Source organism: Acanthochromis polyacanthus, chromosome 19, assembly GCF_021347895.1.
Source record: "Acanthochromis polyacanthus isolate Apoly-LR-REF ecotype Palm Island chromosome 19, KAUST_Apoly_ChrSc, whole genome shotgun sequence".
Classification (NCBI taxonomy): domain Eukaryota; kingdom Metazoa; phylum Chordata; class Actinopteri; family Pomacentridae; genus Acanthochromis; species Acanthochromis polyacanthus.
The window spans coordinates 12903357-12974743 of NC_067131.1; the positions used below are offsets into that span (position 1 = coordinate 12903357).

General features: G+C 39.2%; 4 protein-coding genes across 4 annotated transcripts; 3 read left to right on the forward strand and 1 right to left on the reverse strand.

The window, feature by feature from the left end:
• The first annotated feature begins 23814 nt into the window (after nt 1-23814).
• On the forward strand, nt 23815-30308 carry cmn (calymmin). Its single transcript, XM_051939980.1, has 20 exons — nt 23815-23847; nt 23999-24044; nt 24134-24172; nt 24893-24949; nt 25301-25369; nt 25491-25559; nt 25711-25776; nt 25877-25933; nt 26032-26079; nt 26230-26292; nt 26385-26456; nt 26936-27007; nt 27096-27167; nt 27267-27314; nt 27426-27488; nt 27574-27612; nt 27724-27762; nt 27868-28152; nt 29710-29766; nt 29858-30308. Exons 1-20 carry the CDS (start codon nt 23815-23817, stop codon nt 29860-29862), a joined length of 1299 nt encoding a protein of 432 aa, XP_051795940.1. The 3' UTR covers nt 29863-30308.
• Nucleotides 30309-30763: 455 nt separating this feature from the next.
• Nucleotides 30764-34538, forward strand: LOC110955413 (progestin and adipoQ receptor family member 4-like). The gene is made up of 3 exons (XM_022200402.2): nt 30764-31056; nt 32089-32307; nt 33744-34538. The coding sequence occupies exons 1-3, from the start codon at nt 30888-30890 to the stop codon at nt 34175-34177; spliced, it is 822 nt and encodes a 273-aa protein (XP_022056094.2). The 5' UTR covers nt 30764-30887; the 3' UTR covers nt 34178-34538.
• A 73-nt stretch (nt 34539-34611) lies between these two features.
• pelo (pelota mRNA surveillance and ribosome rescue factor) lies at nt 34612-45087 on the reverse strand. The gene is made up of 13 exons (XM_022200403.2): nt 44718-45087; nt 44131-44223; nt 43321-43471; nt 42299-42389; nt 41494-41657; nt 40705-40765; nt 40256-40417; nt 40126-40172; nt 37245-37318; nt 37073-37144; nt 36509-36583; nt 36171-36202; nt 34612-35158 (listed from the first exon to the last, which is right to left on the reverse strand). The coding sequence occupies exons 1-13, from the start codon at nt 44756-44758 to the stop codon at nt 35064-35066; spliced, it is 1158 nt and encodes a 385-aa protein (XP_022056095.1). The 5' UTR covers nt 44759-45087; the 3' UTR covers nt 34612-35063.
• A 169-nt stretch (nt 45088-45256) lies between these two features.
• ppp1cab (protein phosphatase 1, catalytic subunit, alpha isozyme b) lies at nt 45257-53216 on the forward strand. Its single transcript, XM_022220599.2, has 7 exons — nt 45257-45685; nt 46854-46985; nt 47659-47889; nt 48819-48923; nt 50274-50497; nt 52144-52278; nt 52373-53216. The coding sequence occupies exons 1-7, from the start codon at nt 45631-45633 to the stop codon at nt 52466-52468; spliced, it is 978 nt and encodes a 325-aa protein (XP_022076291.1). The 5' UTR covers nt 45257-45630; the 3' UTR covers nt 52469-53216.
• The last annotated feature ends 18171 nt before the right edge of the window (nt 53217-71387 follow it).

Sequence of the window (71387 nt, forward strand, 5' to 3'; positions counted from 1 at the left end):
ATGTCACAAAGTCCACACAGGTTGAGCTGTTTAGTCTTTACCACACATGTAATTACATTTTTTGTATTAGTTTCAGTGTATGGAAAAATTCAGCAGAGCTCCGCAAAGACTGGTCAAGTTGAAGCTGAATATTGGACTAAACTGCTGCCTGTACAGTTGTGTTCTGTCACTGTGGATGATTCATTATTCTGGCACTGGTTCATATTTACATTAGGCAGCTTTTCCAGGGTTTCACTGCTCAGATGAGGCTCAGGTCCTGCTCAGGCATGCTTTACAGTTCTTTTTTTTTTTGGTTTTCTCTACGTTATATTTTGATTTATCACAGGCATTCTGATTTAGTGAAAGTACGCCCTGTTTTCAGGAGCATTTATTCATGTTTTCATAATACAAGATCTGCACAGTTCAGAAGAAACTACATGGAATTTGCACACCTAATCCAAATTATTGCAAAAATATTGACGCTTAAAATGGTAAAACCTGAAACCATTTTTGAAGCACAACACATTTAAGTTGACAATTGTTCATTTTTCTGGTAAGATGCTGAATAAATAAAGGAATAAATGTTCTGCATACAAAGATCCACATGTGTTGAGTTTCTTTTGGACACTGAACAATAATACCAATATCATTCTAAATATTACATGCACTATCACTTTCAGTATCATGCGTCTTCAATTTTGTGTGCAATATTACATTATTAGTTCAGTATCATTGCCTGTAGTACTTCTTACTTTTCTATTCTAGTTCCATACTAATCTAGTTCTGTTATATGTATTGTACTTATTTTACTCTCTTTTTGTATTCCTTATACGCTTTACATTTACTGCTCTTTACAGTTTCCTCCAGTATCTATAAAAGTTCTGTCTTCTGTTAACTATCTCAGAAGTGACAGTTATCCAATTAACTACTATAAATATTCCGCAAGTTCCAGATTTTCTTGTGTAAATCTCACATTTATCAACCTGTTTCCATAAGAATCCTTCCTCACTCCCTCTTTTTGCTTCATAATGTCCATAATCGGAATAAAATATCTGAACAAGACATAAAGTCAAGACAAGAGAACATTTCTTTATATTCTGTGCATATATTTTAACAGATGTATGAACAGAATGTAGGTGTTCAACAAATCAGTCAAAGTGTGTCCTGTTTAATCCAGCTTATATGATGCACCTTCCTCACTTCATCAGTCACTGTCCAATCTGCTGAGCTCCTCTCTTCGCTTCCCTCTCTTAAGTGTTAATGTACTTGAAGTGGCCAATTATTCAGTTAGTGTGTGCACACCTCCAGCGCGTCCCCCAACAAACAGGAGGAGGTTCTGGAGACGAGCAGGGGAGGGGTCAAAGTGTACATTAGACCCTGGTAATCTGGATGAGCTGCCCACTCCAGAACATCTGCTTCACCTCCTCTTTTTTCTGCTGCTGGGTCTAAAGTGGTCTCTCTCAGGTCCAGGATGGTCGGACGGCTGCTGCTTCAGGGAGCACTGATCCTCTGGCTGGTTCAGGTGGTGCATGCAGGGGGTGAGTGTCGGAGGAGCAGAGATGGAGGTCACATCGAAAACAAGTCATCTGGATGTTTAACAATAGATTGACATTCATTTATCTGTGATTTACTTTCAAAGTGGACTGAATATGTCAGTTCAAGAAACAGAAACTGCCTCCAGTACAGGTCATGCCTTGTTGGAGTGAATGCAAGAAATGTACATGTTAGCTGGATAAATGTAGCACCATCGAGTCAGAGTTACACTTCCAGCTGTATAGTTTATTGCTTTAGAGTGAAAATGTGTTTCCTACATGTTCTGTACAGTCAGTTAAAGTTATTACACACTTTAGGTATGACATGATGAATAGCTGAAGATGGAGATGCTGTATCTGTGTGTCAGGTGCGATTTAAAGTCTCAAGGCTCTTTAAAAGGTTTCAGTGCAATGCAAATTCAGAGGACCCGTTCCCTCCAATAAATTAAGTGCTCGGGTGCAATTATTTAAGAGAAAAAAACTCCAGAAACAATTCTTATTTACTGATTTACATTCATCTTTGAAGTTGCAAACATTATTTTGATGGGCTGTGTTGACATTTCAATGTTAGTAACAGCATAAACTTAGCATGGTGTGTAATTTTAACTCATGTTTTTTTTATTTACACTCAACAAAAATATAAACACAACACTTTTGTTTTTGCTCCCATTTTTTATGAGATGAACTCAAAGATGTAAAACTTTTTCCACATACACAATATCACCATTTCTCTCAAATATTGTTCACAAATCTGTCTAAATCTGTGATAGTGAGCACTTCTCCTTTGCTGAGATAATCCATCCCACCTCACAGGTGTGCCATATCAAGATGCTGATTAGACACCATGATTAGTGCACAGGTGTGCCTTAGACTGCCCACAATAAAAGGCTGTCTAATCAGCATCTTGATATGGCACACCTGTGAGGTGGGATGGATTATCTCAGCAAAGGAGAAGTGCTCACTATCACGGATTTAGACAGATTTGTGAACAATATTTGAGAGAAATGGTGATATTGTGTATGTGGAAAAAGTTTTACATCTTTGAGTTCATCTCATAAAAAATGGGAGCAAAAACAAAAGTGTTGCATTTATATTTTTGTTGAGTGTATTTAAAACTAAATTCAAGTTGAGGTAACTTAAAGCTGCTGTCCGGAGTTTCCGTTTGTTTTCAATTTATGTATCATTTTTTAACAAAGCTTTAATGTGTTAGTCTAGTTCGATACTATAATATAAAGTTAGAATAACGCGATATGAAAATTTATTCCTGAGCTCCGCCTTCCTCTCGTAGACCCCCATGTTATTCCAAAAAGCGCCGGTTGCTGCCGACCAATCAAGTTCGAGCTTCAGCTTTGTCATGCTGTCAATCAACGGTTACGCGCACAGCAAGCAAGCCCATGCAGAGGTGGGCGAGCTACGCACTACGCAACCGCGCGCACATTTGTTTTGCTTGTGGAGGAGAGAGCATCAGGGATCAGCAACTTCCAGAAAAGTTACCAATCCCACGGCTTGTCAGGCCAAGAGACTGCAGGACGTTTTTTGGCTCGGGGTGCTCGCGTCGCTCCCTGACCACGGCCTCCATAGCCCGCCTGACGGCTTCATTTAGATGCCCGACCTCTGGAGGAAGATGTTGGGGCGTCTGGGACATACTCTTCGTCAGAGGAGTCATGCAATTCTGAACTCTAGATAGAAATAAATAAACAATGTAACACATATACACGCGTAAATGCACTAAGTTTGATAAACAACGTCATCGAGAGGGATACACGAGTGTAATCACATATTGAAACTTTACTAGTTCGTCCTAGCAGATTCATGTTATTTTGGTATTAGGACAAGTTAGACTCAATACAGCATTCTAACGTAATTCCTTTATTATTTACTAAATGTACTAAATGTAGAAGAGGGGAAAACAGCAAAACAGGCGAGATGCTGCAGCACTCCGGGCACTTCTCTCATGTACTGCGCGCGTGCACAAATAAAGGGGCGAAATCAGAGGGAGGGTGGGACCAACAGTGTTCTGGGAGACGCTGCGATTCAAACTCCGGACAGCAGCTTTAATGAAAGTGGCTTGATAACCACATTTTTCTTTACCTTCAGGTCATGATTTGAATTGCCCTCTTCTACATGCTGAACACTAGAGCAACTTCCTTTTTTATTTTCCAATTTAAAAGGTTTTGTTTAGGACTATGATAAATATGTTACAACTATTTTTTTTTTTTACTTCAAACAACTTCTTTTTCTGTAATCGACTTTAAAAATCAAATATCGCTGACAATTCCCTCAACTCAGTGTAGTTTGAAACACGAAACAAGTTGTCAAATTCAAAAAGATTGATTTTTTTTTTTTTACTCAAACATCATCTTTCAAAGTGTGTTAGCCTTTGCTGCACTTCATTTAAATCTTTCTCAGTATCCCAAAAGGGGATTCTGTTAGAAAATAAAGCAGATAATCAGAATATTTATCCCTGACGTGATTTTAATTAAATTTCTTCCAAAAAAAAAGTACAATCTGCCATTGCAGGAAATAACATTGCATAACTGGCAAATTGCGGGATATATCGATTGTTTTAGTCAAAAGTTGAACTGTGGATAACATCTGCAGTCTTCCTTTATCTGCACCAGACCTGTATTAGATCCTTCTTTCAATGATTTGGGTTTTGCATAGGTAAAGTGTAGCATTTTGTCTCACTTTTCTTGAAAAATTTAAAGAAGGATTCTGAATTTGCAATCACTGATATCTGTGTAAAAATACACCTTCTGCTCCTGTAAGGGATGCTAACTATCTCTAGCTGAATTTAGAACTCAGCTGAATGATTTAAACAGAAATCACTCAAACACAGACTGTATTTTTATACTGTGCATCTTGTTGGTTTCACTCATCTAATCCTCCCAAACTGCAGCTGCCACTTGTGTGCAGTCGAACAGCGAAGCCTCCTGAGAGTCGATGGCATGAAGGAGAAATGACACAAATGTCTTTCGGATGGTCGGGTTTGCTTGTCAAATTTCAGACCATCATGTTAAACTGAAATCTCAGTAACGCGAGCTGTGGAGCTCTTACATGCGGTCGGCCTTTACCAGGTATTCTTGTGATGATGGGAAGCAGCCATATATCCAGTTGTCTCTTTACCAAAGGCCTCAGTTGGAGAAATCAAAGGCAGCTCGGCATGAGTGGCAGCAGCCGTCTAAATTTGACATCCCTCTGTGAGAAGGGAAGAGAATAGTTTTACTGCTTTTACACAGTCAGTCCATTGACTTCTGGAGAGTCTTCCAGAAAATTGTCAGTCAGACCAACAACCTACCACTGATGAAGTTTGGTTCTAATTTACTTTTTTTCTTGATACCAATGGCTCCTACACAGTTTCATTTTCATTTGGATCCTAATATATAAATAAATGGAGGCAGTCTATGCCCCAAATTGAATTTGTGAACAGAATAATAACAAAAGCAACCGATACTCCCACATTAGAAGAGTCAAATGTGTGGCAAAGTAGTAGATCTCAGAAAAATTAAATAGTTTCAAAGGAGCTGTTTTCTTAAATCGGACACATGCAGGCTGCTGATCTTGATGAACACCTCAACATGTTCACAGTATATCCGGATGAATCAAAAGTGCTAATACTAAAATCGTCAGGATGCCCAAAAAAGCCTCTTGCACCAATAACCAAAACACAGCAGGAAGTCGGCCAGTTTGAATTATGTGTCGTTTTTGGACATTTTTTAAAAGCCATAAACTTAAACAGTGTAACCCCCGAGAGAGCTGAAATTTCCCCAGAATGTACAGCAGGCACAAGTGATCAAAAGTTACTAACATGCGCCAGAAAAATCTGAGGACGTGGAAATGGCGAACAACAGAATGCGGCCACTTTGAAATTAAGATGTCCAAAAAAGCCTCTTGCACCAATAACCAAAACACAACAGGAAGTCGGCCATTTTGAATTATGTGTCATATTTTAGACGATTTTGTCCAATTTTTGGACATTTTCAAAAGTTATAAGCTCAAACAGAGTAACCCCTAGAGAGCTGAAATTTGGCCAGGATGTACACCAGGCATGAGTAATCAAAAGGTTTCAAAATGCTCTGTAAAAGTCTGAGGGTGTGGCCATGGTGAACAGCGGAATGCCACCATTTTAGATGTCTCGCCATGAAACCAGAAGTGTCTAACTGGCCTCTACATGCTCCAGTCTGCCTCAAACTTTACATATGTGATCACAGTCCGGCTGTAATCACATCCATAGGCCGATGTACACTCTCAGTCATAGCTCCACCTAGCGGCCATTGTGGATATCTTGCTATGAAACAGGAAGTGCTGTATAACTAGCCTGTACATGTACTAATCTGCTTGAAACTTTACATGTGTGATCAGATTCTGACCATGAAAAAGTGTTTTTCCTCAAAGGCTACAGTGTAGATGCACAGTTTATATGTTGAGTCAGTTTTTAGTAGTATCCTGATAAAGGTTTTGTCCTGAATGTGTTGTATTTGAGGTTATGGTGGTGCAGCTGGAGTCCCCAATGGACAAAGACCACAGCCTAATGGTGAATCCGTCACACTCTGCACTCTTTCTGCCCATAAACAAATAATCACTACATTTCTCTATTTGCTCCGTACAGGACTCAGCTTTTGTTCACATCTGACTTTTTATTTCCAGGAAACAAACCCCAGAATGGTCGAGGTGTGGGACCAATGCCATCAAAAGGTAAAACAAGAGCAAATTTCTCAAAAAAAAAAAAAAAAAATTAGCTTACCTGTTTAGTAGTTTGAAATACAGGGTTTCTTCTTTGTCTTTTTTAGGTGTGGGTCAGGCAATGGGGCCTCAGAATAGATTTGCTGGATATCCAACAAAAGGAGTCGGTCAGTGATGACACAGTGTCTACATTATATTGTTAATTAAATGTCGGGTTGAAATGGTTTCAGAATGTGATTTTTCTAATGGTAGGTTATCGACCAGCAGCTGCAAATGGAGCCATATCTAACAGTAAATCTGTTTCCACTTCACCATTGTGACAAATTTACCTAAATCTCATTACATGCAGGGTTTGTCTCATTTCATAATAAATCATTTCCAGGTTACGGTGCAGCTGCTGGTATGAACAAAGGAGTTGGGACAAAAGGTAAATTCACCGTGTACCTGTGTTTACATAAAAGCTGTTTTAGTAAGTTGAATTTAGTACGTTGAATGTTTTTATCATGTGTTGAAATTGTGCTTTGTAAGGTTATGGAGCAGCTGCTGGTCCAACAAATGGACAAGGTGTCAAACCCCAGGGTAGGTCTTCCTGTGTGGATCCATATTAGCTTGAAGTGACTGAAATCGATGCCTCAAATTAATTCTCAAAAGATGTAAACTTTTGCGACCAAGCCCAAAGGTGTTGTCTTTGACTGTCGTTTTTGGAGATAAAGATAAAGATTTCAACCAACAGATGGCAGCAAAAGCTACACTTTGAGATTGTTGTAATATGTATCGGTTCGTTTGCGAGTTTCATGAGTAATAAAAGGCATCAAAAAGTCACCCCAAAAATCTAAAATCACTGTAACATTTGAAAAGAAAATCATAATTTTCTTGTTTAAAAATAAATACAGTCCTTCAGATAGAGCCAAAAAAGATTCAGAAGCCTAATTTGGTATTTGGAACTTAGTATCAGTACAAATGAAGAAGAGTAATGTAGAACATATTGAAAAAGTGGTTTGAGAAGTTTACTAATTGTCTGATTTTATTTAATGATTGGTTAATGAGTGTGTAAAGTGTTCAGTCATTTAAAATACACTTCAACTTTGCCACAACAGAAAGACTTTCCACTTTCAGTCTCTGCTTCTTGTTGTTTTTATTGTAGGAGGACATCCGGCTGTTTTACCCAATGGAAATGGAGCTAATTCTAATGGTAGATAGTGCAAACATCTCTCCACATTTACAAATCAGACTAATTCTGATGGCATTTAATTATTCATGGCTACAATATAGTCATTCTGTGATTTCTGTTGCAGGATATGGACTTAAAGCCGGCCCCACCAATGGACAACAATTTAAAGGTTTTCTGATACATGGCTTTCTATTAAGAGAAACTCACAGACACTGAACTACAACATGGTGTAATTTAAATCTTCTTCTTGTTGCAGGTTACGGTGCTCAAGCTGGAGGATATGGTGGACAACCAACTAAAGGCAACGGTCAGTATTTTCAGTGTGATCTTGTATATTGGATAAGTTTTAGGGTTAACTTTGAAACACAGACATTCACCAAGCACTCTTCTATCCACCCTACTTTTCCCAAGCTTCTACAAGTTTCAATTTTTGTTGACAGTGAGCTCCATTATCTTGAAAAGAGTTGCTAACATGTCATCTACCACTATTAACATACATGAATGGAGCAAAATATTAGGAACTCAGCTTGTACAGTTGTTTGTATTAAAAAAAATTTAAAAAATGAAATTTTAAGATGTCATGATTTCTATGCTACCTGAGCCATTTTGGATTTCTGCCATATTTCCCGGAAATATAGTTCATGTATAATTAAACTGGTCAAACTGTTTCAGTATTGAGAATATTGGCGATGAAAGAGTAATGATCATTTGAAAAAATGCTGTATTTTTTTGTAGGTTATGGTGCTGCAGCTGCTGCACAAAATGGATATGGAACAAAAGGTAATGCTATGCTAGTTCTTGAAGCATTTTTAAAAATTTGGACAATCAATTTTATGCTGTTGTCGACAGCATAATAAGGCTTTCAAATGGGTCATAATGAAGGAAAAAGTATTTGAAAAGAGTTAGACTCCTGTATCCACTGTGCTATTTGTAGATGAATGAAAATCCTCTCATCTATTTGCCAGGGTATGGTGCTGGATCTGGTGTACCTAATGGAAACAGGGCTGGAGCTGCAGCTGGTCCATCTAATGGATATGGAACAAAAGGCAACGGCATGCTAATATTTAAAGCATTTTTCAGATATGTCTGTTTATTATTTGAATGCTATTAAAACAATCAATCTGGAGTCAAACTGGTGTTAAAGAACAAATTAGAAAAGTTGAGCTCATTCACCTTTTGTAGAATGTATTGTTTGTAGATGAATGGAATCTGCTCATCTGTTTGCCTCATTATGGCAATAAAAAAACACAAACAACTTTAATTGAAAAATGACTGTAAACTGTGTTCCATTGTTGAATATAATATTATTTTTTTAGGTCGAGGAGCTGCAGCTGGTCCATACAATGGATTTGCTACAAAAGGTAATGGTATGTTGGTTCTTTAGAATTTTCAATCTAGAGTAAAAATGGAGTAAATAAACAATGTGGAAGAGTTGAGCTCCTGTACCTGCTGTACTGTATGTAGATGAATGAAAATCCTCTCATCTATCTGCCAGGCTATAGTGCTGGATTTGGTGTACCTAATGGGAATGGGGCTAAAATCAATGGTAATGTTTGCAAAAAAATATACTTTATGGCATAAACTTTAAAAATGACCATAAACTGCATCACATTGTTGAATATGATGGTGATCCTTTAGGTCCAGGAGCTGCAGCTGGTCCATCCGGTGGATATGGAACAAAAGGCAATGGTATACTAATATTTCAAGCATTTTTCAGATATATCTGTTTGTTATTTGAGTGCTACTAAAACAATCAATCTGGAGTCAAACTAATGTTAAAAACAAGTCAGGAAGAGTTGCACTCATTTACCTATAGTAGTATGTGGTGTTTACAGTTTTGGTGCTGATCTGGTGTAAATAATGGAAATAGGGCTAAAACCAATGGTAGTGTTTGTAAAAAATATACTTTATGGCAGAAAATTAAGAAATGACCATAAACTGTTGAATACTATGGTCATTCTCTAGGTCAAGGAGCTGCAGCTAGTTCATCCAATGGATATGGAACAAAAGGCAGTGGTATGCTATTTCTTAAAGCATTTTTCCAAATATGTCTGTTTTTATGAATTGGGAGCTGCAGAAACGATTGATTTCGAGTCAAACTGGTTTATAAAACTAATTTGGAAGAGTTGCATTCATTTACCTATTGTAGTATATGGTGTTTGTAGATTCATGAAAATCCTGTCATCTATCTGCCAGATTATGGGGGAAAATAACCAAAAAAGCAGCAACTTTAAGGCAGAAAATTGAAACATTACCTTAAACTGTGTTCATCTATTTGCCAGTATTTTGCAAAACTCCCCACAAACAATTTTAAGACAGAAAATTGAAAATGACCATTAACTGTGCTCCACTGTTGAATATAATATTAAAAATTTTTTAGGTCAAGGAGCTGCAGCTGGTCCATTCAATGGATTTGCTACAAAAGGCAACGGTATGCTAATACTTAAGCATTAACAATTTTTTGGGTGCTGCTACTAAAACAATCAATCTGGAGTCAAACTGGTTTATAAAACTCATTTGGAAGAGTTGAGCTTGTGACTGTACATACAGTACATTGTATTGTATGTAGATGAATGAAAATCTTTCAGGTTATAGTGCTGGATCTGATTTGCCTCATAGAAATGTGGCTAAATGCAATGGTAAAGGCAGAAAATTACAAAATGACTGTAAAGTGTATTACATTGTTGAATATTCTTTGATCACTGGTCATTCTTTAGGTCAAGGAGCTTTAGCTGGTCCATCCAATGGCAACGGAGTAAGACCAAATGGTAAGAGATCTAAAGAGTCCATTTTAGCTAGGACAGTTTTTTGTGTGTTTGTTTTGTATCTTATGCTTGACTCTGTATGTAACAGGCCAGGCTGGAGCTGGAAGTAAACCCATGAAGGGATATGGTCGACCACCTTATGGTGCAGGTAACTTATCTTCCGTTAGCTTGCTGCTCATCTTCTGTTAGCTTGTTACTCATCTTTTGCTTCAGCTCTCACTTTGACACATTTATCTACCTATACCTCATTGACTTCAGGTCCAGCTTTAGGGATGGGAGCGCCCAGAGGTCTAGGAGTCCCTCAGCTTGCCAGTAACCGGGGGAAAAGTGAGTGGAGGCCATGACGCAGTACTGATACCACCACTTCATACACCAGTAATAATATCTGTATTTGTTCTTCCAGCATATGGCAGTAATGGTTTTAATGGCTATGGAGCTCAGCCTAGAGGAGGTGAGTTATATACTACTTAGACATCACTTACTGGACCTCATGGATAGTAATATATAAGTGCTGTTTGTCAATATGTCGGTGAACTGTGTTGATAGGCTACAATGGCGGCTATGGCAGCGCTGGTTTGGGTTTGGGACCTCGTTTTGGAAATGGGGGCATGAAGGGACCTAAACCAGGTAGAATGCCATGTACTGCCATGTGAAAATCATGTCTGTCTGTTTTTTATTTGCTAGAGCTTCAGTAGAAGGCAACACGACTTTTCTTTTTACATTTCACCTCTCATTCAAGAGGCTTCATCATTTCTAACTGACCGATATTTTTGCCCCCAAATCACATAACTACTGGTTCATTATTGACGCAGAATTTACAAAAAAACGGAGGTGTAATTGGTAGTTAAACTGCCAGGGGAGGGAGGAATCAAGATGTCAAAGGTGATGAATCCTGGGGATGGATATCAAGACTGCGTAATTGGTAATGACCCCTCCTTGGTTCAGACATGGCTGTTTCAGTTTCGCTAATTTTCCATAGAGATATCATTCTGAAGCACAAAATGGTTGCATCTCATTATCATTCTGCTTTAGAAAAAAGAAGTGCTCTGACTTGTTTGTATTTCTAAACCAATAACAATCATACTGTGTGGCGCTAAGCCCAGGATGCAGGAATGGTGTCTCCTAAAAAAGAGACAGGGGAATTGTTTTGGTGACTTATTTGCACAGAAGTAGGTGAGAATTGTGATTAAAATGGATAATTGATGGGGAAAAAAACTTACAAAGTTCCCTTATGCTGAAAAATTTTCAAGAACCAAGAAAAAGTCTAGTTGCCTTCCACTGAAACTTTTCACATCACTATGACTTTTATGTCTGGGAATCTACACAGACGATGTCTATGTTTGTAGATAACATGTTCTTCTATTTGCACAATTCCCTGAACTCGTTTGATAATGTTAATATTTTAGGCTACGGTGCTGCAGCTGGCGCATCCAATGGACAAGGTGCAAAACCCAATGGTAAATAGCACATATAATGAAATATATGCAATACAATGCAATAACTTTCCTAATCCCCTAAAGGAAATTCAATATAATATCACATATTATTTAAAAAAAACAAGCCAGACCAAAATAATCTAAGTCAGTGTTTTAAAATCTAAAGGTTATGCTGGAGCCAGAGCAGCTAATGGGAATGGAGCTCTGCCAAATGGTGGGTAAACATGCGAGACAGTTATTCTGATAACGATGATTATTACATTTAGAGTGTAATATTAATAAATTCATATAATTACACCTCATATATAATTCTTGCTGTTTGTGAAACTGTTAAGGTTATGGATATCCAAGTGGTGGAGCTTCCAAACCAGGAAAACCAGGTAGCTGTGCAGTCACATTTACGTACATTTTATTATTTTTTATTATTTACCTTCATTACACATGAATCTTAGGTGAGATATGTATAATTATTTAAAGTACTTAAAGCAATGATTGACTCTGGACTGCTGTTTGTTGCATATTAAGAGGCAGTGGTTATGAAGCTCACAGACAGAAATACCAGGATATTCATTAGATGAAGTTGCTAACTCTGATATAATTTTGTTTAGGGTTTGGTAATATTCCAAATGGATACGGTGCCAAACCCAACGGTAAGACAATCGCCTTTTTTGCTTTCAAATTTAATTGTGCTTCAAAATGTTTTTTTTTCCCCATCTGTCATCTCAATAAAATGAAAACAAATTTTGCTCATTCTGTTTTACAGGATATGGAGGTCCCAGAGGAGGTGCAATGAGACCCCAACCAGGTGAAACTTGAGTTGTAAACGCGTCACAAAATTGGGTAAATCCAATCTGAAACTTTCTCTAATCATGTTTTTGATCTCAAGGTTATGGAAATGGAGCTCTTCCAAATGGATATGGAGCTAAACCAAATGGTAAGTGGTCATATTTTTTATACACGCTATAAAAGTCCCTGGTTTAGTGTGCTGATATAATAAAATAATGTGTTTGACTTAAGGTTACGGAGCTGCAGCCGGACCTAATGTTCCCAAAGGATATGGAGCCAAACCCAACGGTGACAACCTGTTAAAATATGAGATTTATAGAAATTAACTCATAGTTTTCTATTAAATATGGAGGACAAATAAAGGGAAATACAAAACATATCACTACACATATTCTGGTGCATTTGCTGTGTCTTTGTTAAGCTCTGATTGCATGGCTGGTTTTAAAGAGAAACAAAATACTTTATGTTTCCTGTTGGTTACTATTTTGCTACCCTCTGCTGGAATTTGAAAAACAGTAGTGCGTAATTTTGTTTTCAGAGTGGTGATTTGATTTTAATGTGGCATGAAAAATCCACGCCATAGTGAATAATTCATTGAGTTCTTAAAGATTCTCATCTCTGTGTAAAACAGTTCATCTGAAAACATGCCTTTAAACCCATCAGCAGGTTTTGGAGTTCAGAGGGTTAATATATATTTATGATCTAGGAAATGCACATATAAAAAGGAGATACATATAGCAGTGTGTATTATATTTCTATTTATGTTGTTTATGTTTGGACATTTTCAATCCAGCCTTGATCATTTCTGGTTTAATTCTCTCTCAGGTAATGGAGTTAGAAATGGTGCCATGCTCGGTGGATATGGAGGTAAGCCTAATGATAAGTTTAAGCTATTAAATGAATCATTTATTTTTGAATTATAAATTTAAAGTTCCAGACTGTTACACAGTGTTGCTCTCTTGTTTCGGACATTGTTTACTTATTTGCTATTTGTGACCCAACACTAAATATTTTGGCATTTTTTCTTTGTTTTGGAATCTGTTTTCCTATCTGGCAATTTCTGCAATTCCCCCCAAATAAACAGCTTACTTGGGGATTAATATCTTCAGCAGTATAACTACCACAGTCATGAAATGTGGCGAAGAAAAAATGATTAAATAAAATAATTGTGTTTCCTGCAGACTCAAGTTCTTGAATTGTTCCAACAGAGACCAGATTTGGAATTATTGGCCCTTGAAAAGGGTGGTGCTGAGGTCCATGTCCTCTATGTGTCATAGACATCTCCATATTTCCTTCTAAAAATACAATCTTTGGGAGACAACTAATCAACTTTTGAGGCCTTGAACATAAGTAGAATTTGATGTGTGGCAAACATGGTAAGCCAAAGTTACGTTTATTTATTTACTCATTTAGTTTAGCTATTTTCCTATGCCAAAATGGTGATGTGGACTGAGTGTCTTCATTTGTGCGAAATTACAAGGTGCCTCCATGTGGTCTTCATGATGAAATTTAACAACACATGAGATTACCAAAGATCCCAGATCTGAAAACAAATTAAATCCTCAAGATATTTTAGAGAACCTAGTTTTGGGTCCCAAATAAAAATTAGGAAAGAAAAATCTGAGACAGTGTAACCACGTTTCCTGGATTTTGTCTAAATTTACAATTACTCATCCTAAAGTAAATCCTCAAGGCTGTCTTGACAGTGAATTTATTTTTACCCTGTAATTGTTTTATTTTAATCTCGTTGTGACAGTTTCTAACATTGTTTTCAGGATACGGAGGACCAAGCACAGGCTCAAAACCTCAGCAAAATACCAAAGGAGTAGGAGCAGTTTCACCCAGTGAAGGTGTGAAAACACTTGGCAATGGTAAGAAGTCTGCAGAATTTATGTAACACAACCGATATCTGTGGCATCCAAACACCCGGGCTGTGCTTTTACACAAGTGGCATCAAGGAAAGGAAGAGTAATGATGTTTTTAACAAACACATAAAACAGAAGATACATACAAACTTTAGGCATCTTTTTCCCTCACTCATTGGCTTTAGGTAAAGTCTTTATAATGCCCTCAAGATTAATGAGATTTATAAATCTAAATGCATTGTGTCTCACAGGTTTTGCTGGTCCTGCTGGAGTCCCTAATGGACCGCTGGCTAAAGCTGCCAATGCTGGTAAATGCTACCACATACACACGTGGACAAAATTGTTGGTACCCCTCAGTTAAAGAAGGAAAAACCCACAATTCTCACTGAAATCACTTGAAACTCACAAAAGTAACAATAAATAAAAATTTATTGAAAATTAAATAATCAAAATCAGCCATCACTTTTGAATTGTTGATTAACATAATTATTTAAAAAAACAAACTAATGAAATAGGGCTGGACAAAAATGATGGTACCCATAACTTAATATTTTGTTGCACAACCTTTTGAGGCAATCACTGCAATTAAACAATTTCTGTATTTGTCAATGAGCGTTCTGCAGCTGTCAACAGGTATTTTGGCCCACTCCTCATGAGCAAACAGCTCCAGTTGTCTCAGGTTTGATGGGTGTCTTCTCCAAATGGCATGTTTCAGCTCCTTCCACATATGTTCAATGGGATTCAGATCTGGGCTCATAGAAGGCCACTTTAGAATAGTCCAACGCTTTTCTCTCAGCCATTCTTGGGTGTTTTTGGCTGTGTGTTTTGGATCGTTGTCCTGTTGGAAGACCCATGACCTGCGACTGAGACCAAGCTTTCTGACACTAGGCAGCACATTTCTCTCCAGAATGCCTTGATAGTCTTCAGATTTCATCGCACCTTGCACACTTTCAAGACACCCTGTGCCAGATGCAGCAAAGCAGCCCCAAAACATTACTGAGCCTCCTCCATGTTTCACCGTAGGGACAGTGTTCTTTTCTTCGTATGCTTGGTTTTTGAGTCTATGAACATAGAGTTGATGTGCCTTACCAAAAAGCTCCAGTTTGGTCTCATCTGTCCAAAGGACATTCTCCCAGAAGCTTTGTGGCTTGTCAACATGCATTTTTGCAAATTCCAGTCTGGCTTTTTTATGAGTTTTTTTCAGCAGTGGTGTCCTCCTTGGTCGTCTCCCATGAAGTCCACTTTGGCTCAAACAACGACAAATGGTGCGATCTGACACTGATGTACCTTGGCCTTGGAGTTCACCTTTAATTTCTTTGGAGGTTGCTCTGGGCTCTTTGGATACAATTCCAACGATCCGTCTCTTCAATTTGTCATCAATTTTCCTCTTGCGGCCACGTCCAGGGAGGTTGGCTACTGTCCCGTGGGTCTTGAACTTCTGAATAATATGAGCCACTGTTGTCACAGGAACTTCAAGCTGTTTAGAGATGGTCTTATAGCCTTTACCTTTAAGATGTTTGTCTATCATTTTTTTCCCGATGTCCTGGGACAATTCTCTCCTTCGCTTTCTGTTGTCCATGTTCAGTGTGGTACACACCTTTTCACCAAACAGCAGGGTGACTACTTGTCTCCCTTTAAATAGGCAGACTGACTGATTATGAGTTTGGAAACACCTGTGATGTCAATTAAATGACACACCTGAGTTAATCATGTCACTCTGGTCAAATAGTTTTCAATCTTTTATAGAGGTACCATCATTTTTGTCCAGGCCTGTTTCATTAGTTTGTTTTTTTAAATAATTATGTTAATCAACAATTCAAAAGTAATGGCTGTTTTTGATTATTTAATTTTCAATAAATTTTTATTTATTGTTACTTTTGTGAGTTTCAAGTGATTTCAGTGAGAATTGTGGGTTTTTCCTTCTTTAACTGAGGGGTACCAACAATTTTGTCCACGTGTGTAGTTGTTTGTGTTTTTCCATTCTTTGTGCTCTTCTTGGTTTTCCATTAAATGTACTGATTCTTTCACTCACATGTCTCTGTTTGGTTCTCAGGTTATGGAATGATGCCGAATGGAAAGGGTCAAGCTACAAAGGGTGCAGGCAATGCCAATCAAAAAGGCCTTAGAGGTGGAGATCTCTCTCCTCAGCAGTTGAGTAGAGTTCCAGAGGGCGTTGCACCTCAACAAGCACTAACTGAAGCTGCAGTGCTGGTTGCACCTGAACCTACCAGCGGTATCCTTGTTATGGTCACACAAGAGAAGAACAAAAAGCTGCCCTCACCTGTGCCACAAGGAAAAAGCTACAAACAGACACGGCTAATCCCTGAGGCCACACCAGAACCAGCATCAGTATTTTTTGAGGTCAGCGAATCACAACCTGCAGCTGGACCCACATCTGGACCTGCACCAGAGCCAGAAGCAGTCCTTCCTCAAGGCAAGTATCATGAAGCTGCAATTGTATGCTGCTGCTGTTTTAGCACCAAAAACCCTCCACAGTTAGTGTAATCAATGGTTCAACTATTTAACAGCAGTATAAAAAGTATCGGGAGAGTTTTGGTTGTTTGATCTAATCCTGTAATTACAAGAATGCTCAGGACAAACATTGTACATGTAAGGGAACAAAACTGACACTACTCATGAAAGCAAGAAATATATACTAACATACAGGTAAGCCTATACATATGCACATACACCTCTCTGACTCCAGTACAACATTTCAATTAGCCTCTCAATGCATTAATTTGTGTATGTGTCAGTTATATACACACGTGGACAAAATTGTTGGTACCCCTCAGTTAAAGAAGGAAAAACCCACAATTCTCACTGAAATCACTTGAAACTCACAAAAGTAACAATAAATAAAAATTTATTGAAAATTAAATAATCAAAAACAGCCCTTACTTTTGAATTGTTGATTAACACAATTATTTAAAAAAAAAAAACTAATGAAACAGGCCTGGACAAAAATGATGGTACCTCTATAAAAGATTGAAAACTATTTGACCAGAGTGACATGATTAACTCAGGTGTGTCATTTAATTGACATCACAGGTGTTTCCAAACTCATAATCAGTCAGTCTGCCTATTTAAAGGGAGACAAGTAGTCACCCTGCTGTTTAGTGAAAAGGTGTGTACCACACTGAACATGGACAACAGAAAGCGAAGGAGAGAATTGTCCCAGGACATCCGAAAAAAAATTATAGACAAACATCTTAAAGGTAAAGGCTATAAGACCATCTCTAAACAGCTTGAAGTTCCTGTGACAACAGTGGCTCATATTATTCAGAAGTTCAAGACCCACGGGACAGTAGCCAACCTCCCTGGACGTGGCCGCAAGAGGAAAATTGATGACAAATTGAAGAGACGGATTGTTCGAATTGTATCCAAAGAGCCCAGAGCAACCTCCAAAGAAATTAAAGGTGAACTCCAAGGCCAAGGTACATCAGTGTCAGATCACACCATTCGTCGTTGTTTGAGCCAAAGTGGACTTCATGGGAGACGACCAAGGAGGACACCACTGCTGAAAAAAACTCATAAAAAAGCGAGACTGGAATTTGCAAAAATGCATATTGACAAGCCACAAAGCTTCTGGGAGAATGTCCTTTGGACAGATGAGACCAAACTGGAGCTTTTTGGTAAGGCACATCAACTCTATGTTCATAGACTCAAAAACCAAGCATACGAAGAAAAGAACACTGTCCCTACGGTGAAACATGGAGGAGGCTCAGTAATGTTTTGGGGCTGCTTTGCTGCGTCTGGCACAGGGTGTCTTGAAAGTGTGCAAGGTACGATGAAATCTGAAGACTATCAAGGCATTCTGGAGAGAAATGTGCTGCCTAGTTTCAGAAAGCTTGGTCTCGTCGCAGGTCATGGGTCTTCCAACAGGACAACGATCCAAAACACACAGCCAAAAACACCCAAGAATGGCTGAGAGAAAAGCGTTGGACTATTCTAAAGTGGCCTTCTATGAGCCCAGATCTGAATCCCATTGAACATATGTGGAAGGAGCTGAAACATGCCATTTGGAGAAGACACCCATCAAACCTGAGACAACTGGAGCTGTTTGCTCATGAGGAGTGGGCCAAAATACCTGTTGACAGCTGCAGAACGCTCATTGACAAATACAGAAATCGTTTAATTGCAGTGATTGCCTCAAAAGGTTGTGCAACAAAATATTAAGTTATGGGTACCATCATTTTTGTCCAGCCCTATTTCATTAGTTTGTTTTTTTAAATAATTATGTTAATCAACAATTCAAAAGTGATGGCTGATTTTGATTATTTAATTTTCAATAAATTTTTATTTATTGTTACTTTTGTGAGTTTCAAGTGATTTCAGTGAGAATTGTGGGTTTTTCCTTCTTTAACTGAGGGGTACCAACAATTTTGTCCACGTGTGTAATATATTGCTTTTGGGTTTTGTTGTTTGGCTGTATACAAATACTCAGAGGCTTGTAAAGTTCTGCAAATGTATGTCTATGGGGGCATTATTGTAGCAAAACTATTGTCAGTGCCCCATATATGTCATTTGTGTTTTTCAATGTGAATGACGGGGTCCTCAGAAAAGGTTCAGTAAAATGATCTTCATAAATGTTAATGAAATTTATAGCCTTTAGGTTATGTGACTGGAAGTGCTGTGCCTGAGCAAAAAGCTACAGAGGCAGACGTTGTTTTTGGGGTAGACAGCACCACAGATGTTGTCCCTGAAAGCACCAAACCACTGAAAAACAAAGCAGTTCCTGAAACAGTGGCAGCTAAAAGCTCAGTCAGCATCACCCCTGAAGAAACACTGGCTGTGGGTGTTCCTGAGGTTGTACCACAAGAAGCAAACATCAAGAGTCAGCTTGAGGCAGAACCCAACAGGATTGGGGTCAAAAATCTCCCTGAAGGGAAAACTGGGGCTACTGGTAAACAGAATTTTGATTTGGGGGTGTTTACTAGAGCTGGACTGCATGTTTTAGTGTCGCCTGAATCCTGAGTTTGTCCTAACTCCTTTTGAATTGTTGATGTGATCTTACAGGATTCATTACGCTGCACGACTTCGGTTGTTTTAAATGCTTGAATTTAGTCTAACTTTCCTCTAATACTTTAGTAGTTTAAAGCATAATCTAAGTATTTATCCACTAAGGTGTCAAGTTCAAAAACAGGAAGTCCTGGTATTTATTTATGACGGGTTTTGGTTATAATTGTTTTTTTTTCCATTCTTTTTTGTAATTATACTTGTGTTTTGTGTGTTACATGTCAGTGTTGTGTCAATAACTTGTTGTTCATCTTAAGTCTTTTCTGTCACCCAACACTGCCATATATTGTGTACTGAAATAATCATTGTGTCCCCCTATAAGATGCTTATTTGTTTCCTTGAGGAGAGTTGAGGAGAGAAAACTGATTCACTCTAAGGGCTGTCTGTTCAACACGAAGTTCACTTAGCCCCGCATAAAGACTGAAACCACATCAGATCACATTTACTTATATAGCATGTTTTAAACAAACCGAGTTGACTAAATAGCTGTACATGCATGACATATGAACATACAATGAAAAAATGGGCCCTAACATGGAACCTTGGGTTACTCCACAAGTGATTGCGGCAGCAGGGGAGGTACAATTCCCATTTTAACAGAGAAGGAGTTGTCTGTTATATTTGTCCTGGATGCCAACCTGGTCCTTGAGACGGTTTAACAGATAGCCTTTAAAACCACAATTTGCAGACTTGTTCTTTGGTACAGAATAAACAATGGAGATATAATGTGTTAGAAAGGTGGTTTCTCCACTGTCTCTGGTCTTTATGCTAAGCTAAGCTGCCTCTAGTTTTACAGATGTAGCATACAGCTAGAGGAGTGAATTAGCATATTTCCCAAAACGTCAAATGTTTGGTAACATTTTGGGAGCTACATGACATTAGAAATAATCAATTTTCATCAAGACAAAAAGTGTGAACTATGTTTCTTTGTCATGTGATCCATTTTGTTCATTCATCTTTTCAAATTTCCACTTGATACTTCCATCCATGAGTTGAATCATAAGTTTAAGATACTGGCTGAAGAATATCATGGTGGATTAATGATGCCATACATGACTTTAAATAGATCGCTTCCAACCAGGCCTTAACCTTATAATCGCTGCCTTTCAGAGAATGGAGGAGCTTCTGTCTACAAGGGACAGGGAGTCCAACCAGCCCAACTGGTAAACATTTGTCTCTTCCTTCAGACAATAAATAGCTATACGTTGGTTTAATACCTATAAAACCAAAATCAGAATACCATTACAATAACACAAAGTCAACTTCTTATGTGGATGTAGATATCAGTGTGTTTGTTGTACTCTGAACCCTTGAATTGTGGGTTGTTTATACACTGATGTTCTAGACTGTGGACCATCAGGTGTACCAAACGGAAATGGATGAAAATACCTCAACCTGGTAAGCTGAAAGTTAATTGCTGTATCGCAATACTAGGATGAATACAAAATGGTTGCCATGCTGTAAATGCCATGCTCTGTTGTGAAAACTGATTTGAATGTAACATTTTTTTTGTTGTCATTTAAGGTTATAATGAGGTGCTGGAGCATCCAGTGGCACAAATGCAAAAGGTACTAGTGACTCACTTCATGGTAAAACATGGTGAATTTGCATAGATATAAAACACTGATGTTTAGATTTTGTTATTTATTCGTGGTTCTTTCACTTCTTTGAGGACTTGGAGCAGGAGCTGGTGCACAAACGGATATGGGCTAAACCTAATGGTAAATGTTTTAGTTCATTTTTTCAATATTTATGTGTATGAAATACCCACAGTTTGCTGATAAATATACAAATCTGTTTTTTCAGGTTATAATGGAGGCGCTGGAGCATCTAGTGGCACAATACAAAAGGTACAAGTGAGTTCATGGCAAACACAGTGGAATCTGCATAGATACTATAATAATTATTGGTCATATGGTTTATTTATTCATGATTCTTTCATTTCTTTTAAGGTTATAGAGAGGAGCAGTCGCACAAAATGGATATGGTGCTAAACCTAATGGTAAATCTGATTTGTTCTTTATTCTCCAATTCATATTATGAAATACCCACAATGGAGCAATTTACTGACGGACAGAGAAACACAGTGTAGGAATTCCCTGCACATTTGGTAACACTGATACTGTGTCATTGTTAGGATAATGGTGCCAGTGCAGGAGGACATTCAAATGGAGGAGGAGCAAAAGCAAACAAACCAGGTAAAGAGCCCAATTTAAAAAAAACTGATGTACACACGTGGACAAAATTGTTGGTACCCCTCAGTTAAAGAAGGAAAAACCCACAATTCTCACTGAAATCACTTGAAACTCACAAAAGTAACAATAAATAAAAATTTATTGAAATTAAATAATCAAAAACAGCCATTACTTTTGAATTGTTGATTAACATAATTATTTAAAAAACAAACTAATGAAACAGGCCTGGACAAAATGATGGTACCTCTATAAAAGATTGAAAACTATTTGACCAGAGTGACATGATTAACTCAGGTGTGTCATTTAATTGACATCACAGGTGTTTCCAAACTCATAATCAGTCAGTCTGCCTATTTAAAGGAGACAAGTAGTCACCCTGCTGTTGTGAAAAGGTGTGTACCACACTGAACATGGACAACAGAAAGCGAAGGAGAGAATTGTCCCAGGACATCCGAAAAAAAATGATAGACAACATCTTAAAGGTAAAGGCTATAAGACCATCTCTAAACAGCTTGAAGTTCCTGTGACAACAGTGGCTCATATTATTCAGAAGTTCAAGACCCACGGGACAGTAGCCAACCCTCCCTGGACGTGGCCGCAGGAGGAAAATTGATGACAAATTGAAGAGACGGATAGTTGGAATTGTATCCAAAGAGCCAGAGCAACCTCCAAAGAAATTAAAGGTGAACTCCGAGGCCAAGGTACATCAGTGTCAGATCGCACCATTCGTCGTTGTTTGAGCCAAAGTGGACTTCATGGGAGACGACCAAGGAGGACACCACTGCTGAAAAAACTCATAAAAAAGCCAGACTGGAATTTGCAAAAATGCATGTTGACAAGCCACAAAGCTTCTGGGAGAATGTCCTTTGGACAGATGAGACCAAACTGGAGCTTTTTTGGTAAGGCACATCAACTCTATGTTCATAGACTCAAAAACCAAGCATACGAAGAAAAGAACACTGTCCCTACGGTGAAACATGGAGGAGGCTCAGTAATGTTTTGGGGCTGCTTTGCTGCATCTGGCACAGGGTGTCTTGAAAGTGTGCAAGGTACGATGAATCTGAAGACTATCAAGGCATTCTGGAGAGAAATGTGCTGCCTAGTGTCAGAAAGCTTGGTCTCAGTCGCAGGTCATGGGTCTTCCAACAGGACAACGATCCAAAACACACAGCCAAAAACACCAAGAATGGCTGAGAGAAAAGCGTTGGACTATTCTAAAGTGGCCTTCTATGAGCCCAGATCTGAATCCCATTGAACATATGTGGAAGGAGCTGAAACATGCCATTTGGAGAAGACACCCATCAAACCTGAGACAACTGGAGCTGTTTGCTCATGAGGAGTGGGCCAAAATACCTGTTGACAGCTGCAGAACGCTCATTGACAAATACAGAAATTGTTTAATTGCAGTGATTGCCTCAAAGGTTGTGCAACAAAATATTAAGTTATGGTACCATCATTTTGTCCAGCCCTATTTCATTAGTTTGTTTTTTTAAATAATTATGTTAATCAACAATTCAAAAGTGATGGCTGATTTTGATTATTTAATTTTCAATAAATTTTTATTTATTGTTACTTTTGTGAGTTTCAAGTGATTCAGTGAGAATTGTGGGTTTTTCTTCTTTAACTGAAGGGTACCAACAATTTTGTCCACGTGTGTACATGTTTTGTTAGAAATGCATCTACTCTCAAAAAGAAATGGTCTTTTCTTGTTTCTTCAGACAGTGTCAGAATATTCTGCTTTAAGGCCTTAACTTTCTTAACATTTTAATTAATCATCTTAATAAATATACTTTAGTTTTAATTTTTATCACAACCTTCCTTGATGCTTTTAAATAGAGAACATGTTGAAGTGAAGCCCTTATATTTCTCAATAAAGATTTGTTTGTCTAAAGCTTTTAGAGAAGGAGGCTACACCTTCCCTGGTCTCAGCAACGGATATGGAGCAGGTAACATTACCATCAACACAAAGTTACTAATGAAAATGTCTTGGTTTCAGTTTTCCCTTTGATTGTAGATGTGATTTTAAACTGAAGCTCTGTTTGCAGGGCTTGGGTATCCTTATGCAGGGAAGGCTAAACAACCTGGTAAATGGTTTTATTTTGTCAGTTGAGAGCCGATGAGTTTGATAAACGGGAAAAACTATGATCTGAAGAGTTTTGATGATTCGTCTGTATGCACTCAGGTTACAGACAAGGAGCTTATCTTGGAGCTGGTTTTGGGAATGGAAATTCATATGGAGGTGCATTGTTAAAGGAAAATGTTTATATGCTATCTTAATTCAACTTATGAATCCAGTAGCTTCATGAACAGAAGCTGAAATTTGAATCCTCAGAATTCTGCCTTCAAGATTTACTGAATTTTTTTGCCATTTTTCTCAGGAAACATGGGTCGAGTGAAGCAGGAAAGTCTAAATCAGGTAGAACTCAGTGTTTACTGAGTCAGTAAGATTCTATAAGATCTGTAGAGGCTATAAATTAGTTTCTGTTGTATTCCACTTGTTGTTTGAGGCCATTAAGTTAACCTGCTAGTCTAAACTCTAAGCTAAAATAGTTTCTGATTTTTTGCAGGGTAATGGAAATGGCTATAGTGCTGGTGTACAGCCTGACTATGCAAGTAAGGGCTTTATATGAAATTTAATTCAGAAAAGCTGTTTTCATTTTCTGTGAATTACAACAAATGTCAATATTTCTCTTTTTTTCCAGGTCTTGGCCAAAGTGTCCCCACTGCAGAGGGCAAATCAGGTATGTATGGGTGATAGGAAAGAATACAGTCAAAGCCGGAGCTGACACATTTTTTTCCTTTGCGTCAGTGGGTAAAATTCCATAATGACCTTTCAGCATTTTGTAATTCAATTGGTCTGACAGCAAACTAGGAGCTTCTCTTAAGGGAATGTGAAAAGCATTAAAGTTGGCAGCCAGAATAAGATGAGGTGGCTGAATGGATTTAAGGGAGAACAACAAAGTTTGCACCACAACTGAATGTTGACTTTTAAACCAACTATTTGTGCACTTTTCAAGTGTGTGTGTATGCCTGTGCTTGTCTGGCATGAGGCGTTTAGGACTGCTAAACGCAGTCCCCTGAAAAGCTGCAGGAGGAAGGCTGTATTTTTGAATTCTGATTTTTTTTTTCTTTTTCTTTTCTGCATTTCTACTTCCTATAGCATTAAAGATACAGTCAAGCCCGAAATTATTCAGACCCCTAGCAAATTTGGACTTAAAATTACTTTTATTCAACCAACAATTGGTTGGAAATGACACAGTTGTTTCCCAAAAGATAATAAGATGATGTACAAGAGTCATCATTGTGGGGAAAAAAATATTTCTCAGCTTTTATTTACATATAAAAGTAACTTTATGACAAAATTTGCTAGAGGTTTGAATAATTTTGGGCTTGACTGTAAATACAACATAAGAGTGAAGTAAATTAGAGTAAAAAATAATCTATTGCTGCCGATTCTGCAGGTGGAACTGGACAGATTCCTTACAATGGAGCTCCTGTGGTTCCTGCTGGACTCGATGGTAAGATCTCATCATCATAAAATATCTGGTCCGAGCATGTGTGATCTGCCCAATTTTAACAGTGAGCAGACAAATACACAGATTAATTTACAGTAAAATAGCAGAAAACTCCATCCTTCCATAGAGTAAAACTTTGAATTTGATTGATGGCATCCTACTGATCACCTCAGTCGTTCTCTCTTTGCAAGTATCTCTCTGACTCATACAATCAGTCGTCATACCCATCTCAGACGCAGATTTTCAGGCTGACACTGTGCTTGCTTTCACTGTACTCCTGATTATTCCACACTTTCAGCGTTAAAGGTGTAAAACTGAGCAGATATGACACGCAGACATTTATTTGTTGCGTAGGAGTGAGTCAGTTTGAGCCTCAGTCTGCTGGATTTGGTCCGAATGGAAAACTAGGTGGCATGTACGGCGGTATGTAAAACTTAACACGTTCAGATCTGCCACTTGGGGCTTCAAGAACCCTTTTTTACAAAGTAAAAAAGAAATGACACATCTGTATGTATAGCAGAGCTTTAAACTTCTACTGTTTCAGGAATGGGCGGTTTGCCTTTTGAAGGTCAAACACTTGGAATGGGTGCAGAGAAATCAAACGCCAAGTACGGTGAGTCACTTGGAAAGAAAACTGCAGTCACATTTATGGCTTTGTGAGTTTGTGGCAATAAATATGTAATAGAAAATAAATGCACAGAACTCTCCTATAAATCTTAAACTCCCAAAAGTAAGTTTATTTGTCTTGCTTTCTTCTGATTCAGGTATTGGAAGGCTGCAGTTTGGTGGACAACCTGCCAGTACAGGAATGAATGGTGCAGGAAAGTACGGTATGTCTGTTATTGTTGCATGGCTTGATTTTTATCTATGTGTGTTTAACGCATCTGGTAGTTTGTCTGCTTCCTCACTGCTTTTTACATTTCTCTCCAGGTTATGGAGGTAGCCCCTATGGGTCTGCAGGTGATGGCAAATCATCAGGAAAATATGGTGAGAGCATCTTGTCTTGAGCTTTCCTAGAAGACAGTAGTGCCAAGTAGTACAATTCAGATTGTGCTTCAGATGATATTAATTCAATGTACTTGCAGGTGGTTTTGGTGCTGGCACGGGAAGCCATCCTGCTGCAGGAAAATATGGTCAGTGTGAGGCAACATTAAAGGGTTTTGCTGTAACTAATACTTTTATCTTTCTATGAAATGATGAAATTAAATATCAAATCTACTTTGACTGTAAAACAGGTTTCTTAAGAGGTTTAGTTCTCATTACACCATGTTCATGTTTCTCAGGATATGGTGGGTATCCCAACGGTGGGCAGCTTCTTGGTCTTGGCAATAACGGAAATCCAGCTGGTAAATATGGTGAATAAAAAGCTCACTTGTCTCTGGATGTGATTAGCTGACTGGACACTTTCTCATTATTGTTTACTTTTCTTGCTCTGTAGGTTATGGACAGCTGCCTTATGAAGCTCAACCAGCAGGACTGAGCCCTCCAGCAAAATCTGCTGGCCAGTATGGTAAAAACCTTAAAGGGAAAACCCCAGTTTAGCTTTATTGTATCTTAAATATACAGACAAGCAACAGATTAAAGGTAAAACCTCAACACGACCCCAGACTGTGAAGGAATCCAGTGGCTCTGTTTTGCTTTCTGAGATATTTTGCTGAAACTGAAAACCGAAACTGAAATAATTATTTAGCTTAAAAGTTGTTAGTCGGCTGATTGAGTCACCTTGCACTAATTGCTTTCCAGTTTCTAGTCTTTACACTAAGCTAAGCTAAGCTAAGCTAAGCTAATTGAAGCATGATTGCAGGCTGTATTTACTGAACTAAAATGAGAGTTATGTTGATCTAATCCAACTCCCAAGAAAGGACATAACTGCATTTTATTAAACGGTGACTTTGTCTTTGATAAAAATAAAAATATGGGTTGCAACATGACATCACGTCATACTCAAGCCAGCATGTATTTTATGTATTTACTTACATTTTCCTGCAGGTCTGGCTGGGTCACCATACCAGCCTGAGCAGCTTGGGCTTGGAAATAATGGAAAATTGACCGGAAAATATGGTGAGATTGAGCAAACGGTGCCAACCATTTATTAAACAATCATTTATTTATTACTTTGGATAAATCTCTATGTGGTTTCTCTTCTAAGGTGGTGGTGAAGCTGGATACGTGCCACAGACTCTTGGTTATGGTGGTGAAGCAAAATCTTCGGGGAAATATAGTACAGAACATTCTTTTACGTGTTTTCTGTTGCTTTTCAATTATTTCATTTATCTGTTGTATATTTTCCTAAATGGCATCATGTCATATTTGTCCACAGATAACCAGGGAGCTTACCAGCCACAGCCTCTTGAGTCCACAGCTGAAGGTACATCTGGTGGAGATTGTGATATTTTCTCATTATTACCATAAATTACCTGATCAGTCAGATTAGAAAATAGAAAAGAATTGTTCATTTATCTCTTTTTGCTTTACACAGATACAGCTGGTTTGAGTTATGAGCCTCTGCCTCCTGAGCCAGAATCAGCTGGAAAATCTTACGGTGCGTCGGGGGAAGAGGATTCACAACACAAATACACTCCATTTCCTCCTGTTTATCTGATCTGTTTTTCCCTCTCATTCCATAGTGAAGGGAGAGGTGCCGACTCCAGCACTTGCAGCTGAAGGTGAAGGAATGCCCATCGATAGATATGGCATGTATAATGTGTATTTCTGCATCTTTATGTTGTAGTTCTAATGCGTTTGTTAAATGTTTGCCTGTTTCATGTCACTTGCAGTTAATGTGGGCTACATAAATGGACAGGTGCAGCCAGAAGGTAATCTAGAAACATAAATGGCATAAATAGCACATAAAGAATAAAGAAAATGTTAAAAATCTAAATCAGATTTTTTCTCTACATCATTTCTGCTCTCCTCGCTAGTTGCTGCATTTCCTGCTCCCACTCCCAGCCCTGGCCTGGCTGACCCATCTGTGCTGGCCTACCTCCCCATAGAGGACTCCTTCACGCCTGATGTGGGACCTAGACCAGATGTTCAGGATCTGCCCAACCCGGTGGACACGACCAGCCCCATCTATGATTCTGCACCAGCTACAGAAAAACAAGGTGAAGCTCAGGGGCCTGAGCAACCCGATGACCTCGAACAACAACAGCTGCCACGTCAGATACACATTCAGCAGCATCTCAAACTGCATTTTCACCCACAAGGTAAGTCCCTAAATGGTTAAAAGCTGTGCTGAATATATCCTTCAGACTCCAAAAAAGTAGCAAGGTGGAAGAGCGAAGCAGAGGAAGATGAGAGAAACAGTGGACTGTTCAGGAACAGTTACATAATCGAATGATGGCTTACCTGGCAGAGAGACTGTGAAAAATAAAAAGCCTCTATTGTGCTGTCTAAGCTTTCCATTTGCTATGGTGTGTGATAGCTTTTCTATGCATGCAAACAGTGCAAAATTATGAAACCCAAAGTCCACACCAAAGGACGTTATTGTCCCCCACAGAACACTGTTTCTTACCTGTATGAAATATCGTGTTTGAAGCCCAGTGCTTTAGTCGATTCCCATAAAAGATGTGATGGCAATCTTTCCAAAACATTTTCAAAACGACACAATTCTGAACTGCACTCAGTTACAATAATGGATGGTAGAAATGGTACAAAACAGAGACTAACAACTCAGACTTCTGATACTAAACAATAATAAATATAATCAATTTTTTGACAAATTGTTAATAGGAGCTGAAGTTTAGTTTGCAGCAGGATCCATGTGAGCATCTCCTAATAGAGACAGTTTTGTGTATTTATACACACGAAAAAATGGAAATTCATAAATTCTATATAATCATAAATTATCCTTAACATAGAGGTTGTATCTGTCTGAATTTCAGACAAATCCAGCCAACGGCAAGTCACATTGTGTACTTTTCTTCATCTCAGCAGGTGAAAAATTATGTACCTGTAAATTAGCTAAATTAGCATTAAGGTGGATTCTGTAAGGTGTCATTTACATATAATAGTGTGGGAAAGTGGCATAAGAAAGAAAATATTATCTTTATAAGATGGACAGAGCTGCTTTCCAAGCTTATTACCTTCAGATAAGTTTTCCTTGTAGTATATGCTTTGCTGCTTCAAAAACTATTATAAGAAACTTCCTCATTTTGGTTCCTAAAGGTTTTCATTTCTTAAAGCAATAGTTTGATCATTTTGAAAATTAGTTTATTCACTGTGTTGCCAAGAATAGATAAGAAAAATTATACCACTCTCATGTCTGTATGCTAAATATGAGGCTAACGCCAGCAGTCGTTAGCTTAGCTTAGCATAAAAACTTTAAACATGAAAAAGTTAGCCATTCCAAACATAGCAAAATCCACCTTTCCTCACCACTAAGCCAAGCGACAACAAATTATTTTTTATTTCAATATGTATTGTTTGTTTAATGAAAGTATAATAATGAGAAGAGGTTTTACAGAACCAGGCTAGCTGCTTTCATGCTAAGCTAACTGTCTCCTGGCTCGAAGTTAAGCTACTGCGTAACTAACCCAACTCCTTTCCTTTAATTTTGGTTAAAAAATGCATATAAATATTTATATATGTATATATACATGAAGTTGTTGTTCAAAGTGACATGTTGTCTATTTAAATGTCACAAAGGAGATTAGCTACAGGTGAAAGTTGCACACATTTGCTGTGACAGTGAATCATGTCAATATGTAAATACTGGAAGAAGCTGTATGTGCTGAAAACTTTACATTTTTACTTTTTTTTAGGAACAAAGAACAACAAATATGATTTGAATGGTTTCTTTGGGAATAGTGGCTATCAAGGTAAGACTGACTCAAAAAAAATGCTTTACTCTGTCTTATATTTTCCTTCAACATTCAGTCTTTTTACTGTTTTTTTGTCTTCTCCCTGCAGGTTAACTCTAATTGAAGACAACAATTATATACCCTTTTTTAGATGTTATATTATGTTTTATTGTTTCCAAATTGTATATTATTTTTATTTTCTTCTGTCTGTCAAATAGTACTGGTAGTCATATTTGTGTGTTTGTAGTAAGTATATAGATAGAACATGTTAACATTTTAGGTTTTCTGTTGTAGTGTATATTTTGATGCTTCTTTCCTTCACCTTTTTGTCCTGCACTTACTGTTCACTGTATGCAAAGAAACTGTAGTTTGTCTGCTGCATATGGTCAGTATTTTTATTGAGCAGTCAGTTTTGGGGTGTGGGGGGATATCAAACTATTCCTACAAGATAATAGATCAATCTAATTTATTTACCATGGGGGATGTTTTTAATACTTGTGGTAATAATCTGTTTATTATTGTACAGTATTTGATTAAATAAAAACAGAAGAATACCGTCAGTGGACGTGTTTTTACTTTGTCTGTGCATGTTTTATAGACATAATACTACAGAAAATCTATTTAATATGTAAAAATGTCATGATAAGGACTTATCCATACCAGTTACGTCAGTGTCATTAAGAAATCACCCGATAAAGTGTTTTAATCCCCAAACCATCCTGACTGCAGCACACACAAACATGGGCTATATGAGGATGTGTGCAGTCTGCAACAAGGGAAACACTCCTGCATTATTGTTCTGTGTTACATGAACTATGAAGTTGAGGTGTGAGTTAGTTATTAGCCACGACAAGGAGCAGCTGCAACCGTGCACATGGCTTTTTGTGAGGATTACTCCAGCTTAGGAATGAAAGCTGTCCGCTGATTGGCCCCACTGAAAGCATGCCACTTGGCCCACTCAACAGGTTGCTTTCGTGGAATTACACCTGTCCAATGATGGGTTTCAGTGGCCAGAGTTTCCGGCTGGTTGCGGTCACATTCGTGCCTGAGAGCCCTGAGTCTGGCCATTTTTAGGATGTAGATGGTGAGGAACTTGCACTAAAGTCAACTAAATGTGAGGGCCAGCGGCTGCAGGAGTCATGATGGGGCTGTACCAAGGACCACGGCTCTTGGACTTTGCAAAGACCCCTTCTCACCTTCAGTTCAACAAATATGTCCTGACGGGTTACCGACCAGTGTCCACAGCTCAGGAGTGTCTCAGGAGCCTCTTCTACATGCACAATGAGCTGGGCAACATTTACAGCCACGGTAAGTCCAGAAAACTGCTCTTCATTGCTTTTACTTTCCTTTAGAAATGCACTCCAGAAGGGTCAGTCTGCACTAAATATTGAAATATTAGTAAAAGTGCTTATTATATTGAAATATATCTTTACAATATAATTCACAGTGCAAGTTTTTCTCACCTTGCATATCCTATTAAGCCATATGACGGCTGTACAAACACACACATGTCCACTACTCTCACTTATGGCGAGTTACAAGGATACTTGACGAGGGTGTGTAATGAGGATATAGGGTATTAGCTGTAATCTGCCCTGGGAATCCTAACCCTGGAAATATCCGACAGTTAACTAGGTCTTTAAAGGTGACGGACATTTTCAACTCTAAATGTATGCTGGATATTTTTTGAGGAAAGCGTCCTGTAGATAGGCAAGAGTTTGCACCAATGTTGAACAAAATTACAGTATGTTAAGAGGTGTTTATATTTTCTACATTTGATGTAGGACTTGAAAATTTAAGCCTGACTTAAGTTAAAGAAAACAGGCAAAGATGGAACTGTAATTGTGAACGAGATAACAGCTGTGTAGCCTTGAACTTCAGAAAGCATCTTCTTCCTGCCCCATTTTCTCATTGGCTATCCCATAAGTTCATTAAGGCTAACACTCTTACTAAGGGGAAGTGAAGGGTATTAGCATTAGAGCCTTGCCTTGCTTTCTCTATGCATGCAACTAACTACCGTTCATGTTGTTCGTGGTAAAAAACAAACAAACAGAGGAAGCATTTTTGGTTCAATAAACAACTCAAATAGTTCTGCATCTTCTAATGTTTCAGTGCCACTGCCAGGTTTAAAATATAACAGTGAACAAAGATGTTATTAGGCGACAGCAGTGAAATCCACCTTCAAACCTCCATTTAGTTTTAAGGAATTAATTCTTTTTATAAATTCAAAATCTCATCTTGAGTGACAATTAATGCAGCAAATCTTAATGATCTTAAATTGTTCCTTTACCTAACTTTTCTCCTCTTACTCGTCTTCCTCCTCATTTCCCATCACCTCAGGCATTCCTTTCTTCCTTTTCTTGGTGCTGCTGCCTTTCAGTATCCCCTGGATGGAGGTGGATAACGTTTGGATATGCATTGTCCACTACCTTGCCTGTCTCAGCCCCACCATTGGCTCAGTGGTCTACCATGTTTTCATGAACCATGTGGGAGGAGAACATGTGTACGACACCCTGCTCTCATTGGACATGTTCGGGGTCTGCCTGGTCAACACCCTGGGTAGGCTGTTAAAGTGACGCGACCCTGACCTCAGGTTTTGCTAAGCTGCTATTGATGCTAAGTGCTGCTGCTGTCTGAATTCTTCAACTTCTCAGTGCACATGATAATAACTACAGCTGTTTTAAAGTCTATGGGGGCACATCACATGTGTTTCCTGGAATTTCTGCTCCAGGGATTAAAGCTTCGTATCAATAAATTATATGCAAGTCACCACATGTCCTTGAGCTTCAGTAATACTGGATCCTTTCATTATGCATGATGCAGCTCAGTAGCGTCGTTCAGTAGACCTTTCTTGCCTGCAGTAATAAATGACCTCATCTTTCAAATCTCTTAAGTTTCAAGCAAGACTCAAGATATTAAACATCAGAACCTTCCCTTCAGAGTCACAGATGTTTCACAAGTTTAAAAGCCTACAATTAGTCTTTGTAGAGTCAAGTCTGATCGTACAATAGTCAGAGTCTCAGGTCCTCATTTCCAGCCACAGTGATAGCCCCCAGAGATGGTCTAGACTGAAATATCTCAACAAATATCTGATGCATTGTCAGGAAAGTTTAGAGAGATACTTGTGTTTCCTCAGAGGATGATCCCCATTAACTTGGCTGAAGCCCTGACTTTTTCTGTAGCACTACCAATAGGTTGACATCTTTGGTTTCCAGTGTTGAATTGCTTCTGTGTAATGGCTTTGATGTCCACCAGCCTCAGCTGTACTCGTTTAGTGGCAATTACCAAATGTTAGCATGCTAACACACTAATGAAAGCAGTAAAGTGCTACCAAGCTGGTGTTATGTTGGTGCTGATTCTCAGTGACCCAGGTCATAGTAATCCTAAGCGCTTCAGTAGATGGAAACTGGGCTTTCTGTTTCTTTAGACATTTTATCTCCCATCTAAGAGGCTTCCTCGGGTCGAATGGGGAGTCCTTGGCATATATATTTTTACCCCTACATCACATGACTCAAGGCTTGTTAACACTCATTCACCCCTTGAGTCCTATGAGACTTGTGTCGTTAATAAGCTTTGAGCCATGTGAGTTGGAGATGAGAATAAATAGCTGAAACTGACCATCACTCATCAGCTAGAAGTGAGGAAGCCACTTGGATGAAAGGTGAAATGAACTCAAGGGCCAAAAATAGGCCAAGCTGCCTTCTACTGAAGCTGTTTAGATGTTGGTACAGAGCCTGTAGCAGTGCTGTCTACTCTCAGTCCTGTAATCGAACCTGAAAGTAATCTTTATGTTTTTGATGTTCAGGAATTTACAAGATCAAAACTCTCAGATTAGGTCCTTAGTCAAGTCTCAAGTATGTCTCACAGTAGTCAATACAAGTTTCCTTACTTTTCGTAATTTTAGTCCAACTTAAGTCCAAATCTAGTGAGAATATCTATTTTAAACATAATGCCTACAACAAAAACATTAATAAAACCTTCTGTTTTCTCTCCAGGGGCAATTCCCATCATTTACATTACCCTTCTTTGCTATCCAACCGTGCAACAGACTGCCTTGTTGGCCTACATCCTCCTGTCAGCCTATGGGATCTACTGTGCCACCACAGCCCGCACCAACGTCCTGCGTCTGCGAGCTTTCATCTGGCAGGGTTTGTTCCGCTTCAGCCTCTTTCTATTCCGGGTTTACGGCAGCGGGGTCGGCAGCCCAAACTCTCTGCGACTCTTTGTCATCATGGACTCCCTAGCTGTGCTGGGAGGTGTAGTCAACATCATCCAGATACCTGAGCGTTTCAGCCCAGGCCTGTTTGACAACTGGGGCAACAGCCACCAGATAATGCATGTCATGGTTATATGTGCAATTATCTACCTGCACTGGGGCACCCTGGAGGATTTAGCCTGGATTAAGTCCTACCAGTGTCCTACTGAGTGATGCCCAGAGCATCTAGCTCACTCATACTCACACTTAAGGATACACTGGTGGAAATGAGTAGTAAGATTCAGAGATGCAGGAGTAAAATATGGAGTGGAGTGGGAAGGGTGTTTCAAAAATGCACTTTAGTCCTAGCTGCTGAGATTCTTCACAAGGGAAGTTTATAGTTTGACATTTTGTCTGAGAAGAAAAAGAGGAACCTGCACTGTGGAACTCAAACATCCCTGTATGAAGTTACAAATCCTGAGCATACTTGATTATAGTTTGTTGATATGCAGTCGTTTTGGGTCATATTACCCATAACCAAAATAGCTCTTAAAGTGAAAATGAAATACTGTATGTAATAAATGATATATTTTTATATCTTGGTCCAACTTGTTTTTAATGCCACACATGATGACAACTGTTGGGGGACAAAATGAAACACTGAGGAGTATTTGCATGCCTCTGCTGTTTAATTGCAACAAAGATGAGTTTTATATACACTTGGAAAAAGAAATCACAGATTTTACTATTGCTAAATGTCACTAAAATTTTTTTCTTTCTTTCCCATTTGCATTTGGCAACAAATGTTACATTCCTGTTATTGGCATTGTTATTTAGCTTAACTAGCACCTCCCAAAGACAATCACCTTCAAACCAAAAGCATCAAAGCACTTGAAACTGCATCAAATTATGTGAACTTATGGTCACTTCAGAAAATCAGGTGTGTTAATTAGATTTGAAAGAGGTGTGGACGCTGCAGAGGTAGAAAACCTCAATCATAACACGGCAGCTTTATTGTTGAGCAACACGCTGAATCGATGCATTGGTGTGTTATCTGCAACGCTGGACGATCTTCCTCTCGCTTTCTCCCAGTAAGAGCTGCCTGGTCCGTTTGTGAGGATCAGTCGTCGTCTGAGCTGCTTTCATCCTCGGCTTCTGATAGGTCAGCGATGGGAAACCTCAAGATGGCCGCCACTCCACTCAGCTGAGTCAGTTCTGAGGAAACAAGCCGAGGAGAAATCAATAGGTGCCGGTGGACAGAAAGTACAGCAGGCTGCCGTTATGTCTGATTACAGGAAGTCAATAATAAAAGTGAGTCAGGTCATCACTTCATGTACATGGGTGAGTGTCTTTAATTCAACCAGTAATGAAGACTTAATGGTATGCTGTCATTGTGTTACTCATAGTGGTCATCATATCACTATTTAGATGCAGCAGATCTCTACATAGAACTGCATTTATGGGTACTCTGGAGTTGCTGACCTCTAGTATCATTATGGAGCATAATGGAGGTTCCTTGGTTTTGGTTTGAGCTGTGTATGCTCAAGGAAACATAATGCACTGAGGTGGTATTAATGCACTAAGAAGAAGAAACATGGATGTAATCTATGAAAGTTTGTAATGATGACTGAAATACAGTCAGAGCAGTTGCACAGAATGGTAGAAAGCCTTAATTACTTATAGAAGGGTTTGTTCGCCAAAAAATAAATAAAAATCTCAATGGGGTACTTTTAAACCTGCACTAACTGTTTGTTTTTTTTGCCATGTGGGGGCAACAGAAACAAGCCCTTAGAGCAACACTGACATATGGCCTTTCAAGCTGATATGGCAGGACAAACATGTTCAGCAAATGTTGCCATTTCTAGTAAAATTCAGGCCACGAAAGTCCATTTTCACTCTTTAAATTCTGATTTTGGTCATTACCAGCTGCAGCAGGAAAGGATCCGGCTCTTCATTTGCTAAATACTCTGTTATGTTTAATAGTTATTCATTGAACACTGTCTATCTACCATTTGGTTGTGAACAGTTACTATTATACGTGTTAAAAAACGTAAAAGTTGAGAGTAGTGAGGCTAAACTGAAACAACAACTTCAACGTCATAAAGCTCCTTAGATTCTATGGGAGCCACACAATAAATATAAAAATATTGACTACATCCACTTCTACCAACAAAGAACTGCTCATTATTGTGCAGAATTGAGGAAGTCAAAGTGGTTTATTACTTACGTTCACCAGACACGTGAAGGCTTGAGAAAATCCTGCATGAAAACAGAGAAACTCATCAGCTAAATGCTTGGACAGGAAAAACTAAAACCTAAATGTCTGGTACCCTGAATCTGTGCTGGTTAACAAACTGTCACACTTCATTCTTTAAACAAAGCAATTTATTTATTCATTTAGGTTCATCTAAAACGCTGGTTTTAGATGTGAATCCCATCAGCAATACAAAGAACAACCACTTATATAATTTTAAACACTCACATATTCATACATTCACGGACTAACACATTGTTTGCCTACTTGCTCATTCTTGGTGTGTATAAACACAGTATTTCCAAAGTTACCTGACATTGCCGCCGTTGTCTCTCACGTTATCGACCAACCGAACGTAACGACTCCTTGTGGGGACATCCTGATGTCTGGATGTACACACAGACATAACACACATTAAAATGTTGGATACATTTAGTGGCTGATTGCTTGCATTGCTACCAATCCTTAGGCTGACAAATTTAAAGCAGAGATGCAAAATAACAGCATCATCATCGCAGATAAAGGCTTGAAAATGAAACATCTCCCCTGGCCCGAAATAACCAGTGACAGGAATGTAGAAAATATGCAGTTTTGTTTGAAAAAAAGCACATAAAAAATCTCTAATTTAAAGAAAACAGAGCTGCAGGAACAGATGTGGAAATGCATAAATAGTACTTAACCTGCAAAGTGTGTCATAGTTCTGTGACCTACATTTTTCTGTTAGCTTCTGTTTTTGGTTGAAAACCTTTTAAACATCAGCCTGTTAAAATACAGTTTGGCAGCAACGAGATTGTGCATTAATATTATCTGTAAAACAATCTGCCGCCTGCACCATTTGAAATGCTAATGACAGAAACATGTTTCTCAGTATGTACCTGAACAACTTATCACTTATCAGCAAGGTGTCGATGGCGAGGGCGTCAGCAGCTTTCTCCACATGAGCAACTCTGTGTGGATCCAAAGATAAGAAGGACAAGCAAAGTTGATATTTAGAGTGAACCAAGGAGAACTCTGCGGGACACAACCGTCTGATCCGTCATCACTCACCCGTAGAACGCTCTGTCAGGCTCATGCTTCAGCATCTTATAGAAGTCTTCCAGGGCTTTCACCTCTCCAGCTGCCTGAGAGTTAGACATACACACGTGGACAAAATTGTTGGTACCCCTCAGTTAAAGAAGGAAAAACCCACAATTCTCACTGAAATCACTTGAAACTCACAAAAGTAACAATAAATAAAAATTTATTGAAAATTAAATAATCAAAATCAGCCATCACTTTTGAATTGTTGATTAACATAATTATTTAAAAAAACAAATTAATGAAATAGGGCTGGACAAAAATGATGGTACCCATAACTTAATATTTTGTTGCACAACCTTTTGAGGCAATCACTGCAATTAAACGATTTCTGTATTTGTCAATGAGCGTTCTGCAGCTGTCAACAGGTATTTTGGCCCACTCCTCATGAGCAAACAGCTCCAGTTGTCTCAGGTTTGATGGGTGTCTTCTCCAAATGGCATGTTTCAGCTCCTTCCACATATGTTCAATGGGATTCAGATCTGGGCTCATAGAAGGCCACTTTAGAATAGTCCAACGCTTTTCTCTCAGCCATTCTTGGGTGTTTTTGGCTGTGTGTTTTGGATCGTTGTCCTGTTGGAAGACCCATGACCTGTGACTGAGACCAAGCTTTCTGACACTAGGCAGCACATTTCTCTCCAGAATGCCTTGATAGTCTTCAGATTTCATCGTACCTTGCACACTTTCAAGACACCCTGTGCCAGATGCAGCAAAGCAGCCCCAAAACATTACTGAGCCTCCTCCATGTTTCACCGTAGGGACAGTGTTCTTTTCTTCGTATGCTTGGTTTTTGAGTCTATGAACATAGAGTTGATGTGCCTTACCAAAAAGCTCCAGTTTGGTCTCATCTGTCCAAAGGACATTCTCCCAGAAGCTTTGTGGCTTGTCAACATGCATTTTTGCAAATTCCAGTCTGGCTTTTTTATGAGTTTTTTTCAGCAGTGGTGTCCTCCTTGGTCGTCTCCCATGAAGTCCACTTTGGCTCAAACAACGACGAATGGTGCGATCTGACACTGATGTACCTTGGCCTTGGAGTTCACCTTTAATTTCTTTGGAGGTTGCTCTGGGCTCTTTGGATACAATTCCAACGATCCGTCTCTTCAATTTGTCATCAATTTTCCTCTTGCGGCCACGTCCAGGGAGGTTGGCTACTGTCCCGTGGGTCTTGAACTTCTGAATAATATGAGCCACTGTTGTCACAGGAACTTCAAGCTGTTTAGAGATGGTCTTATAGCCTTTACCTTTAAGATGTTTGTCTATCATTTTTTTTCGGATGTCCTGGGACAATTCTCTCCTTCGCTTTCTGTTGTCCATGTTCAGTGTGGTACACACCTTTTCACCAAACAGCAGGGTGACTACTTGTCTCCCTTTAAATAGGCAGACTGACTGATTATGAGTTTGGAAACACCTGTGATGTCAATTAAATGACACACCTGAGTTAATCATGTCACTCTGGTCAAATAGTTTTCAATCTGTTATAGAGGTACCATCATTTTTGTCCAGGCCTGTTTCATTAGTTTGTTTTTTTAAATAATTATGTTAATCAACAATTCAAAAGTAATGGCTGTTTTTGATTATTTAATTTTCAATAAATTTTTATTTATTGTTACTTTTGTGAGTTTCAAGTGATTTCAGTGAGAATTGTGGGTTTTTCCTTCTTTAACTGAGGGGTACCAACAATTTTGTCCACGTGTGTAAATACCAAATTACATAATGATATACCCTAGGGCAGTGGTGTCAAGCTCTTTTTAGTTCAGGGGCCATATTCAGCCCAATATGATCTCAAGTGACTAGTAAAATCACAGCGTAATAACCGATAAATAACAATTGCAACTTTTTTCCTTTGTTTTAGTTCAAAAAAGTGCATTCTGAAAATGTTCACATTTAAGGCATTATCTTGTTACAAAACATTATGAACTACCTGAAATTTCTAAAAAAAAAAAAAAAGAATTCAATTTCAACAACATTATGCCTCAGTTTATCATCTGTGCGTTACATCTTACAGATCATAGTTCATCTACGAAGACACACAACATTTAGTCTCGGGTATCTGGAACTGAATGAGAGTTTTTACTTTAAAATGACAAAAGTCAGACAAAAAAAAATTGGCAAACTGTGCATGTGGATTCCGCTTTCTTACATTAACTATGAAGAAAGTGCTAAGCTAAGTAGCCAGAGCCCTGTGCATGTTAATATTCTATTCTTTAATATTTACTACATGTAATTTTACATTGCCCACAGGTCCCAAAATTTTAACAGCAGCTCAAATTTTGCTGATCCACACATAGTTTAACTATCTCTGAGCACATTTTATTAAGCCGTATGCACAGATTTCACCATAAATAATATTTTTTTACCACATGGCTGTTCATAATATAAATAAGAACTTTTATTACTCCGCCAAGTAACGTGGCAGAGTTACGTGACAATCAGCGTTGGTTTGTCTGTCTGTTTGTCTGTCAGTTAACACCATTGCTCAAAAATGGACTACTGGATTTCGATGAACTTTTCAGGGAAAATCAGAAATGACACAAGGATCAACTGATTAGATTTTGGGCGTGATGCGACTTATAGTCTGGATCCACAGATTTGGTACATATTTCTGTATCATTGCGAGATAGATATAGATAGCGTCACTGTAACTATGACAACAAGTTAACAGTATGTCAGCTGCCTGCTGACGATCACGTGACTGCAATCCAAGAGTTCATTCGTCAGAAATCATACAACAGTTGCGCAGCTTTGGCGGAGCACTGCGCTCTCTGAGTGTTTTTCTTGAGATTTTTTAACTTAAAAGCACTTGTTTACAGGATTATGTATAAAACTGGCAAATCACAAGATGTATATTTACCTTGGTATCAGAGAGCCTACTCGTCACAGTGGGGTCGGACAGGATTTCTGCAAAGCAACAAGTACTTCACTTAGTTGTCACTGACTGGTGAGATTTAACTGTTTTACTCTCAGAGTCAAGCAGTTCCCACCTTTGAGTGAATACTTATGACCGGAAGATGAGTGGACCAGCATGAATTTGGGTCGATTCTCCAGCAGGAGCTTGTTATCCTGCCGCACAGCCTCCTTAAAGAGGTAGGTGATAAACTGGTCCTTCACGAACCCTGGACTCGCCACCAGGATGCACTTCACCACTAGTGGAAGGAAGGGAAATCAAAATCTAAGCCTGTCTATTTTCATTTCTTTGAGCAGAAACCAGAAAAGCTGAAGACAAGCAAAGACTTCGTGCAACAACAATAAACCAACACCACCACAACAAGACCATAAAACTGCCAAACGGTGGATGAGATGTTCACAGCAAAGATACAAATGGATTTATAGGAACAAATTAAAAAAGGAGAAGCATGTGACAAAAACAGGAACATACTGAACGTGTATGTACGCATTTATAGGTGTTTTAGAGTCCACACAGCAGCCATACCATCAAAATTGATGTGTCGAAGTATCGCCTGCATCACAGCCTCATAAAACCTCTCCAGCGCCTGCAAACACAGACACAGTTTGACATCAAACAGAATATATGACGAGGACACAGTGTACCAGCACCAAGGCAACAGGATGCCCAATTTTTGCAATTATCACAATATGAAGTCTTTTTTCCCCCCTCAAAAATCACAGTGAAAAAGGTATGATTATATTTGTCTGATGACTAAACACAGATATAAGCACATCTGAGCTCCACCCCCCTTTTAAACACATTAAATATTAATTATTATATCTGTGTGTTGTGTTCTATTCAGACTGATTCTAATCCTCAAGAAGAAGAAAACACACGCTGCAAAGCGAGGACTGTCATTGGGTCGAGTTACCACTAAACTAGACTTAATTCTCCCATCAGTCTATCGCCATCCCTTCGGTTGTCTCGCTTCAAACCGGGCTGAACTGCAGGCTGTGTTTTGACAGAGATGGTAGGAGGCAAGTGTGGAATTAAAAATGTAATTAGGCAAATATCTATTGACATTCTCTCCTGTACAGGTAACACATGTGGGCACGCGGAAATAATGTTGACTCCAAGTTTTTACAATTTTTATAATATAATCAAAGAAATCCAGCGTTTGTTTTTTTCTACTTTATGCTTCATGAGATTATTATTTTGTTACACTAAACAAAGGACACTTTTAGTTCTCTTCTATTTCTCTCTTGTTCTTCTGTTTCCACGTGACGACGCAGCGAGTAAAACTCTGACGGGGCTGCTCACAGAGATGATTACCTTCTCGTGCTGAGTGCAGCTTCCCCTTCTCTTGCGAGGAATAGTGACTTCCACTTTTGCACGAAGCAGAGTCATGGCTGGGGTCACCAGGACCAGGTTGGCCAGACCCTCCTGCATCACCACAGCTGCCACATCGGCCTTCTGGGCTGCATCACATGCTTGATCTAAGGAGTAGACAAAGATTTAGAAGAGACTTTTCACAATCTTCAACAGATCAGCAGAGTGTTAATGCAGTTTGACAATAAATTCTTGTGTTTTGAATATGTAGTCTGTGTAACTCAGCTGAGTTATTGCTAAGAATTAAAAAAAAAAAACACTTTTTACTTATAAAGCTCTTGGTGAGTATATTTAGTTTCTGTGATTATCCGGGAAAAAAATAATTGTCATAGATTGACTAAAAGAAAGAGACAAAGGTCTATGCTTTGTCAGTGTATGCATCTATCGTTTGTTTTATTTGGTCTCTAAAGAGAAGTTAGCTGCTCTTTAAATAGCAATGCGCTAATATTGGCAAGTACATCTGAACCCTTTTTTGGAATAAAATACAAAAATTTGTTCACCATGCAGCTTTATGTGTGTAAGGAAGTAAAGGTTGAGGTTTTAACAGCTGAGTGAACAGTTGCTTAAGCCTATGAAATTCTCTCTGGTAAACAACATACTTGTGAGTCCATGTGATTACTGTTTACAAGCCGTGCTTAAAGGAACCACGAATGACACAAAGTGATTACTTTTGCTGTGAGTGCTCAGACCAAACGAAACAAATTGGAGTTGTGGTGGAAGTTGAAGTTAAACAGGAGCACCTGCTTACCGATTCTATCCAGCACAACGCTGTCCCAGCACTTCTTGGCGAGAGTAAACTTCCTATTGAGCTCAAGCTCAATAGTGTGATAAGCCCCCATCTGAAGAGCGAAAAACACGACAGGATCACAATCGATTTTCACTTCAAACAGTATCTAACTTGGGCAATAACAAAAAACGGACAAGGTCGCACCTCCGGCTGGACAATACATTAAATTAATTGAGTTTATTGTCATTTTTGTTTATGCAAAATGTGGAAAAAAACATCTAAATACTTTGGGTATGTGCTTCTTCTGCTGTCTCTCAAACAACACAGCTCAGAACTCACAACAAAAATGTAAGCTTCTTTTAGAAGTGAGTGCTGTGAGTCAAAGCTAAACAGAAGGTTATATAATGGCAGCAGTGACTGAAGGCAACAAAAACAATACAGAGGGATGGTTGTCATAGAAGTGAGGTTGGTACCCAGGTACTACATTTGAAAAGATGCTGATAACAAGTATGAACCAAATGACCCAAAATTTTGCTGTAGACATCCTAAGAGATTCAGTAAAAAGCAACTGGACTTCACTTTTAGGTTCTTGAAGGTGTCTCAAAACTCAACCAAAATGCTTCTTCAGAACTGAGGAAACCTCTTTGATAAGAGTGAAATATCCTCAAGGACCTAAAAGAAAATTCTAATTGCTTTTTACTGAAACTCCTAGGATTGCCATGACCTGGATTAATGACAATCTGCACAGACATTTTACAGAAGTATTGACGTATTACACTGCTACTGTTGCTCACCTACTTCTAGTGTTCTTGTTTGTAATGTTAACAATATGTAAAAGCTAGTGGTGCCTTTCTTTTATTGGTCTTACACATATAACACAGTGGCTGTAGAAAGGAGTATTGTTTTAGTAAGTTTACATAATGAGAAAAAAAATCTAAGTTGTCGATCCTAATTAAGACTGAAAAAAAAAAATTAAGATTGAATTTTCTGGCTCTATTACCCAGCCCTAGCTCCAACTATTAAGTTACTTAAAAATCTCAGACCTTGACATACTGGTTCTCTACTATGTTGGTGCCTTTCACTCTTAGCTGACAGGCATGGGAGTCAAAGTCGATAGTCTCCACGCATATTGTTAGAGTGGTCCGAACTCTGGAGCTGCCCACACTTCCAGTGGTGGACTCTGTCTGCACCTTTCTGTGGGAAAAGTGACAAAAACTTTAGTTCTGACTCTGAGTGAGAGATACAACTGGAAAAAAATCATCACAATCAATCACAAACACAGACTTTAATAAACAAGGCTTTACAACAGCTAACCTTGACATTAATGTAAAACCACCACAGATGTATAAGACACATTACATACAATTGAGCTACAGCTAAATTATGAATGCCTGGGTGCTATTTTTTTTTTAAACAAGACGGTGTCTGTTGCTATGATGATCCCAAGACTGTTAAAGGTAGATGCAACCCCTACACTTGGCTGAAACAGATTTGAAGTTTATGTATAACTGAGAACATTCAGTTCACAGAGCAGAGTCTTGCAAAAACAGAACTCTTGCAAAAATAGTCGTGTAAATGAAGACTTCTGTTGCAACTTAACGATTGCAATAGGTGTTTGCTGGGTGAGTTGTGGTGGTTATAACAGAGGTGGATGGGAAATAATCTTTGAGTAGCTTTGCCAAGGTACTAAACAAATGCAGATTCTAATCCTCCTCAACAAACAGAGCAGCTATCAACTGCCAGTTCTCAGTGCTACTAGATGCCTCTCAGTGGTGCTGGGAAACTGCCAGATCATTTTGTGTGCTCTACAGGGATTCAGCTGCCGTCTTTACATGACAGAGTCTAATGGTTACCTGATAGTTGAGGCTCTCAAGCTGTCCCCCACCTGGAGCAGGTTGTAGGTGTGCCACATGTCCTCCGCCTCCTCTGGCACCAGAGTCACCTGGCTGAAGAAGTGTTTGGCAGTCAGTAAACCAGTTTCTGCATCGGTGTCATTTGTGGTTTTGGTTATCACTAACTTAAACTCTGGTTCTCCTACTTTCACATGTCAACCCATTATTTGGGATAATGACACAGATGGTGCCATGATACATGAGCACTTCTGCTGCTACAGTAATTATTGAGTGCACATAAATTATATCACCAGCGGGGTTTGTGTTGTTTACTCACTGAGGTGTTGTGAGTGTGCTCAATCATTATAGCTAAGGAAGAGTGATACAGTCTAAGCTCCTACAGGTTAGTAATACTTAAAGTTCTGAGATAATACATATTACCCAAAAGAGGAACTACTTCTATGTTAAAATCTCACACTCCCCTCATTTTTGTTGGCACAGCTGAATGTAAATCACATCAGGACAAATACAGCTGCTACGTTTGACACATGATCAATCAGCTACAACATAGCATGCTGTTAGCTTGCTAACATTAGCCGTTCACTCACCCGGCATTATCTTTTTCAATGTCTTTATGGATCAGCTTCATGGTCGGATGATTGTATAATATAATCAGGACTATTAGTGTAAAACAGGCAGGTTAACGTGTATCCGAGTAAGAGACATGTTTAAAACTTTTAGTGGAATGGCAAACTAGCTAAGCCATCTCTATACTTCAGAATGAATCACTCCCCGAGTGTTGCCAGGCGCTGGGACATTGCGTCATGCCAAAATACGTCGTCAACTTTTCCCATCTTGGTCACTTCCGTGGGTGTCGCTTTACTGCGCAACAAATACAAAGCGATTCAAACGCTAAAACCTGAGTAAATGTGGACAAGTGTGGTTTATCTTGCATTACTTGACAGAATCTTCAATTTACAATGACCAAAACATCAGACATAACCGCGAATGATTGCCCTTTTTTACATTGTAGTTTGAGATAAGTAAATGCTGACAGACATTGAGAACAGCCAATCCGAGAGATGATTGGTTGCCGCAAATCCCGTCTTTTGAGAAAAATAACCAATGGGGGTACGGTAACAGTCAGACCACTTCCGTTCAACCTCGCTTTGAGCTAACGCTCGTCTAGCCTTTTTTGTCGATGGCATGGTGCTAGTAGCTACGGCAGAAATAGCGTTGTCACGAGAAACTATTTTAAAGTAAATTCGTTTATCTAATGGACAATAGCTGACTAATACGGATTTCTGAAGTACATGTCAACCATTCCATCTTTAACTATTCAGCACCCGGCCTCAAATCGTGAGGTTGCCAATTCTGCCCCAAGGTTAGCTAGCTAGCGGGCTAACGATAGCCGATTAACGCTAAACTAGTTGGGCTAACGGTAACTCGGTAGCCAGTTAATAGTAATTACGTTTTTAATTCGTAGGAGTTATTAGAAACCGACCAGAATAGGAGAATAGCATGGCAGAAGCCGACAAGTTGAACATCGACTCCATTATACAGCGTCTGCTCGAAGGTAAGGCTCAGTATTTCGCTTGATATTTATTCGCCAAGGTAGCCATTTTAGCTAATGGGGCTAGACAACGATAGCCGCCAATGCTATGCTAGCAAATTGAGTTCATGTCTCATTCTCACAAACGAAGCACTGGATTTGAATTGTGTATAATTACAGTTAGTAGCATCCATATCGCAGCAAATTGACGTGTTGTACCGACTTTCCTAACTTAAGTTAAATATATAAACTAAGGCAGTATTTACGCGAAGGGTGTCGTCAAGAGTTGGTGTCGTTAACCTTGTATTGTCAGTAAAAGAATGAAGCAATGTACAACTTTTAAAATATTGTCTATAACGTGTTCGTGTTTGAGGATCATTGTACAAATGTTTTATTTCTTGAAAACCGAAAGCTTTTTCACATGATCGTCAAGCTTTAAATCCACATAACTGTTTATAAAATGAAAGTTAGTGTGAATTTAATATGTGCTCTCGTGACTTTTTTTTAGTTCGTTCGCAATCTCCATAATCCAGTGGTATTGTATTTATTATATTGTATCCTATTGAATTTACACAGTTGTTGTGGACCGTGCTCAGGGGTGTGATTCAGAAAACTCACCGCATCCCGCTAAAATAACACCGGTTGTTATCAGAAAGTCATCTGGATTTATCTTTATTTGTGGCCATTGACTGCATTTATGGACCATAGTAGATTTGTCAAAAAAAAATTGTCACCAAAAAACAACAAAAGCATCTCAGATGTTTTTGAAGGACATTTTCAGATTGTTTGTAAATACACACTCCTCTTTCAGCTTTAAACTGTAAAATTTTCAATCTATCAATTCATGTTCATTTTCCTTCACATTTTATTGTTAAGGTTTGTATTATTGTGATGGTTCTGCTGATGGAAGTAACAGATTGAATAATACTGTGCCAACTGTGCATGGCAGTGTGCCAGATTTTGCACAGAACGTGTGAATTCTATTTTAGCATTTATTTTTCCTAATAGGAACAAAATACGACATTTTCCATGAATATTCTGTCAGAAATACTGTAAATAATGCTAGCGCCATTATCAGTGAACAGTAGTGTTTTTACTTCTGTAAAAATGAGACTGAATATAAAACTGTGCCAGTAAGTGACTGTTGTTTCCCCTGCACTGTTTATGACTCTTGTTGTATTTTTCCTCACAGTGAAAGGCTCCAGACCTGGCAAAAATGTTCAGCTGACAGAGAATGAAATCCGTGGTCTCTGCCTCAAATCCCGGGAGATCTTCCTCAGCCAGCCAATCCTGCTCGAACTTGAGGCGCCCCTCAAGATTTGTGGTGAGGCTTAGCTGTGTTCTTTAGAGCCTTGGGAATTCTCAAGTGTGGTCACATAGCATTTACAAACACTCTAGATGCCTGCTGTAGCTTAAGAGTGCTGAACTATTACGAGAAGGCTTACACTCAGATTATTCCGTGTATTCATGGAACCAGATGCTGAACGATTTTCAAATTATACTTCATTTTGAACAGACTGTTCTCTAGACAAAGAAAAACCACGTTACTGTTTCAGGATGGAACACAGTGCGTAGCTGTGACCTTGCTACAGAAATTAAGGAATACACTGTCATTGGCTTGTCCGTACAGTGATGTTTTCCCTGGAGTTGCCCTCCCATGTCATACTGCTGATGCCACTTAAAACTAAATGCTAGTTTAAAGGAACAGCCTGCAGATTCCAGGAGCAAGACAAATTTGCTGAGCATTAAAGTCACCAGCAGTGCCACTCTAAATGCAAGCTTGCACGTTCAATGAATTCACATAGTAACACCTCAAGTCAACACTGAGATAACAGTGTTCATTTAAAGTATTGCAAGGCCATCCATGGCATGAAACTCAATTTGCCGGATGCCGTGTGTTGTTGTACCTCTATCCAAGTCCCTTAGCTTTTGTTTTGCACACACACAGTCTGATATTCACACTGTTTCCACTCTAATGCTGCCTGTCTCTCCTCCAGGTGATGTTCATGGGCAGTACTATGATCTGCTGCGGCTGTTTGAATATGGGGGCTTTCCACCAGAGAGCAACTACCTGTTCCTGGGGGACTATGTAGACAGAGGCAAGCAATCCCTGGAGACCATCTGCCTGTTGCTGGCGTACAAGATCAAATACCCAGAAAACTTTTTTCTGCTGAGAGGGAACCATGAGTGCGCCTCCATTAACAGAATATATGGCTTCTATGATGAGTGTAAGTCATGTACACTGACACAGACGTTGATCTTAGTGTTTACTTTTGTAATCTTATCACTGTTATCTTTGGTTTTGAAAATGTTAGTCAGACACAATAGGTCCTGAGTCATGTCGGGATAGTCATTTTAATTTTTTTATGCATGCCAAAGCAAAGTGTAGCCAGAAATGAATCAGTTAACAAGCAGCAGTGAAATGATAGACATTCACCAACACTATTGGAATCTGTTTATAATTTTGCCTTCTCTGCTACATAGAATTGTACAAGTTAGGTCGGTGTTGTGATTATTTTTAGAATCTAGTAACTTTACAACAAATCAGTTTTCTGTTTTAAAAAGCCAAGAATCAATTCATCTTGTTTTATAATGATTATCTTGGATATATTACACCAGATGTTCACCAAAGTGGACACAAAATTAGTTTAACGTTTCCACTAAGCATCTGTTCTGCCATCAACATCTAAAACAGTCAGAGAGACACAAAGTTGTTGTGGAACAAAAGCTAACTGGCATAAACAAAATATCTTTCCATGTGCACCAGCTGCTACTGTTACCAGTTTACGATGCCATAATCAAACAGAATGTGTTCTCTTTTTTTTAACCATAAATCTACAAATTATTAACTATTTCCTTGTGCTCAGAAAAATGCTGCACCCTGCTTTTGCAATCAGTTGTTAATCAGCTCTTTTAAACTTGACAGGGAAACAGATTTTTTTAGTAGCAACAAAGCCCACAGAGAACCTCTCAGTGCACCGGGCTTCAGGCTAATGAGCATGATCAGGGCAGCATGGGAAGCAATTACCACATGCCCGCTCTCACTATTCACCGAGCCAGGATTATGTAAAATGTGCCTCCACTGTGATGCAATAGGTCCCGCTGATTTAATAGGTCTCGAGATTAGATTGTGACAAAGTGTGGTTTCCTCCTACAGGTAAGAGGCGATACAACATAAAGCTGTGGAAGACCTTCACCGACTGCTTCAACTGTTTGCCTGTTGCAGCCATTGTTGATGAGAAGATCTTCTGTTGCCATGGAGGTATCCTCATCAAACAGCTCATTTGGCTTCCATCCAGAGCGCGCGCACACAAACACACACACAAGCTCGTCTCAGCTCTGTTGCTTCTGTCAACATAATGGGAAAAGGCCTGCAGCGCTGTGCGGGATTGAGATTTCGTGTTTGACTGTGTTTATGATATATCCTTTCCTCGCATCAGCAGACATGGCTATAGATGTGCAGGCACAACTTAAACACTCTGTTCCTGTGGCTGTGACATTCTGGACTAAAAGTGTGCCAAGTTACTATAGGTCATGCATTTAGTCCAGTGCATTTCGTGATCTCTAATCATGTTGGATCTAACACCGTTCATGCTGAAAGGGGTCTTAAATGGCTGATAAATTCAAATAATTATTGCAGAAGAAAGACAAATTCTGAAGATTTTTCTGTGTAATGCACTAAACATTTATATAATATGTAAAGACAGGTCAGGTTAAAACATAATAAATATGGACATTTGATTTCAAACCATTTTTAAAATGGAATGAAAGGAACACAGTTTTTTATTTTTTACTCCCATGTCGAATAATTTTGCTGTGATCTAGAAAATGACAACAAAATGTACCTAAGGGCTCAGACAAAGTGGCACCAGCAGTCATCCGCAGCCAGCTCCCATCTTTGAGAACCACTATGCAAAATATGTAAACAGACATTGATAAGGAAGAGGGTAAATTCCACCTCTTGCTTCAAGTATATAAATTACATAAGACCAAACCCACTGACAGGATATTGTATGTTTGCTTGAGTTATTTCTTTATTGAGCTCTTATCAGATAAAGTCTAAATCTGTTTTTTTTTATCGCTCATGTTAAGCTTTCATACACAATAAAAAGGTTGTATTCTGAATGAAATATCTGCAGTTTTTAACCTCTCATTGAATCTTAATTTAATAAACAAACTGCAGATGGACTGTTGATCAATCTGTAGTTTTTATTTTTGGTCGTTTGTTTAGTTAATATAAAACTGGTGACATCTTCAGGTGTCTTGCTTTGTCAAACCAACAATCCAAAACCAAACGTGTTCAGCTTACGATTATGCAAGACGACAAAACGGCAGCAACTATTCACACTTCAGGAGCTGCAAATCAGGATTATGCAGCATTACTGAAAGTCTGCATGTCATCATATTGTTTTACATAATTCAATACTTAAAGCACATTTCTTAGTTGTCCCGCCTCAGATGCTTGAGATTGCTTGTTTAGTTTTTCATTTTCTGACTTGTTAAGAAAAATAAAAGCAAGCTATAAAACAGAGTCCAGATTTCTGAGCATATAGAAACCTATATTTTTTTCCTGCTGTCTAATGTTAAACTCTTGTGTATTTACCTTCCCCAGGCCTGTCTCCAGACCTCCAGTCCATGGAGCAGGTGCGACGGGTCATGCGCCCCACTGATGTGCCTGATCAGGGCCTCCTGTGCGACCTGCTGTGGGCAGATCCAGACAAGGACGTGCTGGGCTGGGGGGAGAACGACCGTGGCGTCTCCTTCACTTTTGGTGCCGACGTGGTCACAAAGTTCCTCCACAAACATGACATGGACCTTATTTGTCGAGCCCATCAGGTCAGTAGAACATTCAGAGCTGGAAGTTATTTTAAGAATACAAAATAACAAATAGTAAAGATTCAAACAATGGGAGGAGAATTTCTCTTTATGATTGGAGTTTAGTGATGGAGAGCAGTGTTATGCTTCGTCATTTTGTTTTTGTTTATATTTTTCCAGCATTGTTGGTTTGTTTTGAATCTATTATGAAAGATTGGCATCTTAGTCAAGTAAATTGTTTACAGATATTATTGAGTATTTAAAGAAATCGATAGCGCCTATGAAACCAGCGGGCAGCCTGTGAATCCTTTAAGCACATTTGGACTACAGCCCAGCAGTGTTTGTGTTAGCGCCTGATTTTGATTTAGTTTAAGTCCTACAATTTGTATTGTTTAGTAGTAGTATTACCTTTACTATATTGAGCCCTGAACAATTCTATTTGGTTTCATCAAATAGTAGTAAGACATTTTATGCCTACTTTAAATCAGTGAAATATGTCTTAATTTCGTCTCTCAATTTTGATATCCTCTGATCTCAACCCTGGTCATTTCTAGCAGGTTCTCTTTACTGCAGCTGCTTATGTTCTCTACTTTAGAGCTGCAAGTGCTTCTTCTAATAAAGCAGTATTTTTAGGGCACTGTTTTATTAATCAGGAGCTTGAGCCTACAGGGGGTTTCAGCAGATGCATGCAGCTTGTTGAGGAAAATGTGGCATTAAAACATTAACGAGTTCATTTCCTGATTTGACTGTCTTTCCCATTGGTTTTAGGGTAATATAATATTTCTTGTTTTTAGGAATGTATTTAGTTTTTGTCTATTTTTCATAAGGCTGCTCCTTACCAAAGTTTTCCCATTCAGCTATTTGCCACATATTTCTGATAATCATTGAGTTATCCAGTTATATATATTGGAGGGTAATCATTAAACGAAAATAAGTAGGATAACATTGTAAACATGGTGCTACATTAAAAAATTACAAATCCACAGCTAAAAAAGACTACCAGTGCATGTGCAAAGTCAGCCACAGCGACACTGGCAGAAGCAGTCGGAAAACCATTCTGATTATGTTGGGGGGGAAAAATACAGCAACGACAGTGAATATTTTAACAAGCCTGGCCATGTCCTCGGGTTGATAAATCGTAGCTGGTGATCACGTCATCCTCCACAAGTTACCACAGAAACTGTAGAACTCTGTCTGAACACATCAGTCTGATGGTGGTAGCTCAGTGTTCTGGTTTTAAGTTTTTAACAGCCCAGTCTGTCTCCTATGATGTCTCCATATGCACTTAGTGTGCACATGAGAGCATTTGGTCTGTTTGAGCCAGTGAGCTCTACTCTGGCTGGTCCCAAACACTGGGCCTAACAACTGCTACACACTTGGATTTAGGATTTCCTGCCTGATGATAAATACAATGCAGTAATCACGGGGATATTGTCTTTCCATAACTGACTGACTGTTATCGTTTCCTATGGAGCATCCCTAGTCAATCACATTAACACTGCAGCCCAGTTTTACTGATAGACTGTACAAGTAAAACAAGTGTATTCATGATCCATTCGTATGTCTGGAGCGACTTGCACGCCCATCATTTTCCTTTTATTTCACTCCATGTGAAAGAAATGTCCCCCTCTCCCCCAACACCTAACCCTTCATTTCTGTGTTTTCAGGTGGTTGAGGACGGATATGAGTTCTTTGCAAAGAGGCAGCTGGTGACGCTGTTCTCAGCCCCAAACTACTGCGGGGAGTTCGACAATGCCGGAGCTATGATGAGCGTAGATGAGACGCTCATGTGCTCATTCCAGGTAAACAAGGAAAAATAGACTGACCCCTCTTGCACAGTCATTTCCGGTGAGCTTTTTTTTTTTTTTTTTGCTAAATGTTTTCTTTGTTTCACAGATTCTCAAACCCGCAGACAAGAAGCTGTTCTACGGCGGTGGAGGCGGCATGGGCTCCGGCCGCCCAGTCACTCCTCCTAGGAAAGCTAAGAAATGACACCAGTAGTTTGCCCTCGACCTTCGACCCATCCCTCCTGCCCTCTCTACCTCTCTTCTCCTTTCTTTCACCAAACAGCCAGAAATCAAACCTATACCCAGGGCTTTTTTCCTTTTTTATCTGTACTTCTTAAGACATTTAATGTTATGAATTGTCTGAGTGAGTGCGTGCGTGCGCAGACCACAAACGTGTCTCGTCTGCAGGTGAGCATTAAAATCATGTGTGCACGTGTACATTTTGTGTGAGAGTATTAGAGATTTATACTTTCCCCTTTCTCTTACCACTCTTCCCGTGGAAAGGTTGAAACCACAGTGTCTGTCTGTACAGTAATTAGACTGAAAAGCAGGGTCTGGGAGACAGCGGGAGGTCGCCTGCCAGCAGGTGGTGTGTGTGTACTTGTGGAGGAGGGGGGGAGTATTTTGTTTTCCCTGTCCTCTGTACTGTAAAATCTCAAACACAGGTGTGTGTGTGTGTGTGTGTGTGTGTGTGTGCACGCAGCATGTTGCTTATTGGAGTGTGATGTCGCCGTATCCTTGAACAGGAAGTTGTGCATGTCATCCCATCAGCAGCACTCGCTCACCGACACACACACACACACACACGCATATGACTCTTCAGATTCATATGAGCCAGAGCTGTAAAAACCCCATACAGTTTAGGTTTGTACAGATTTGATTACTTGAAAGAGATTTTTTGTGAATTCGTTTTGTAGTCTTTCATCAAGTTGACCAATAAAGCGAGAATCTGAGCTGCATTGTCTGCCAGTCTTTTTTTTTTTTTTTGCATTATAATTCTGTATCTGCTGTATGATAAGCAGATGGCTTTGTAATCAATCTGAAGCAAATGGCTGTTTGCAGGTCTGATGACTGAGTTCTTCACATTACTGGGATGTCCTCACTTTACCTGCTTAGAGATGCAGTCATATGGAGACCCCAGCTCACGCTCTATTTAAAGGAAACGCTACAGGTGAATAGAGTTAGTGATTCTGATATCACTGACGCATCCTGAGTTTACAAACGGGGCTATTATTTATTCTGTATCTAAAAAATTGAAGCTCTAATTAGTGAACATTAAATAGAGTTCAAAATTGTTTTGTTTTAATGAAATGAGACTCAGATTTTAGTATCTTTATCACACATAAGGAATTGCTGTCAACAGCTAGATTTTTTTGGTTGCAGGAATAAATAAATGAATATCAGGCTGTGAATGATGGATGAATAAACCCCTCTGAAAACCTTCAGAATATACTTAGTAGGGATGTCAGATAATATCGATGGGCTGATATTACCAGACTGGTATTGGGATAAAAATATAATATTGGTCAATATTGTTACAGTTTTGTTTTTTTTTTTGCCAGTTTTTTATCGTAAAACCTGATAAAATTCTACCTGGATTTCGCCGGCATTTACTGGACTCATAGAGGGAGGAAGAAGGAGAAAGAGTGTGAACTGTTTGAGACAGTTATTTCTCCCATAACTTACGTTGAAGTACTTTCCTTATTTTGCACAATGTTTGCATTTGGAAAAACTTGTTGCAATTGAGAATGCATCCACTGGGACATCACAATAAAATTAGGCATGATGTGTTAATTCCATGACAGGAGATACGTGACATTACCTAAAATTAATTAAATAGGGACAACAGGGAAGCTTTAGGATTTTTAAATGCTGAAACCTTAAAACATACCATTGAAGAAAATTAAAAAATGACTTCCTGTAGATGGCGTCCTCCTGTACCAATGCATTCTTGAAATCTGGGGCATTTGACTTCATGTTTCCACATGTTTGGAGCTGCATTTATTCTGCAGATATAACTTTTGTTCCAGTGAAAATGATCCATCAGCAGTTCATTTGCACTGTAACAAAAGTAAATCTGCACCCAGTTAATGACAAACACGAGTGGAGCTGTTGAAGGCAGGACAAGGGACTGTGGGACTGTGGAAGATGCTGGAGCTGAAGTGTCGGTGTGTGACCCACCGTCACTGACAGAATCAGCAAAATTGATGTGCTTCCAAAAGTGTGAGTGATGTGTGATGAGATCCAAAAAAGTGTATAAATAGAAAAGGCTGTTATTGTGGTGATTTCATGAAGCATTTTCAAACAGTGATTGAGCTCCATTTGAGAAACAGTCAGAACCGCTGGATGTAAATATATATTTAAAAAAATAAAATTCTAAAAAAATGGGGAGGCACAGATTTGATTTCCCAGTAGCCACCTACACCTCCTTGATGTTAACGGAGTTGCCAGCCTTAGACAATTCACTTGACATGAACAGTCCCACTGGATCTTTTTTTCAGTGACTATGGTAGGTCAAACCTGGCCTCAATTTTACTTCAAGCATTACGGCTATATTTATAGTCAACTGACCTGATGTTAGTCTCACTCATGGTGTCCTTATATTTTTTGGAGGCATTTCCATGTGTGACAAAATCTCCCAGGAAAACCTGACCACCCCACGGTGGTTTGACATTTTTATTTGCTTTAGTTTTCGTGTGAGCGGCTGGATTAATTTAGTCTGAGGCTGCCCCGTGGAATTGTGGGTAATGGTTGTTACGTTATGATCCGGAAGGGTGTCTCTGCAGAGCATAGACTCCAGTCTATGGTCAGGCCAGAGAAATCTCCGTCCGACCGGAGCGCGGAACACGGACGGACATCGGCGCTGCATTGTGCACTCAGGTGGAGTTTGAGGGAAACATGAGCAGGTAGCTTAAACCCCAAACACAGAAGACAGCGCGCTAGCCTATCTAATCTTCTGTCTACATCTATGGTCAGCTTGTCTGGTAGCATCTCTGGCTTCTGATGACCTTGTTTTTGGAGTAAAACACGGTAAGATGATAAATACTTTTAACCAGTAGCATTGATTTGTTGTATGTTAAGTCAGCGACTTGTGAAGAGTTGTGTTTTGTTGTGTTTCAGCAGTTGGTCCAGACACGTTAGCTAGCTAAGCGGCTAAGTTAGCTAGCGGGCAGTGGCGGCTTGTTAATAGGGGGCGCTAGGGCGCCGCCCCCATCAAGATTTTGTGAAAAAGGTATTGATACAGTAAACATAAATACATATTTAAAGTAATTAACACATCTGCACAGTGTTCACTCATACAGTGGGTCTCATTTTTATTTTTTTAAGCCTTTCCATTCCATATTGGGGTTTTTTTTCGGGGTTGTTTTACACGTTTCAATAGCGAGGGGCGCCTGCCAAATGAGCGTGCATGTACATTCTAAAACTTTTGGCTTTCGTGTGACTTAATACTGGTATCTAATTGGTTACTTAAAGATTGTCCTCCTGCGCAGCTATCTGCGTCCCTGGCGAATCAGCGCCTTTGGGTGGTCATTTTTCATCTGATCTGATTGATTCATGATACCTGTCAATCGAAGTCGCCCCTGGCAGCGTACACAGACACATACGGAGAGAGACAGACAGACCACAACAAGAAGACAGAAGACGATGGCGGCAGCAAAAGAAAATTCGGTTGTTTCAACCTGATTTACAAATCTGGCAGCAGGCAAGTGACCGTGGACGGAGTTACCAGGTGCTGTTCATCTCCCCTGATTGGACTGAGCCAAGTGGCCTCATGGGAGTGGAGGTTGGGCTGGGGAAAAGTATTGTAGTGGGTAATTAAAGTAACTTAAAGGGGTAGTTTAAAGTGTAAATATGAATTTGTAAATTGTAATGTGTTTTGCTAACAATAAATAGGCCTATTTTGTACATAAATTGTAATATATTGTAAATAATTCTGCTGCACTGCTCCTTGGACTCTACCTACCAATTGGGCGTAGTGGTTTAAGCCCACCTATATATTGGGTGTGAGGGGATTTTGAGGGTGTGCCTGTTCTGTGTGCTGGGGGAAATGCTGTCGGACTGCTCTGTGATGTGCTGGTGAATAAATATGAAGATTTGCGTCCTCTACAAGTTTCACCTTATTCTTTCCGCCATCTCAGCCGCAATAGCCATCCCAGGCAAGTAAGAGCCTCTTTTACAACCTGAATCTTACAATCGGTTATTGGCAGAAAGGCCGATATCGGACATCACTGATTATTTTGCAATCAAATTTAGTTAAAGAAGCCTTTAGATATATGAATTGTAATTCAAAATGAACAAAGTGTAGTGAAACAACCACCTTGATGTGTATTTTGGGTGTTTTCATTCCATTAGTCTGTTGTGTCTCACCGTAAATCTATAAATGACATTATGAAGAGTACAAATCTGAATATTGCCAATTTATAGGATTACATTGTTTGAATTGTTTCCATCCTGTGTTTTTTCCACAGGCACGATTATTTCAGTGCACGTCATATAAAAGCCTGTGTTAAACTGCTATTGACGCAGAAATAATATTTTTGGTATTAAGCTGGCTTTTGAAAATGGATTATTTTAGAGCCATCAGCCTGCTCATTATTCCCTTGATTAATGATGAATCATTTGTTTGGTAATGCTAGATAATAGGCAAAACATGCCAACACAGTTTCTAATGTTATTAAGTATCTGGAAAATAACCCAAAATCTAATATTTACTGTAACACAAGACAAAGAGAGGAAGCAAATCTAGACATCTGCGAGGCTCAAACCAGCCCATCCTTGACATCTTTACTTGAAATGTGACTTCAAAGGATTAATCTGTCATCAGAAGAACTATCGTTTATGTTATTCAGTTGGTCAATTAATTGATTCAGCTGTAGATTTTGTCACATTTTCATTTACTGCAACATGCTGCTGCATCATGTATCATCACAGTGAAATGAAGATGAAATTATTTGTCTTCCCACGCAGCCACAATGTGAACTGACGTTCTGTTTCAGTAACTGCAGCTGCCACTCATTTTCATGACCAGGGTTTCTGGATGTGTTCGCCGTCGTCCACAGGGAGGCAGTGTTAAGTTCCTCAGACTGATCCACATGAGACAAAAACGCATAAACGAGTGGTTGAGAAACGCTTCACATTTCCCAGTGGAAGGTGAACATTAATACCTGCTCCGTGTGAGATGCTGCTGCTGCTGTAGTGTCACTTTTATTACGAGTGACGTTCAACTTGTGCAGCTGCTCAGTGTTAAAACTCTAACGCTCGTATTTCTGTCAGTAATATGATCATCACGTTTTTCAACATGATCTCTTTTCCCCTTTGTGGTTATTATTATGACTTCTGCTTATCCTTCACAGAAATTAGTAAGTTTATGTTGTAGAAATCTCATAGTCTATGTTTCATTGGAGGTTGTAATGTTTGTTAGAGGAGAAATGTGTTTTGAAATATGGCGTTTAAATATGTCATTGTCATGTTGCAGAGATCATCTAATCACAATCTGTTTCATGAAAATTATTCCAAAATATTAAAAATCATGTCACAATTGCAGTAGTCAATAAGAGCAAGATATTTTTCCAAAACCATGCAGCAACAGAGGGTAACAGTGTCAACAAAAGTATATTCATTTCATATCTATTTTTTCTCTATGTGTTTTTGTATCCTCCTCTCTAGATCTGCAACACCGTTCTGGGACACACCAAGGAGCGCTTCTCCTTCACCGACCATCTCGTCTGTGCAACCTCGTTGCAGGGGGACAGGTTTGAAGAACATCACGGGTCATTTCCTGAAGAGGCACTGCAACGCACTTTGAAGGCCTACCCGATGCCGAATGGAAGCAAGCTGAAGACAGAACGCGGTCTCATCTACAGCAAAGTAGAGTTCAGAGCCTGCTGTGGTGCACTGGACCTATTCCAGCTGTTTATGGAGAACAAGCTTGAAGTTGTCTTTTCAGAAACTGTCAATCTTTTAAGGATCCTGATCACCACACCCATGACCACAGCTGAAGCAGAGAGGTGTTTCTCAACCTTGAAAAGAGTGAAAACTTTTCTCAGAAACACCATGACCCAGGAAAGGCTGAATGCCTTGGCCATGCTCTCCATGGAACAGAGACTTGTTTGTGAAATGACAGATTTCAATCAGAAAGTCGTTGATAAATTTGCTGGCCTGAAGGAGAGGAGAGCAAAACTGATGTTCAAGTAATTGTTGTGTTGTAATGCCCGTCTGCTAGTGCGCCCCCCCCAAAATATTTTATCACCTGCCGCCACTGTTTAAGACTCTGTCTGATCTTTGAACTAAACAAAGCCATTGACCTGCCACTGCAGCACATAAATCACCAAGCAGTCTGTGGAACAAACAGAAGGTGATCGATGTCTGTTGATGCTTAACTGACAAACGATTTGTTTCTTCAGCTTAATCGGCACATGACTGGTTTATTTGAAATGGGTATTTTCAAATAGATATTTTAATTAAAGTCTCCCCACTACAGAGTATAAATGTTGCTTTGTCTAGTAAACAAGTTGGTGTCTTTAAGTTTATTTTTAATTCAGACTCCTGTAATGACACCACCTCCATCTGATCCATCAGTTTTATCCAGATGAACAGACTGACCAGCCCACCTGCTGGTCTTCTGTGCATCACCTGAGCCTTATTTTTAATATTTAGAAATGACAGGCCTTTCTCAAGCCCAGGCCAGGAGTGGCTAATCGGGAGGACCGGGACAATTCCCGGTGGCTCGTCTGATGTTTGGGCTGCGAGGGCCGGTGTTCAGTCATGCCACTGGATTGATCATTCTGCTGCTGCCGCTGTTCCTGGGCCGCCTCCATTGGCAGCTCTTCTGTCTTTTCTTTTTTTTTTTTGTTGCAGACGCACCGTGACGTAACACGTCCGTGCACACGGTCAGAGGTGTTTGAAACATATATGTCCATGGTTTGAAAGATGAAAACGGGGAGAGCAAAGGTGGTGTGGAGTAGTGACCCATTTTATTTTTTATCATTAAAAGACAGTAAATACACAAAGCCCACAACTGACAGGGAATAGGAAGAGATAAAAACATTTACTTTCATTTCTGATGTTGTCCAGTTTTAATAAAGTTCATGCTACTTTTATAAAATGATGAAAGTGAATAAATTGTATTTGTGTGATCTGTTTGATTTCTGTCTTTTCTCCGGTCATCCAGGTGTTCAGAGGGAGGTGATGCCACATCTGGTCCAGCTGATGGAAGGTCTTGAAGTTCTTTGACTGAAGATGATCCTCTGACTGGATTTAAGGTTCAGATGCTCAGGAACAAACTCCACCAATGAGCCAACAGGGAAGCTTTATGTTTATTAAATGCTGCTATGAAGGTATCGCTGTTTTTCTTTGTGAATGCAATGTGCTCCAACTGAAACTTGAACTAGAACTTAGAAGTAAATCCTTCCATCTGAAAGGATCTAGTTGCATTAATAACCTCATAACATTCTAATTTTTATCCCAGTCTTGGTTGGAAATAGAATCTCTATTGATTCAGGTAAAAACTGAACTTCACAGCATGTTGGAGCAAAACAAGCAGATGAAAAGTGTGATGGTGTTGGGTTGTCAGACCGTAATGTTGCAGCTCAAAGCAGCTTTTCTATCTCAGTTCATTCTGACATTCAGCTCTGAATCTACAGCAGATCCAGTTGATGGTGATCCATGCTGTGGAAGTCTCACATCTCCTCATTTAATTACACCATTTTATTCACCAACACTTTATTTAATAAAAGTCCCATTTAGTTTTTATGAGGAATGTGGCATTTTAATTTCTCTGTGAATAACTGCAGTCTAGTGGAACAGCTGGAGTTGTAACATCTGTCCTGATATTGATCATGAAGTACTGATCAGAATACTTTTGGTTAGCAGTCATCCCTGAAGTTTTACATGAAAAATCTTTACTTGTGTTGTGAACTTTGGTAAGAAGCAGAAACTTTAGCGTTGCCATGGATACATGGGTGTTAAATTCAGTCCATGTTTCATTTTGGGATGCGGTCCAGCAGATGGCTTTGCTTTTACTGACAGCTACCATTCAGTCTGAGATATTAAGAATAAATAAATGTGCATAATGTGGAAATGAACAGATTTTATTTTGATTTATTCCGACAGCTGCTGCTGTCAAAGTTCCAGAATGTGGAGGAATTTAATCTCACAATGACAGACAATAAATATGATCTGAAAGTCGGGTTATTGTTGTTTATCAGCACAATACAAAAAGATTGTCAGAAATATTCCAGTTAAGAATATCATGATTTATGCAAATTTACCTCAATAATGTGAATGTTCAGGTTAAGATTGTGCAATGATATTTGTTATGTAAGTTTAGCTGAATAAAGTTTATGACTCTGCACTAAATATTTAAATTTACATTATAATATTTAGGGTCAGACCCTGCAGTATTGAGATTAAGAAATCAAATATTCTATAAAATGTAAATACACTGAACGAATTTGGATATACAGGGTGACACAAAAACAGGAACTTTTGAACAATCCAATAAAACCAAGAGTGATAGAAGAAAAAATATTTTATTCATAGTAATTGAAACCTTAAAACATGCCATTTAAGAAACAACGATGGAATTTTCACTTTTTTAAAAATGACTTCCTGTAGATGGCGTCCTCCTGTACCAATGCATTCTTGAAATGTGGGGCATTTGACTTCATGTTTCCACATGTTTGGAGCTGCATTTATTCTGCAGATATAACTTTTGTTCCAGTGAAAATGATCCATCAGCAGTTCATTTGCACTGTAACAAAAGTAAATCTGCACCCAGTTAATGACAAACACGAGTGGAGCTGTTGAAGGCAGGACAAGGGACTGTGGGACTGTGGAAGATGCTGGAGCTGAAGTGTCGGTGTGTGATCCACCGTCACTGAGAGAATCAGCAAAATTGATGTGCTTCCAAAAGTGTGAGTGATGTGTGATGAGATCCAAAAAAGTGTATAAATAGAAAAGGCTGTTATTGTGGTGATTTCATGAAGCATTTTCAAACAGTGATTGAGCTCCATTTCAGAAACAGTCAGAACCGCTGGATGTAAATATATATTTAAAAAAATAAAATAAAATTCTAAAATAATTTGGAGGCACAGATTTGATTTCCCAGTAGCCACTTACACCTCCTTGATGTTAACGGAGTTGCCAGCCTTAGACAATTCACTTGACATGAACAGTCCCACTGGATCTTCTTTTCAGTGACTATGGTAGGTCAAACCTGCCCTCAATTTTACTGCAAGCATTACGGCTGTATTTATAGTCAACTGACTTGATGTTAGTCTCACTCATGGTGTCCTCATATTTTTTGGAGGCATTTCCATGTGTGCCAAAATCTCCCAGGAAAACCTGACCACCCCACGGTGGTTTGACATTTTTATTTGCTTTAGTTTTCGTGTGAGCGGCTGGATTAGTTTAGTCTGAGGCCGCCCCTTGGAATTGTGGGTAATGGTTGTTACGTTTTGATCCGGAAGGGTGTCTCTGCAGAGCATAGACGACAGTCTATGGTCAGGCCAGAGAAATCTCCGTCCGACCGGAGCGCGGAACACGGACGGACATCGGCGCTGCATTGTGCACTCAGGTGGAGTTTGAGGGAAACATGAGCAGGTAGCTTAAACCCCAAACACAGAAGACAGCGCGCTAGCCTATCTAATCTTCTGTCTACATCTATGGTCAGCTTGTCTGGTAGCATCTCTGGCTTCTGATGACCTTGTTTTTGGAGTAAAACACGGTAAGATGATAAATACTTTTAACCAGTAGCATTGATTTGTTGTATGTTAAGTCAGCGACTTGTGAAGAGTTGTGTTTTGTTGTGTTTCAGCAGTTGGTCCAGACACGTTAGCTAGCTAAGCGGCTAAGTTAGCTAGCGGGCAGTGGCGGCTTGTTAATAGGGGGCGCTAGGGCCCCGCCCCATCAATATTTTATGAAAAAGGTATTGATACAGTAAACATAAATATGTATTTAAAGTAATTAACACATCTGCACAGTGTTCCCTCATACAGTGGGTCTCATTTTTATTTTTTAAGCCTTTCCATTCCATATTGGGTTTTTTTGGGGGGGGGTTGTTTTACACGTTTCAATAGCGAGGGGCGCCTGCCAAATGAGCGTGCATGTACATTCTAAAACTTTTGGCTTTCGTGTGACTTAATACTGGTATCTAATTGGTTACTTAAAGATTGTCCTCCTGCGCAGCTATCTGCGTCCCTGGCGAATCAGCGCCTTTGGGTGGTCATTTTTCATCTGAGCTGATTGAATCATGATACCTGTCAATCGAAGTCGCCCCTGGCAGCGTACACAGACACATACGGAGAGAGACAGACAGACCACAACAAGAAGACAGAAGACGATGGCGGCAGCAAAAGAAAATTCGGTTGTTTCAACCTGATTTACAAATCTAGCAGCAGGCAAGTGACCGTGGACGGAGTTACCAGGTGCTGTTCATCTCCCCTGATTGGACTGAGCCAAGTGGCCTCATGGGAGTGGAGGTTGGGCTGGGGAAAAGTATTGTAGTGGGTAAATAAAGTAACTTAAAGGGGTAGTTTAAAGTGTAAATATGAATTTGTAAATTGTAATGTTTTGCTAACAATAAATAGGCCTATTTTGTACATAAATTGTAATACATTGTAAATAATTCAGCTGCACTGCTCCTTGGACTCTACCTACCAATTGGGCGTAGTGGTTTAAGCCCACCTATATATTGGGTGTGAGGGGATTTTGAGGGTGTGCCTGTTCTGTGTGCTGGGGGAAATGCTGTCGGACTGCTCTGTGATGTGCTGGTGAATAAATATGAAGATTTGCGTCCTCTACAAGTTTCACCTTATTCTTTCCGCCATCTCAGCCGCAATAGCCATCCCAGGCAAGTAAGAGCCTCTTTTACAACCTGAATCTTACAATCGGTTATTGGCAGAAAGGCCGATATCGGACATCACTGATTATTTTGCAATCAAATTTAGTTAAAGAAGCCTTTAGATATATGAATTGTAATTCAAAATGAACAAAGTGTAGTGAAACAACCACCTTGATGTGTATTTTGGGTGTTTTCATTCCATTAGTCTGTTGTGTCTCACCGTAAATCTATAAATGACATTATGAAGAGTACAAATCTGTATATTGCCAATTTATAGGATTACATTGTTTGAATTGTTTCTGTCCTGTGTTTTTTCCACAGGGATCATTATTTCAGTGCACGTCATATCAAAGCTGGTGGAATAAAAGCCTGTGTTAAACTGCTATTGACGCAGAAATAATATTTTTGGTATTAAGCTGGCTTTTGAAAATGGATTATTTTAGAGCCATCAGCCTGCTCATTATTCCCTTGATTAATGATGAATCATTTGTTTGGTAATGCTAGATAATAGGCAAAACATGCCAACACAGTTTCTAATGTTATTAAGTATCTGGAAAATAACCCAAAATCTAATATTTACTGTAACACAAGACAAAGAGAGGAAGCAAATCTAGACATCTGCGAGGCTCAAACCAGCCCATCCTTGACATCTTTACTTGAAATGTGACTTCAAAGGATTAATCTGTCATCAGAAGAACTATCGTTTATGTTATTCAGTTGGTCAATTAATTGATTCAGCTGTAGATTTTGTCACATTTTCATTTACTGCAACATGCTGCTGCATCATGTATCATCACAGTGAAATGAAGATGAAATGATTTCTCTTCCCACGCAGCCACAATGTGAACTGACGTTCTGTTTCAGTAACTGCAGCTGCCACTCATTTTCATGACCAGGGTTTCTGGATGTGTTCGCCGTCGTCCACAGGGAGGCAGTGTTAAGTTCCTCAGACTGATCCACATGAGACAAAAACGCATAAACGAGTGGTTGAGAAACGCTTCACATTTCCCAGTGGAAGGTGAACATTAATACCTGCTCCGTGTGAGATGCTGCTGCTGCTGTAGTGTCACTTTTATTACGAGTGACGTTCAACTTGTGCAGCTGCTCAGTGTTAAAACTCTCTAACGCTCGTATTTCTGTCAGTAATATGATCATCACGTTTTTCAACATGATCTCTTTTCCCCTTTGTGGTTATTATTATGACTTCTGCTTATCCTTCACAGAAATTAGTAAGTTTATGTTGTAGAAATCTCATAGTCTATGTTTCATTGGAGGTTGTAATGTTTGTTAGAGGAGAAATGTGTTTTGAAATATGGCATTTAAATATGTCGTTGTCATGTTGCAGAGATCATCTAATCACAATCTGTTTCATGAAAATTATTCCAAAATATTAAAAATCATGTCACAATTGCAGTAGTCAATAAGAGCAAGATATTTTTCCAAAACCATGCAGCAACAGAGGGTAACAGTGTCAACAAAAGTATATTCATTTCATATCTATTTTTTCTCTATATATTTTGTATCCTCCTCTCTGTAGATCTTCAACACCGTTCTGGGACACACCAAGGAGCGCTTCTCCTTCACCGACCATCTCGTCTGTGCAACCTTGTTGCAGGGGGACAGGTTTGAAGAACATCACGGGTCATTTCCTGAAGAGGCACTGCAGCGCACTTTGAAGGCCTACCCGATGCCGAATGGAAGCAAGCTGAAGACAGAACGCGGTCTCATCTACAGCAAAGTAGAGTTCAGAGCCTGCTGTGGTGCACTGGACCTATTCCAGCTGTTTATGGAGAACAAGCTTGAAGTTGTCTTTTCAGAAACTGTCAATCTTTTAAGGATCCTGATCACCACACCTATGACCACAGCTGAAGCAGAGAGGTGTTTCTCAACCTTGAAAAGAGTGAAAACTTTTCTCAGAAACACCATGACCCAGGAAAGGCTGAATGCCTTGGCCATGCTCTCCATGGAACAGAGACTTGTTTGTGAAATGACAGATTTCAATCAGAAAGTCGTTGATAAATTTGCTGGCCCGAAGGAGAGGAGAGCAAAACTGATGTTCAAGTAATTGTTTTGTTGTGTTGTAATGCCTGTCTGCTAGTGCGCCCCCCCCCAAATATTTTATCACCAGCCGCCACTGTTTAAGACTCTGTCTGATCTTTGAACTGAACAAAGCCATTGACCTACCACTGCAGCACATAAATCACCAAGCAGTCTGTGGAACAAACAGAAGGTGATCGATGTCTGTTGATGCTTAACTGACAAATGATTTGTTTCTTCAGCTTAATCGGCACATGACTGGTTTATTTGAAATGGGTATTTTCAAATAGATATTTTAATTAAAGTCTCCCCACTACAGAGTATAAATGTTGCTTTGTCTAGTAAACAAGTTGGTGTCTTTAAGTTTATTTTTAATTCAGACTCCTGTAATGACACCACCTCCATCTGCTCCATCAGTTTTATCCAGATGAACAGACTGACCAGCCCACCTGCTGGTCTTCTGTGCATCACCTGAGCCTTATTTTTAATATTTAGAAATGACAGGCCTTTCTCAAGCCCAGGCCAGGAGTGGCTAATCGGGAGGACCGGGACAATTCCCGGTGGCTCGTCTGATGTTTGGGCTGCGAGGGCCGGTGTTCAGTCATGCCACTGGATTGATCATTCTGCTGCTGCCGCTGTTCCTGGGCCGCCTCCATTGGCAGCTCTTTTTTCTTTTCTTTTTTTTTTTTTGTTGCAGATGCACCGTGACGTAACACGTCCGTGCACACGGTCAGAGGTGTTTGAAACATATATGTCCATGGTTTGAAAGATGAAAACGGGGAGAGCAAAGGTGGTGTGGAGTAGTGACCCATTTTATTTTTTATCATTAAAAGACAGTAAATACACAAAGCCCACAACTGACAGGGAATAGGAAGAGATAAAAACATTTACTTTCATTTCTGATGTTGTCCAGTTTTAATAAAGTTCATGCTACTTTTATAAAATGATGAAAGTGAATAAATTGTATTTGTGTGATCTGTTTGATTTCTGTCTTTTCTCCGGTCATCCAGGTGTTCAGAGGGAGGTGATGCCACATCTGGTCCAGCTGATGGAAGGTCTTGAAGTTCTTTGACTGAAGATGATCCTCTGACTGGATTTAAGGTTCAGATGCTCAGGAACAAACTCCACCAATGAGCCAACAGGGAAGCTTTATGTTTATTAAATGCTGCTATGAAGGTATCGCTGTTTTTCTTTGTGAATGCAATGTGCTCCAACTGAAACTTGAACTAGAACTTAGAAGTAAATCCTTCCATCTGAAAGGATCTAGTTGCATTAATAACCTCATAACATTCTAATTTTTATCCCAGTCTTGGTTGGAAATAGAATCTCTATTGATTCAGGTAAAAACTGAACTTCACAGCATGTTGGAGCAAAACAAGCAGATGAAAAGTGTGATGGTGTTGGGTTGTCAGACCGTAATGTTGCAGCTCAAAGCAGCTTTTCTATCTCAGTTCATTCTGACATTCAGCTCTGAATCTACAGCAGATCCAGTTGATGGTGATCCATGCTGTGGAAGTCTCACATCTCCTCATTTAATTACACCATTTTATTCACCAACACTTTATTTAATAAAAGTCCCATTTAGTTTTTATGAGGAATGTGGCATTTTAATTTCTCTGTGAATAACTGCAGTCTAGTGGAACAGCTGGAGTTGTAACATCTGTCCTGATATTGATCATGAAGTACTGATCAGAATACTTTTGGTTAGCAGTCATCCCTGAAGTTTTATATGAAAAATCTTTACTTGTGTTGTGAACTTTGGTAAGAAGCAGAAACTTTAGCGTTGCCATGGATACATGGGTGTTAAATTCAGTCCATGTTTCATTTTGGGATGCGGTCCAGCAGATGGCTTTGCTTTTACTGACAGCTACCATTCAGTCTGAGATATTAAGAATAAATAAATGTGCATAATGTGGAAATGAACAGATTTTATTTTGATTTATTCCGACAGCTGCTGCTGTCAAAGTTCCAGAATGTGGAGGAATTTAATCTCACAATGACAGACAATAAATATGATCTGAAAGTCGGGTTATTGTTGTTTATCAGCACAATACAAAAAGATTGTCAGAAATATTCCAGTTAAGAATATCATGATTTATGCAAATTTACCTCAATAATGTGAATGTTCAGGTTAAGATTGTGCAATGATATTTGTTATGTAAGTTTAGCTGAATAAAGTTTATGACTCTGCACTAAATATTTAAATTTACATTATAATATTTAGGGTCAGACCCTGCAGTATTGAGATTAAGAAATCAAATATTCTATAAAATGTAAATACACTGAACGAATTTGGATATACAGGGTGACACAAAAAACAGGAACTTTTGAACAATCCAATAAAACCAAGAGTGATAGAAGAAAAAATATTTTATTCATAGTAATTGAAACCTTAAAACATGCCATTTAAGAAACAACGATGGAATTTTCACTTTTTTAAAAATGACTTCCTGTAGATGGCGTCCTCCTGTACCAATGCATTCTTGAAATGTGGGGCATTTGACTTCATGTTTCCACATGTTTGGAGCTGCATTTATTCTGCAGATATAACTTTTGTTCCAGTGAAAATGATCCATCAGCAGTTCATTTGCACTGTAACAAAAGTAAATCTGCACCCAGTTAATGACAAACACGAGTGGAGCTGTTGAAGGCAGGACAAGGGACTGTGGGACTGTGGAAGATGCTGGAGCTGAAGTGTCGGTGTGTGATCCACCGTCACTGAGAGAATCAGCAAAATTGATGTGCTTCCAAAAGTGTGAGTGATGTGTGATGAGATCCAAAAAAGTGTATAAATAGAAAAGGCTGTTATTGTGGTGATTTCATGAAGCATTTTCAAACAGTGATTGAGCTCCATTTCAGAAACAGTCAGAACCGCTGGATGTAAATATATATTTAAAAAAATAAAATAAAATTCTAAAATAATTTGGAGGCACAGATTTGATTTCCCAGTAGCCACTTACACCTCCTTGATGTTAACGGAGTTGCCAGCCTTAGACAATTCACTTGACATGAACAGTCCCACTGGATCTTCTTTTCAGTGACTATGGTAGGTCAAACCTGCCCTCAATTTTACTGCAAGCATTACGGCTGTATTTATAGTCAACTGACTTGATGTTAGTCTCACTCATGGTGTCCTCATATTTTTTGGAGGCATTTCCATGTGTGCCAAAATCTCCCAGGAAAACCTGACCACCCCACGGTGGTTTGACATTTTTATTTGCTTTAGTTTTCGTGTGAGCGGCTGGATTAGTTTAGTCTGAGGCCGCCCCTTGGAATTGTGGGTAATGGTTGTTACGTTTTGATCCGGAAGGGTGTCTCTGCAGAGCATAGACGACAGTCTATGGTCAGGCCAGAGAAATCTCCGTCCGACCGGAGCGCGGAACACGGACGGACATCGGCGCTGCATTGTGCACTCAGGTGGAGTTTGAGGGAAACATGAGCAGGTAGCTTAAACCCCAAACACAGAAGACAGCGCGCTAGCCTATCTAATCTTCTGTCTACATCTATGGTCAGCTTGTCTGGTAGCATCTCTGGCTTCTGATGACCTTGTTTTTGGAGTAAAACACGGTAAGATGATAAATACTTTTAACCAGTAGCATTGATTTGTTGTATGTTAAGTCAGCGACTTGTGAAGAGTTGTTTTGTTGTGTTTCAGCAGTTGGTCCAGACACGTTAGCTAGCTAAGCGGCTAAGTTAGCTAGCGGGCAGTGGCGGCTTGTTAATAGGGGGCGCTAGGGCCCCGCCCCATCAATATTTTATGAAAAAGGTATTGATACAGTAAACATAAATATGTATTTAAAGTAATTAACACATCTGCACAGTGTTCCCTCATACAGTGGGTCTCATTTTTATTTTTTAAGCCTTTCCATTCCATATTGGGGTTTTTTTGGGGGGGGTTGTTTTACACGTTTCAATAGCGAGGGGCGCCTGCCAAATGAGCGTGCATGTACATTCTAAAACTTTTGGCTTTCGTGTGACTTAATACTGGTATCTAATTGGTTACTTAAAGATTGTCCTCCTGCGCAGCTATCTGCGTCCCTGGCGAATCAGCGCCTTTGGGTGGTCATTTTTCATCTGAGCTGATTGATTCATGATACCTGTCAATCGAAGTCGCCCCTGGCAGCGTACACAGACACATACGGAGAGAGACAGACAGACCACAACAAGAAGACAGAAGACGATGGCGGCAGCAAAAGAAAATTCGGTTGTTTCAACCTGATTTACAAATCTAGCAGCAGGCAAGTGACCGTGGACGGAGTTACCAGGTGCTGTTCATCTCCCCTGATTGGACTGAGCCAAGTGGCCTCATGGGAGTGGAGGTTGGGCTGGGGAAAAGTATTGTAGTGGGTAAATAAAGTAACTTAAAGGGGTAGTTTAAAGTGTAAATATGAATTTGTAAATTGTAATGTTTTGCTAACAATAAATAGGCCTATTTTGTACATAAATTGTAATACATTGTAAATAATTCAGCTGCACTGCTCCTTGGACTCTACCTACCAATTGGGCGTAGTGGTTTAAGCCCACCTATATATTGGGTGTGAGGGGATTTTGAGGGTGTGCCTGTTCTGTGTGCTGGGGGAAATGCTGTCGGACTGCTCTGTGATGTGCTGGTGAATAAATATGAAGATCTGCATCCTTTACAAGTTTCACCTTATTCTTTCCGCCATCTCAGCCGCAATAGCCATCCCAGGCAAGTAAGAGCCTCTTTTACAACCTGAATCTTACAATTGGTTATTGGCAGAAAGGCCGATATCGGACATCACTGATTATTTTGCAATCAAATTTAGTTAAAGAAGCCTTTAGATATATGAATTGTAATTCAAAATGAACAAAGTGTAGTGAAACAACCACCTTGATGTGTATTTTGGGTGTTTTCATTCCATTAGTCTGTTGTGTCTCACCGTAAATCTATAAATGACATTATGAAGAGTACAAATCTGTATATTGCCAATTTATAGGATTACATTGTTTGAATTGTTTCTGTCCTGTGTTTTTTTCCACAGGGACGATTATTTCAGTGCACGTCATATAAAAGCCTGTGTTAAACTGCTATTGACGCAGAAATAATATTTTTGGTATTAAGCTGGCTTTTGAAAATGGATTATTTTAGAGCCATCAGCCTGCTCATTATTCCCTTGATTAATGATGAATCATTTGTTTGGTAATGCTAGATAATAGGCAAAACATGCCAACACAGTTTCTAATGTTATTAAGTATCTGGAAAATATCCCAAAATCTAATATTTACTGTAACACAAGACAAAGAGAGGAAGCAAATCTAGATATCTGCGAGGCTCAAACCAGCCCATCCTTGACATCTTTACTTGAAACGTGACTTCAAAGGATTAATCTGTCATCAGAAGAACTATCGTTTATGTTATTCAGTTGGTCAATTAATTGATTCAGCTGTAGATTTTGTCACATTTTCATTTACTGCAACATGCTGCTGCATCATGTATCATCACAGTGAAATGAAGATGAAATGATTTCTCTTCCCACGCAGCCACAATGTGAACTGACGTTCTGTTTCAGTAACTGCAGCTGCCACTCATTTTCATGACCAGGGTTTCTGGATGTGTTCGCCGTCGTCCACAGGGAGGCAGTGTTAAGTTCCTCAGACTGATCCACATGAGACAAAAACGCATAAACGAGTGGTTGAGAAACGCTTCACATTTCCCAGTGGAAGGTGAACATTAATACCTGCTCCGTGTGAGATGCTGCTGCTGCTGTAGTGTCACTTTTATTACGAGTGACGTTCAACTTGTGCAGCTGCTCAGTGTTAAAACTCTCTAACACTCTTTTCACTCCTCATTCTATATTTATCAGAAAAGGATCTTGTTTCTTTCTTCGGCATTTCTCTGGCTCTTTGCATTCATTCGTCTTCCTGTCATCAACACCCTTATTCAAGACGCTCTGTCCATCACCTTGACTTCCTTTAGAGGACCGGGGAGGTGAAAGGCAAAGTGGGGTAGGGTTGAATTTGAACTTCAGAGAGGAGAATTTTTTGTTTGAATGGAAATGATTAGCTTTTCTGTAATTGCATGTAAGCTGAGAAAGCTAAGAATGTGAAGCACAGCTGTGTAACTTCCAAACATGTCTTAAGAAATCAGAAAAACCATTGATTTTATACTGTCATACATCCTGATATTGATACACAGACACTTAATTCCTGAACTAAACATAGTCTAAATCATGTTTATGAGGCTGAAATATGTTGACATATGTTGAAAAACTTCCGCTCAGTT

What these genes read in the sequence shown, in the direction of transcription:
- pelo (XM_022200403.2), bottom strand. Translation starts at nt 44,758, where the DNA reads ATGAAGCTGATCCATAAAGACATTGAAAAAGATAATGCCGG. An exon ending in TAGAGAACCAGTATGTCAAG is followed by an intron (nt 42,390 to 43,320) that starts GTCTGAGATTTT and finishes TTCGCTCTTCAG; the next exon opens with ATGGGGGCTTATCACACTAT. An exon ending in CCTGACAGAGCGTTCTACGG is followed by an intron (nt 37,145 to 37,244) that starts GTGAGTGATGAC and finishes GGATCCACACAG; the next exon opens with AGTTGCTCATGTGGAGAAAG.
- cmn (XM_051939980.1), top strand. Translation starts at nt 23,815, where the DNA reads ATGGGTCGAGTGAAGCAGGAAAGTCTAAATCAG. An exon ending in TCCAGCACTTGCAGCTGAAG is followed by an intron (nt 27,613 to 27,723) that starts GTGAAGGAATGC and finishes TGTCACTTGCAG; the next exon opens with TTAATGTGGGCTACATAAAT. An exon ending in TGGACAGGTGCAGCCAGAAG is followed by an intron (nt 27,763 to 27,867) that starts GTAATCTAGAAA and finishes TCTCCTCGCTAG; the next exon opens with TTGCTGCATTTCCTGCTCCC.
- LOC110955413 (XM_022200402.2), top strand. Translation starts at nt 30,888, where the DNA reads ATGATGGGGCTGTACCAAGGACCACGGCTCTTGGACTTTGCAAAGACC. An exon ending in GGGCAACATTTACAGCCACG is followed by an intron (nt 31,057 to 32,088) that starts GTAAGTCCAGAA and finishes CCATCACCTCAG; the next exon opens with GCATTCCTTTCTTCCTTTTC. An exon ending in CTGCCTGGTCAACACCCTGG is followed by an intron (nt 32,308 to 33,743) that starts GTAGGCTGTTAA and finishes TTTTCTCTCCAG; the next exon opens with GGGCAATTCCCATCATTTAC.
- ppp1cab (XM_022220599.2), top strand. Translation starts at nt 45,631, where the DNA reads ATGGCAGAAGCCGACAAGTTGAACATCGACTCCATTATACAGCGTCTG. An exon ending in GGCGCCCCTCAAGATTTGTG is followed by an intron (nt 46,986 to 47,658) that starts GTGAGGCTTAGC and finishes TCTCTCCTCCAG; the next exon opens with GTGATGTTCATGGGCAGTAC. An exon ending in GATCTTCTGTTGCCATGGAG is followed by an intron (nt 48,924 to 50,273) that starts GTATCCTCATCA and finishes TACCTTCCCCAG; the next exon opens with GCCTGTCTCCAGACCTCCAG.